General features: G+C 40.8%; 1 protein-coding gene across 2 annotated transcripts; it reads left to right on the top strand.

Annotated features, from left to right (window-relative positions):
* Positions 1-16,550: 16,550 nt before the first annotated feature.
* Positions 16,551-37,847, top strand: Havcr2 (hepatitis A virus cellular receptor 2). 2 transcript variants are annotated; one of them, XM_005376222.2, is made up of 7 exons: positions 16,551-16,791; positions 18,284-18,622; positions 19,459-19,542; positions 23,473-23,513; positions 25,336-25,462; positions 32,586-32,622; positions 32,750-32,950. In XM_005376222.2, exons 1-7 carry the CDS (start codon positions 16,734-16,736, stop codon positions 32,859-32,861), a joined length of 798 nt encoding a protein of 265 aa, XP_005376279.1. In that variant the 5' UTR covers positions 16,551-16,733; the 3' UTR covers positions 32,862-32,950. The 2 variants fall into 2 exon arrangements, with proteins under 2 accessions (XP_005376279.1, XP_005376278.1); XM_005376221.2 differs by lacking the exon at positions 32,750-32,950 and adding an exon at positions 35,611-37,847 and having other exon boundaries at positions 16,562-16,791.
* Positions 37,848-72,089: the final 34,242 nt, after the last annotated feature.

The following is a 72,089-nucleotide window of genomic DNA, read 5'->3' as shown; positions in this document are numbered from 1 at the left end:
TTGTACTCTGAGCAACTATTTTGAAGATAACAATACACAGTATATTAACCATTGTTACTTTCCTATTACCTTGTTTTGAAATTTTTTTCATTTTTATTTTTTCTTTAAAAATATTAGCATCTATTGGTAAAAAACAGTTTTAGAACTTTAGAACTTTTTAAATAAGGTAAATGGAAGTTCCATAAAATCTATAGCATATATAATACCCAAGGTGAAAACCTGAGACCTTTCTTTAGAGAGCAGACAGAAAATAAGTTTGCTTGCCATCAAAGCTGGGTTTGGTGGTGTATGCCTGTAATCCCAGCCTTACGAAAGGCTGAGACAAGAGGATTGCAAGTTCAAGCCCAGTTTGGGGAATTTAGTGAGATTGTGTCTAAAAAATTTTTAAAGGACTGGGGGATGGGTTCAAACCCCGCAGGGGCTTGACCATACTTTCAAATTACTAAGTTACATACGTACATACACACACACGTACATGCAAAACCACAGTAAGCTTGTTATTGAATATGTACTAGATTATCTAGCCACCCAGCATGGTACCGAAAAGAAATGAAACCAAATTTTATTTGCAGAAAATGTTAGCACAGAAAATTTAATACAGTATACTGATAACTTACTAAGTATTTACTAATTGCTAAGAAAAATCAATACTTAAAATAAATTTTATTTCAATATACTATGAACAATCTGAAAATAAAGTTAACTATGATACTGTAATGTCTGGAGGAGGGTGCTCCCACGCCATGCCCCCGCTCTACGGGAACATGCAGCTCCCAGCAGTCCTAACCCCAGTGTCAGCAAAGCACTAAAGAAACAGAGTTGAAGCTGGGCGTGGTGGCGCATGTCTGTAGTCCTAGCCGGGAAGGCTGAGACAGGAGGATTGTTGTGAGTTTGAGGCCAGCCTGGGCTACAAAGTGAACTCAAGGCCAGCCTGAAGTGCATAGTGAAACCCTGTCTCAAAAAAAAAAAAAAAAAAAAGAAAGAAAACAGTTGAATATAAAGAGGACAGCTTATTCAAAGGTGGGAGAAACAGGGAAGAGAGAAGGTTGTTTATTCGAAAGTGGGGAAAAGAGGGAAGAAAGAGACACACAGCTGCTCTGGAATAGTAGGGAGCATCCAAAAATGAAATACTCCTGGATTCTTGTCTGCAGATTCTTGTCCCATCTAAGGTCCCGGAATCTGATTGGCTCTCTGGCTGTTATTGGCCCTTTCCTTCGATTTTTTTCAGCCATGACTGGTTCTTTGGTGGTGGATAGGATTATGGGTGGGGGATTTAGGGATAAATAGTTTAGGTTTAAGGATTAAGTAAAGGGATTTATGTTAATCACCTGCAAACTTGCCGAGTTTAATTTCTTCCTCCTTCTTTGCCCTTGAGGTCAGAAGCTGCCTGAGAAGGATTAATTTTTAAATAAAGCTCAATAGAGCCATCCTATCTTTTCCCTACCTATGGGTCTCCCTGTCTCCATAATGCTATGTAAAATAGCAATGATTATATGCAATACATAGAAATAAATCTAGAAGTAAAATGAAGACTTCTGTGGAGAACATTTTAAAATTTTATTGAGAATTATTAAAGAAAACAAATATAAGGCGAGAGAAACCATATTTATTGATCAGAACATTCAACATTATGTCTGATCTGGTCTGTTGACTGAATTCAAGCCAGTCAAATATTCAACTTTGTTTTTTATTTTTAATTTAATGAGTTGATTATAAATTGATAGGCATTACAAAGGATGTAGATAGCCAGGTTGCCCTTACAAAGGATGAAAGGAAAGATTTCCCTACATGGTGTCAACATCTATCATAATGCTACCATAATTAAACAAAATGTTGTATTGGCAGAAGGATAGACAGATACATTCTGGAACAAAACTGAAAGTCAGGAAATAAATCTATGCCTATATGGTTTTTAAACTAAAACAGAGGTGACTTTGCAATGTGAGAAAATGCTGGAATTTTCAAAGAATGGGACTGGAATAAAACATGGAAAAATCAATTCCAGGAGGATTAAAGTCTTAATTATGAAAGAAAATACTATAGCTTTTCTTTTCTTTTCTTTTTTTTTTTTTTTTTTTTTTAGGCAAGGTCTCCTTATGTACCCAAGCTGGCCTTAAACTCCTCCTGCCTCAGCCTGCTGAGTGCTGGGGTTATAGGCATGCACCATGCCTAGCTTCTAGCAATGCTATAAATTTTTTGAAGCTAATGTTGGCAAATGTTTTAAAAATCTCTAGATAAGTGAAGACTGTCTTAAATAAAATATGAAATATATTACCCATAAAAGAACAGATGAGTTAATTTCATTACATTAAAATTAAAAATTTGCAGTCACACAAACATACCATAAAGTGAAAAGCCATGCTGTGAGGGGACATATTTGCAACACAGTAAACCATTAGAAGATCAGCACCCAAAGTATATAGGTTATTTGTATGTGAAAAATATAGAAACCCAGCTAAAAAATAGGTAAGAGATTTGAACAATCGTTTGTCAAAAAAAAAAAAAAAAGTAATTCATAAGCAAAGAAAAGATTCAGGCTGGGCATGTCCATCAGTGGTAGAGTGCTTGCCTCATATATGTGAGGCTCTGGACTCAATCTCTAACATGGCAAAAAGAAAAACAAAATATGCTTAACTCATTAATAACTAGGACAATTCAAATTAAAGCCATATACCCTTACCAGTTTACAAAAACAACAAAACAGACGACCTTCCCCCACCCCGCCAAATAAACCCAACTCTGGCATACCAGGGGTCCATGAAGATGTGGAATAAAAGAAATTCTTATATGCTACTGGTGAGTCTTAGAAACTAGGCATTATCAAAGGAGGGCCAAAATGTTTATACCTTCTAACCCAGTAATTCTACTCTTGGAAATATACTCCAGAGAATTTCCTGTGCATGTGTACAAGTAGTCTAGGAAAATGTCTAGAATGGCGTTGTTCATGATACCTGAAATTGAAAATGAAATGTTCATCTAAAATAGAATGAATAATTTGAGGTTTTGGGTACATTCTCAGGAAAAAAATTCAGTAACAGACAGATCTGACATACAGAGATGTGCAAACAGCATGGATGAATCTTAGAAACACACTGTCCAATGAAACAAAACACCAATCAATATAATTTTGTTTATATAGCATTCAAAACCAAGAAAAAATTATACATGTAATTTTGAGATGCATACATAGGTAGTAAAGCTATAAAAAAAAGGGCAGGGAGGATTATTACGGAAAGATTAAGGATAATAATTACCTGTAAAGTGCAGGGTGGAGTTGCAATGAAGAAAGGACTGTGGAGTGTGTATGAGGTGTCAAAGGGACTTTAGCAGAGTGACAATGTTTTATATTTTTTATGGGTCTTGGATATTGGAGGGTTAAAGTACCAATAATTTATAAACGTATACATTGTTCTCTGTTATATTTTCCATTAAAGAATAATTTAACCTTAGAGCCATGTCGTGACATCATCACATACTCACTGTACTGGAAACAGTGACAGAGCCTGACAGGACTGACACTGGCAAAGATGTGGGGCATCAGAAGGGTCCTCACTGCCATGGGAGGGAAAGTGGAATAGGCACTTTGGGAAGTGGCTGAGCATTACCTCCTAAAGTGGATGCCTAGGAGCAGAGAAAAATGAGAATATGGGGCAGGAACGAAGGGGAGAATAGTAAAATGGAACGAGAAGACAGACCTCATCAAGACCGATGATAAATACGTCTGCAGTCTGATTACTTGACTCTCTGAATGCGTACAATGAGCAAACAGGAAGGAAGGAGAGGTGCCACCCCGAGAGCATGCTCAGAGTGAGAGGCCGCTCACACTGATCCTCTCAGCAGAGCCCCTGCAGGAGGCGCAGTGGAGGGACCTTCATTTTGAAGGAGAGGCTCTCAGCCCAACAGAACTTTCTCACTGGTTGGCCCCCTTTCATCCTTTCCCATTTCATCACTGGTGCCTACCTCAGCTATTGAAGGAGTATTTTCTCCACCCCCTCCCCACTTCCTCTACCCTGAAGACATTTGGTCACTTGAGCAGGACCAGTGTAAACTTCCCTTAGAAGTTTCTTTCTTTCTTTTTTTTTTTCTTTTTCACTAAAACATAAAGAACCTGTTGTACTTTTTTCAAATACAGATACAGAAGTTTGCATATTTTGCATATATTGCTTCAAAGCAATATTTCTATATACAGATCCTTCCGTTCTAAGAGCGCATAAATGTAGGTATGTATCCACAGTGCAATGTTGGCTCATCAAGGACTCACCTTGCATACTCATTGCTTATTTTAAAGACACAAAATGATTAGTCAGACCAGAACTTTTTGTCAAGGCAGTTTTTTATAAGTGGATAGTTTTCTCAAAAGACAAAAACTTAGGTAGTGCACATATTTCTAAATGGTATCAGCAGTGCTCACAAATAATAATTTCCAGTGCTCCAACTTGGGGTTAATTCACCTTGACCCAGAAATTGGGAAGGGAGCCCCTCCACATGGCTTTAAATTAGGGAAATACACTGAGGTTTTCAGAACTTGGGGAGTCTCCCTGCTTCCTTAAGAACAACAGTCACAGTGAGTCAAACAAGATTATTTCCTTTACAAAACCTAAATGATAAACCCAGTAAGAACCACTTGGCAAAATTAGGGTAATTCAGTTTCTGCATAAGGTACAGGTCATTGTGGTTATAAATTCAGGCATCTGTACTAAGATGCTTCAGGGAATGCTGTCGAGTGATGTCTACCATTTGATATAAATTATAGGACAAGTTTATTAGGTTTGGGCGCTATTGACAGACACTGACAGGGATAAAAAGAAGCCTTTATTGCCAGTGCGGGAGGGTTATAGAAGATTGCAAGGACCCTCAGAGGAGAGCACTGGGGAACGGGTTTTTATTTAGGTTGAACTGGGGGTGGAGTTAATATGGGCAGGCGAAGTGTCATAACCTTCTGCACCTCCAGCCGGGTCCCAACACCTCAACTCCCATCTGCCTGCCCATGGACAATTTTTTGTCTGTGGCCAGGGGGCATTTACCTGTCTTCTGTCCACCTGGCAGAGCTCTTACACTCTGGCCATTGTAGCTCCACATGTTTACCCTGAGCACTGAGGCTCAAATCATAACAGGACTACAAGTCACGCCTCAACACCACAAAAGGTCCTGTCGGGCAATACAGATCGCCCCAGTCCTGGTGGGCATATTCTCTTCTCAGCCACTGGCATGGGAGCTGGAGGCATTGGAACAGCTGCTTACTTATACTGTAAATTATCCACCAACCTCACAGATGCTATTGAGGGATCCCAGGTTTCAACGCCTTCCTCCAAACTCAGATCAGCTCATTAGCAGCCATGGTTCTCCAAAATCATCGAGCTCTTCATGTTTTAACAGCTGACAAAGGTGGCACCTGTGCCATGTTGGGAGTGAAATGTTGCTACTTCATTAATCAGTTGGGTATCGTTACAGATAAGGTACCAAAGCTCCAAGACTTCGTTGGCAAAAAAGAAAAAACCTTGCCAACCCTTCCTGGAGATCCACTTGGGGACACCCATCATCCTTCGAGGTCCTCTCACCATGATCATTGTCTTGCTGCTCATAGCACCCTGTCTTTTTAAACTTTTTTCAAGATTTCTCCAATCCAGGATACGGGCCTTCACCACCAGAGAGCTCCTCGTCCTGCCCAAGGCTCCTGGCACTGGCTCCAGTATGATATGGGCCTGACCCGCTGTCCCAATGACTTCAACAGCCCTGACCATATTGCCCGCTGTCAGCAGGAAGCAGTTTAAGAGAGTCGTCGTTGTCCCTTAGCAACCAAATGATGGGAATGATGGGTTTCCACCTGTATAAAACTCTGCCAGGGTCACCATAGTGGTGCTCCAACATGGTGTTAAGCCTCACAATGACAGTATGTCCCTCTAAGATTAACTTCCATCTTCTTCCTCTTCTAGTACAAAATAAACTTCCTGTTCCCTTTTCACATGTAGCCAACAATCCCTCAATCCTCTGAAGATACGACACACCGCCTGTGCATATTAACTCCACTCCTAGTCCAACCTAATAAAAAGCCATTCTCCAGCTCCCTCCTCTGAGGGTCCTTGCAGTTTGCTACAACCCTCCCACACCAGCAAGTCAGTGTCTCTCATTCGCACCGAAACCTAACATAGTTGACCTGTGCAACTTATCCAGCAGAGGGAATAATGCCTCTGTAACATTTAATAATGAAACTGACCCAATTCCTCCTTAGAAGTTTCTTGCTGAGTATATGTGATGTAGCAAAAGACTGACTTGCATGCCCTGCTCAGCCTCTGTTTTTCTGTCCCTTAGGACTTAGAGCACGGAAGAAAGCTAGCGCTGAGTTGGTTTTTGCACTTGCCTGAGTGTGACCTGAAGCTTAATCTCTCTGCATCCAGTCACAGTTACTAAATACAAAGACTCGCTATAAATTTCAGAGCTCTTTATAGTATCTGAAGTCTTGTAAGGGTTGTGTCCTTGTAAGTTAAAGAAAAAGAACATTGGCTTGGTGAAATGCCTCCCTCCTTTCTTTGTACAGAAGTGAACTACTCTTACTTGGAAGGGCATATTTCTCTCCCCATTTGTCCACCTTACTCCTTTCTGGGTGGGGGCTCTGTAGTTGATATTTGTTTTTTTCTGCCCAATGTATATTTCTCATGGAATGCACTGTGATTTTTAAAATTATTTTTTGGCTTAAATGGATTTTGTAACTGATGTATAGAAGCATAGAAATTGTACATATTTATGGGGTGCCGTGTGATGTTCTGATACATGCATCCATCGTATAATGTTTAAATCAGGTTAAACACATCTGTCTCCTCAAACATTTATCATTTCATTATGGTGGAAACATTCAAAATTATTTTTTCTTTTTTAAACAAACAGCACATTATCATTATCTATTCTCATTCTACTATACTTAGGAACATGCTAGAATTTATTTGTGTCTAACTAGAAATAGTATCCCCTGGTCCCCCTGTCCTTACCCCCTCTTTATCTCCTCTCGGCAGTCTCTGGGAACCACCATTCTACTCTCAGCTGCTACTTTCAACTTTTTTAGATTCTACATATGTTATGGTTTGTGTCTAGATGTCCCTGCAAAGCCTCATGCCGTCATGGGGGTGAGCTTTTTGGAAGTGGCTAAATCTAGACTGTGTGATTGATTTGTGGTGCACTGCTGGGATTAAGGGTGCTGGGATTAAGGGTGGATGACTGCTGGATCAGTCCATTGATTGGACTGGCATCGTCCTAATCTTGGTAAGCTGGGTACAATATAAAGACAGAAAGAAGCTTTTCTCTCTCTCTGTCTCTCTCTCTCTCTCTCTCTCTCTCTCTCTCTCTCTCTCTCTCTCTCTCTCTGTCTTTGCTTTTGCTGCGTTCCGCTGCCATTTGCGGTTGCCCCTCTGCCATGTGCCACCCTGCCTTGGAGCCAACTATGGTCTGGAACCTCTGCAAACTGTAAGCCAAATAAACCTTTCCTCCTTTAACTTTGGGTGTCAGGTACTTTGTTTCAGCAGCAAGGAAAGTAACTAAAATAACATATGAGTGAGATCTTGCAGTAGTTGTTGTTCTCCATCTGGCTTATTTAACATAAAGATCTCTCCAGTTCTTCACATGTGACAGGATCGTATTCATCAATTGGTACACATTTAGGTGACTGCCATTGCTTGGCAACTGTGAATAGTGCTGCAATGAACACAGGAGTGCAGATATCTATGTACGTGCACCTGTATGTGTGACTGTGTGAGTGTGTGTGAACCTAGGGTCTTCACACTGAACTACATCCCCAGCCCTTTTTTATTTTGAGACAGGGTCTCACTAAGTTGCTACATTGCCCAGGCTAGACTTTGACTAGTGATCTTTCTGCCTCAGCCTCCTAAAGTGCTGGCATTACAGGAGTGTGCCACTATGCTTAGCTCAGGTGTCACTTTGACATACTGATTTTATTCCCTTTGGGTCTACATGGTAGTCTTATTTTCAAAGAGTTGAGGAAATTTCACAGTTTTCCATCATGTGTGTAGTAATTTAGACTCTCATGCACATATGCAAGGGTTTTATCCACATTCTCAACAGCACTTATTACATATAATATTTTATTAAATAGCCATTTTAAAATGTACATATATATTTTATTAGTAGATGTTTACAGATATAATGATTGCATTCACTGTGGGAAGTTGGTCCATGTACATAACACATCTTGATTCTTTTTACATCCCCTTCCCCTCTCCTCCCTCCATCTCTTGGTCCCCTTCTTATTTGCAAAAGACCTATCTTCCTGTTTTCTGAAAATATCCATTCTTACTGCAGTGAGGCAATACCTCATTGTGGTTTCGATTTGAATTTTCCTGACTAGGGAGACTGAGAACTTTTAAATTTATCTATTGGTCTAGATGCTCATTTTTAAATTGGGTTATTTGTGTTTTTACTGTTATGTTTTGGAAGTTCTTTATATATTCTGGCTATCAACCCTGTTTCAGACATATAGCTTGAAATTATTTTCTTTCATCTGTAGGTTGTCTCTTCACCCAGTTGTTTCATTTGCTATGCAGATGCTTTTTAATTTGAGGTAATCACATTTGTCTATATTTTGGTTTTGTTTTCCGTGCTTTGGGGGTTCCAAATATCCTTGGCCGTTCCAGCATCCTGCAGAATTTTCCTTATATTGGCAGTATTTTCCTGCAATAATCTCATGCCACTGCCTCCTGGTCTATAAGGTTTCCCCTGAGAGGTCTGATGTCAGGCAAATTAGGGCACTGCTATGTATTGTTTGTTTTTTTCTTACAGGTTTGAGACTATCTTTCACCTTTGAAAGCTTGATTATAAGGTGTGTTGGGGTAGGATTAGTTAAATTTGATTGGTGATCTTTGACCATCTTGCACCTGGATATTTGTGTCCTTTTCTAAGTTTGATAAATTTTCTGTTACTATTTTAAAAAATTGCTCTCTAGTATTGTGGGTTAAAGCCAGGGCCTTCACACTGAGCTTTTTATTTTGAAATACCATCTCTGTAAACCACTAATTTGCTTAAACTGAGCTTGAACTTGAAGTCCTCCTGCCTCAGTCTCCCACATTGCTGGGATTATAAGCATAAGCCAACACACTTGTCATACTATTTCTTTTAATAAGCTTCCTACCCCTTTGACACTCTTAAAGTCCTTCCTGAACCCCAATTGCCTGAATGTTTGTGGTTTTAATACTGCCTAAAATTTTCCATAAGCTTTCTTCAGTCCTTTTTTGGGGGGTGCTAGGGGTCAAACCCAGGGCCTTGTGCATGCTAGGCAAACACTTTACCACTGAACTACATTCCCAGCCCCTCTTCACTCTGTGTGTTCCCAAACAGCCTGGTTTTGATCTCATGAATTCTTTCTTTTGTCTACTATATCCTGATCCGGATGCCTTCAATTATGTTTTAATCTTACTGAGTGTATGAAGAACTTGTGTTTGATTTTCTAAAAGATGCTTCCATCTCTGTTTTTCTGTTACAGTATTGAAATCTTTCTCTATGTGCTCCCCATGTGTTATTATTGATCAAACCCAGGGCCTTAGGCATACTAGCCCCCACTGAGCTAAATCTTTAGCTGTAGTTCTCCATGTTTTTTCCAAGCTCACTGGTTTTCCTTAAGACACCTGTTTGAAATTCTTGGAGAGTACTGCCATACTGATTACTATCTGGTCAGTTTCTGAAACCCATTTTGAGTATTAGGTAAGGTCATGAGCTCCTGAGAGCTCTTAATGCTTGTTGGCATGTGGCATCATCTGGGCCTTTATTCCTCTCTTTCTAATCTGGCTTTGTGCCTTTCCTTCCAAAAATTCTAAGAAGGCTGGTTTTCTTTGAGCCTGTAGTAACTCCCACTGTTATGACACTAGCTAGGACTCAGGTACGGATTTGCCAGGATCCTATTGAAGGTGTGTTGTTGCTGTTTCAGTACTAGGGGAAACCCAAGCCCAGATGTGTCCCAAATACACTGTTGGTGTGTTGTTTAGAAGGAACCAGAAGGCTATTAGACTAATCTGTCCTCAAACTCTCTTCTTGGTTCAGGGTGGGCCTAGATGCCCATCAGTCTGTGACTAGGTGTTGCAAAATTCTGCTTTGGGCAATCACTGTGAGTGGGTCAGCCCTAAGCTCCTGGGTTACATCTGTGGCCACCACCACATTGCAAAGCTGGGTTACATGCTGAGCCTGTATCCTGCTCAGACCAGCACAAACTGGGGCAAGACCAAGGTCCAAACTACTATGGGTTGACTATTACTGAAGTGGACCCATGACCCACAACCACTGTAATCAGTCACAGGTAATACAAGCTGGAATAGGCATTTGATAGATTTGGGCTGTTTGTCTTACTCTGGCACTAGATCTATTCCAGAGGCTACATCTGGAATAGATGTAGTAGGCGGGCTTGGGGATGACGTCTGTTAAGATCTCCCAGCACTAAGTTCCAGCACGAAGTCTTGTGTTTACTATTCTGTCCTACCCCCAGCAAATATACCACACTCTGCTGTCTGAGGTCAGGGTAATGTAAGCAAACGCTTGACCAGCTAGGCTGGTGGATTGAGTCTCACAGCTGCAAGGACCCACACAGTTTTGGGGGTGCACTGAGGCCCATGCCACAGCTGGCAGTGGTGCAGGCTGAAATACAGGTCTCTGCTGGGTGCTGGGCACATCTAGAGCTTCGTAGTCCTGCAAGCCCTGGCCTGGGCATAGCTCTGTTAACCAAGATTTGGAGAGAGTTGGTAGAGACAGCTCTCTTGCTCCCAGGACTGATGCTAAGCCTGGTCTTGCACCTGAGTCTCACAGCAGAAGTCTCATGAGTGGTTCCCCAGGCCCAGCCTAAGGCTGGCGTTGACACAGGCCAAAACTTGAGCCTATCCCACCAGCGTGCAAGTCTCTTCTCTGAGACCGTAGTAGGTCCCGAGGCTCTGTCTGCAAGCTCTGGCATAGCTAACTATGTAAAGGGACTTTTGCTTCTTTTGCCACATGCTGGATCTCGCTGAGGTGGGCCTGGTACTGAGTTCTACGGCAAAGTGCTGTGCAAGCTTTTGTACTCTGCTCTGCAGTGTGTGGAATCTTGATCCCTCACCTTGTGCCTGGTTCCAGTTCACAGGTATAGGTCTGAGCATGGATCTTGGGGCGCTGCTCTGCACCAAGTTTCACTACGGTAGGTCTAGTACTGGGTTCCAGCCTCAAGCGTGGAGTGAATTCCCTCTCTCACCCAGAAGTTGGAGACATCTCTGCACACAGCATATGGGGAGTAGTGACACAGGCAATTCTTTTCTTCTTACCCTTCCCTCTCCTCTCCTCTCCTCTCCTCTCCTCTCCTCTCCTCTCCTCCCTTTCCTTCCCCTCCTTTCCCCTCTCCTGTCCTCTCTTTTCCTCTTGTCTTCTTCATGGTACTGGAGATGGAAGGAATCCAGAGCCTTTATACTGTTCTACAATATTACCCCATGTTTTTCCTTTGGGACAGGGTCTTGCTGTTGCTAAGTTGCCAAGCTGGGTTCAAACTTGTGATCTTCTTGCCTCAGCCTCCCAGAGTGCTGGGACTATAGACCTGTGCTACTAGAAGATGCCCAGCATCCTCCTTTCTCAATGCATACTTCTCTTACTTTGTTTTATTCTCTGTTTTTTCCTTTCTCTCTTTCTTGCCTTTCTTATAGGGATTGAACCTAGGGCTTTCACACTGGGCTTTATCTCCAGCCCTTTAAAAATATATCTTTATCTTTATGTATACGTATGTAAGATCAGGAAGTGTGCTTGTCACCTGACTTCCTCAGTTTAGCTGGCATCTTGTTCCCCTTGAGCTCTGATGCTTTTCACACTGCATTTTTATTTTGGGTACTCATTCTTCTCTCACTTTCAGGACAAGAGGTTTGAGGAAGTGACTCAGGCTTAAGTCAGTGAATGCTTTTTGACCTTTTGGACCCAGTGAGTGTTCATGAATGAGTCTGCAACCTCAGTTGGGCTGTTGAGGGAGTGTGAATACCTGGAGTGGGTATGGGAATGCCAAGAGGTGTCCTTGGTGGGCACATGTATGTTCTGTGTGTGTAGAAGAGGAGCCCCATGTAGCATGTGAGAAAGGATCTAACACTGGATTCAGGTGAGCGTTGACTTTAGCAAGAAACCGAGTTTTTGGTGACCTTCCTAGTGGCCATTATATCAAACCTCAAATAACCCTGACTTTTCACTTTACATTTTTAAGCCAGTTTAGTTGGTTTTCTGTCACTTGCCACATAAATAAAATATTCCGCTCATTTGTGAGGGAAGGCTGTTCTCAAATGAGCACCCCAAAATGAATGTGAGGGTATACTAACATCAAGCTATGAGAGGTGGTCAATGGCAGTGGAGAAATTTGTCTTTGCGAATGTGGTTCTGAAGATCCTGAAATAATTTTCTTCATGTATGTCCACAGCCCTGGTTGTCCCAAATATTCCCCTCAGTGCTGGGACCTGGGGTGGGGTGACAAAAGTATTGAAGTACCTTGGCAAAAATGAGAGGATTGAGACAAAAAATGTACATCCATCTGAGGTCGAGACCATGAAGTGACGGATGACTTAATGGGGAATGCACAGCAATATCCTGTATCTTTGTGAAGTCAATGTTACATAATTATAACCAATGGTTAACAACTGACCCTTAAGAAAATGTGTGGTACAACTTTCTAGACACAATTTACAAACTAATTAATTATAATACAAAAAACTACTTTGTCAGAAAACATTTCCAAAGGCTCATTTAAAAAAAAACCTCATTGCTTAAAATTTTAAAATCATGGTTTTTGGATGGCTCTCTTATGATTACTTTTCCAAGTGAAGAAACTGAGGCTTTCTATTTGAAAAGGAAAGACAAACTTTTGTGTTTTTCATCCAGTATTTTCATTTAATGAATCTATCTAGCTGTAATAAAGAATGAAGGCATGTTATATGAGCTGAATTTGAAAGATTATCAGAATATAATGGCAGCAAAGAAAGTTAGAAGCTGACCAATCTGGTACCTCTCAGTGTGGGACCATCAGAAGATTGTGATGGAGTATGAAGTCCACAGCACTAGCTGTGAAGTATTTCTGCTAAAAATGTCAACCTTGATTCTGAACAAACCTCTAGAGCTAAATTTTATTGGCAGGAAATACAAAGAGAAGGGGAAAAATAGTGACATCCCAGGGAAATAGAGAAACCCTAGAATGTGAGTCATCTCACAGGGAAACTGGTTTGTATAACCAGTCAATGGCAGGGGAGTTGGAAAGAAGACTGACTTAGATCAAACAAACTTTAGAGATCTAACCACCAACTGCAATGCGGGGACTTTTTTGAGAGGGTATTTGGGTCTGGGTTTAAACACGCTGACTGAATAAGAACATATCTGAGGTAATTACGGAAATTTTATTTTGGACCAAAATAAGAGGTACAAAAAGTCATCATTGAGTTGGGTGTGGTGGCACACACCTCTCATCTCAGCATGTGGGAGGCTGAGGCAGGAGGATCACTGCAAATTCAAGGCCAGCATGGGCTACAAAGTGAGTTCAAGGCCAGCCTGAACTGTGTAGCGAAACTCTATCTCAAAAAGACAAAAAAAAGGGTCATCATTATTAATTTTGTTTCTTTTAGGTGATAGTGGTGTAGCAAAATCTCCATTATTTTATTTATTTTTTTGTATTATGGTTAGTGTTATTTACTTTTTTATTTTAAAGAGAAAAAGAACAAAAACAAAAACAAAAATGAAACAACACAAAACTATAAAAACACTACAGAATTTCAAAACAAGATGGTAGGAAATTAACAACTGTTGTTATATTACTTATTGTTATCTTCAAAGCAGTTGCTCAGAGTATCAGATATAGATATGCAAGATCCATTGTTTTAAAAGAAGATGAACAGTAAAGTCTGTACAGGTGGAATAACATGTTTATGATTTATTTCATGTCTATGATTTGTTTTAAAATACTTTAGCAACCAAAATAGCAAAAGGAAAATGCAAGAAGCAAAAAGTGTATGTGATGTACTATTTTGTCTAAGTAAGCAGATCAAGATATATTTTGTTTTCTTGTGTTTCTAGTGGGTAAACACAGAGACTTATGAAAGTAGAAAGTATGAGTAGGAGGAATGGGACAGACATGAAGGGTGGTAACAGGCTCTTTAGTATAAGCTTTTCATGCTGCTTTGTCCTCTCAGCCCTCTGAACATACAACCTGCTATGGCTTGAAAAGGTTCATCCTTCAGTGGTTCATGTAGTAGAAGCTCTTCCCCAGTGTGATAAAGCAGAGACAGCGGACACCTTTAAGAGGTGAGTACTAGAAGAAGTTGAGTAGGTCCTAGGGGACATTACCCTTAAAGGGGATTAAGACAGTTCTCAGGGAGCCCTGAGTTCATGGTTGAGAGTGTAGTCAAAAGAGAACCAACCAGTTTCCTCCTCCAGCTTTGGCTTCCTGTGTCACTGTGTCATCTCTCCCCCTTCACACTCCCACCATGGTGGTGCTGTCCTCTGTGAGATCTTCCCCAGAGCCAAGCCAGTGCCCTTAGACCTCCAACAGTATGAGCTAGACAAACCTCTTTTTACCATAAGTTATCTAGTCTCAGGTGTTTCATTATAATAACAAAGAGAACTAAATATTACTTAGCTGTTAAAAAATAAGCAAGAGACAACTTAGATAAGTGCAGTGCTAGCAGGGCCTCACTGCTACAAAGAAGGTGTATTTTAGACAATACACATGTGTGTGGTTGAAAGGACATACTTATAACTCAAGGACATACTTATGATGAATGTATAATGTTTATTTTTGTTTCCTTTTTTTTTTTTTCTGTTTTTTTTTCTCTGGTACCGGGAACCGAACTCATGACCTTGCGCTTGCCAGGCAGGCGCTTTTTGCCGCTGAGCTAAATCCCCAGCCCCCGTTTATTTTTGTTTCTATTCTATGGAAAGTATAAAGCATTGCAACAATGGGCTTTAATGTCTTTTTTTGGTACCTGTGCTATTGACTGCTAAATGCAATAGTAGGGTCATGATGCTGAATACATGTGCCATAAAAGAAAAACTAGAACTTCAAAAATCTGTGCTCATTGTTACCAAGCTTGCCTCACATGTGCAAGGCTCTGGATTTAATCCCTAATACTGCAAAAATAAGTAAATCTGAAAAGGTAAACATGATTTAAAAATTTCACTAACAGTAAATTAATACACTGTGAATATTTCGTAAAGCTTGTCTCAGCAACAATTCTAGAGTTAGGCAGAAAATAGTAATGAGAAAGAAAACAAAACACAAAAACTGTAGGTTAATGCTTTTAAGAGACTTGCCTAAGGTCATGTGCAGAGTAAATATAACCACTAATCCATCTTTCATCCACTCCACCTTACACTTGAATATGAGCATTTACTAGTTGTTACTAGCTCTATGGCCAGATGTATTGAGGACAAATATTAGATTCATGCAACATAGTTTGCAGTGGGAAAATGTCTGGAGTTTAGTAGACTTGTATTCTTATTCTAAATTACCAATCATATACCTTTGGACAAATCCATCTTCCTGAGTTTCATTTTCCTTGTCTGTAAAATAAGAAAATTAACCATGATCTTTTGAGTAACTGCTGATCTATGATGCTGTGGAAGTACATATGTTGAAGAAACTGGATATTTATTTACCTTAAGCACATTTAATGATATAAAGTTGACAAGGAAACTCAAGAATTCAAGACATAGAGGGAGCCTTTTATTTTTTCTTTCCAAAAACCACTTAGTTGGTCAGCTGAGCTCACTTCCCTTTTGCAAAGAAGCTTTGGTTTTTAAAGTATTTAGATAACAGTTGCTCTCCCAGGACTGAGAGTATTTGCGTCTGACATGTTACCTCCATAATGAATGGTGTGGCTAGAACTCCATACTTCATGGCAATTCTTGCCTAAATCTCCCTCAGGTAAGGAGACAGGAGACATCTTGTATATGAAACAGAATACTGAGTATGGAGTTACAGCCAATATAGGAGAAAAGAGGCCTTTCAGTAAGGGACACACCTTTCCTAAACGGAAGAGTTTGAAAGTGTGAAGGTCAAAGTCAGAATGTTAGAGCATGGAGCTGTGCATATATTAACTAACACAATTTCCCCATTTTGTAGATTCTGCAAATGAGAAAACTCAGATCTGGCAAGATTATAGGACACAGCCCAATGTGGGCTAGAGCAAAGATAAGAACTCGGGTTGTGACTGGAGTGGAAATGGTCCATAAATGTGAGGATAAAGACCATACCATTCACTGTTCTATTCTCCAGTAAGTGGTCTAGTGCCAGCCACAAAGCAGAGACCTCGTGAATATTGGGCAGGACAGACTTGACTAAATGGATGCCTGTATGATGCATTTGAATTTTATATTCTCTTACAAACAGCCAGACATGCATGTGGTCCACTTAAGTCCTGTCTTATCTGCAATTTTAGAGGGGTCTCTCTCTTTGCCATGACTAACACTTTTCTTCCGCAGCAGTTAGTATTGCTTCCTCTTTGTCTGTGTAACAGCGTTAACATCAGAATGGTCACAGGATATGTGTGGTGACAAAGACTGGGGCTTCCTTGTCAGTGTAGACTTAACAGTATTAATAGAGAAATTGCTGGTGGTCAGACAGTGTGCTGCGTGGGCTGGTGCTCAGTGGGAGTGGCTACCACTCATATGATTGTGGTGAAGCGATTAGTTGGAACTCTCCAGCTCAGCTCGAGAGTTACACTGTGCTTGCGCAGTCGTCCTTGGAGTCTTCCTCCGAAGAACCCATGTTTTCACGTCTTTCTTTTGAGTGTGTCCTGCTGCTGTTGCTACTTCTGCTTACAAGTAAGTGTGGGTGGGCATGGACGTTTACAGCTGGAGAATGGTGGGGTACAGAGCACAAGAGAGCAACGCAGAGATGGTCACGTCTGTGCTTGCAGTAGCGCAGGTTGGGAAGCAGCCGAAATGTCCCCCACTAGGAAGTAGGTAAATAAATGTGGCAAATCCAAGATACAAACAGGGAGCTTGGCTGAGCGTGCTGATGCAGAATGCCTGTAAGTTATAAGGCTATGGAAAAGCATCAGGGAACAGAACAATGTGTACATCGGACCTCTCTGTGTGTGTGTGCATTGTAAGGGAGAAGGAATATGCAGACATTTCCTAACATGCAGATTCTAGGAAGGGGAGCTGGGAAATGGGAAGATTTGGAGAGGAAGTCAGACTTTTTATACACCTTCTTTACTGTTTGTTTCACCAGGTAGGTCTGTGTGTATTTGTATGTGCTCTAAAGAAATTAATTTGAGGGGCTGGGGATTTAGCTCAGCCGCACAACGCCTGCCTGGCAAGCGTGAGGTCCTGAGTTTGATTCCTGGTACCGGAAAAAAGCCAAAAAATAGAGAAAGAAAGAAAGAAAGAAATTTGAAACTTCAAAACAACTTGTGAGTGGTTTCAGATACACAAACTTCTTATTTGGCCAAGGATTTTCAGGCTTTTCTTTACTTTTTCCCTCTTATGCATTCTTTTCTTCTCTCTGTCTCTGTCTTTGTCTGTCTCTGTCTGTCTGTCTGTCTCTGTCTCTGTGTGTGTGTCTCTGTCCTTTGTTGAGGTTCTGGGAATTGAACACAGGGCCTTCTCAGTGAGTCTTTATTTTGAAAATGAATCTTCCTAAATCACTAAATTGCTGAGTGTGGTGGCACATGCCTATAATTCCACCACTCAGGAAGGCTGAGGCAAGAGGATACCATGAATTCAAGACCAGCCTGAGCTATATAACAAGATCTTGTCTCAAAACTAACCAACCACCCAACCAACCATACACACATGAAAAAACCCCAAAACACTAAGTTGCTAGTTGCCCAGGCTGGGCTCAAATTTGCAGTTCTTTTATCTCAGGATTCTGGGGTTCTGGGAATACAGGGATGTGCCACCATGCCCAGCTTCCTGGTGCTTCAGAGAGAGGGACATTTACATTAGAATAGCCCTCCTCTGATGATGGATGTAAAATGTTTTTGGTTGACAATCACCTTTTCTTATTGGCAGTTCCTGTCAGCTGTGTCCTCTGATGTTTATAGAACTACTCCACACCTTTCTCCTAGGACAACGGTTTTCAGAGTGAGGGGCCAGGACCTTTAACCCTGGGAACTGTTAGAAATACAAGGTTTATGGCTGCACCCCAGACTGATAGTGCCTATGCCTCTTACATCTGAAAGTCATTGACATGATCACTCATCCTTCAGACAGGACACCAGCAGTGATTTCGTCCTTATTCTGTAAAGCATTCCTTACAGTCGTCCTGATATGTGCTCACTTTGTGGTCTTTCTCTCTTTCCCTCTCCAGGGTCTTCGGAAGAGGCGCACGTAGTGGAGTTGGGCCAGGATGCCCAGCTGCCCTGCACATACCGCCTGCCCACCCCGGGGCATCTTGTGCCTGTGTGCTGGGGCAAGGGAGCCTGTCCTGTGTTAGACTGTTGGAACGTGGTGCTCAGAACTGATGAAAGGGATGTGACATTTAGGATATCCAGTAGATACATGCTGCAGAGAGACTTCTCCAAAGGAGATGTGTCCCTGACTATAGTGAATGTGACTCTTGATGACAGTGGAACCTACTGCTGCCGGGTCCAGTACCCAGGCCCAATGAATGATGGCAAATTCAACAAAGAGTTGGTTATCATACCATGTGGGTAGACCTTCCAGTGCCTTCTTTGTGCATAAGATTCACCTGTTGATTATATGAAACACCCTGATCTTTTTCACCTCTGCCCTCCCTAATTACAGTCCTGGGGTGGGCCCGAAAGCCGTATCCATGATGCCTAGTGAGGTGTAATACCCTCCATACATTTTGAAACTTGACGGGATCAACAGAATAGGAAGAAAGGCCTAGACTGGTGGCTTTTAGGATCACCTGGAGAGGTTTTTTTTTTTTTTTTTTCTTAACGACTACATATGCTTAGTCACCACTCACAAATCAGCATCTCTGGAGATGAAGCTGAGCATTCGCATTTTACAAAATTTAACCCAGGCACAGCCGGGCCTATGACTCACTGGCTGGTGCATGTGTATTGGGAGAGTGCGTGTTCTTGAATATTTTAAAGTTACAGAGCATGTACGTTGTTGCCAGTTGAGGCCAAATTCAAAGCCAACTCTGCCTCTTACCAATTGTGTGATCATGGGCAAGTTATTTAAACTCTGTGACCTCCAGCACCTTAAAATATGATAGTACCAACCACAGGACACTGGAAGGGCTTCATGAGATAATATTTAATGCAAACCTTTTGGTATAGCCACGTGAATGGCTGTCAGTTCTGTTATTAATTAGGTTGTAAAAATGATGACTGCATCTGTAGTGTTTAGTAGATCTTCAGTGAAGGTGCCATGCAGGAAGGTTTAGAAGCTGAGGATGTGTTTCTCTTCATTTATTGTGTTTCATAATTTTCCCACTGCCCCTTTGATTCCCTGAAGCAAACTCCTTGTTCTCAAGGGAGCCTCATCCTTAATGTTGGTTTCTGACATTAGTGAAGGTCACTCCTGCTCCGACTGCACAGAGAGACTGGACTGCTGCCCTTCCGAGGATGCTTACGACTGAAGGAAATGGCTCAGGTAAGTCATAGAGCATAGGAGGAAGCCTTTGGCTGGTGTCTGTATTCAGAGGGTTTAGAAGATGAAAAAAGGTGATAGAATAGTTTAAGAGTAGAGGAATGAACTGCCACTGTGTATCTAAAATGGGCTTCAAGGTGAGGGAGGGTGGAGACGCAGCTGTGCTGAAAGAAAAGGCAACCTGGGTTAGAATTCCAGATTAGCCACAAACTAGCCATGAGACCTGGGTCTTTCTCTTCTCTGGATCTCAGCTCCCTCTACTGTCTAAGGAATAGGGTTAGAGACTTTTGAATTTCATAACCCAGTAACATTTTCCATCTTCCACAGAAAGAATTTTGGTGAGCTATGCATTTTGCCAAAGAAAACATAAAAAATGTTTAATGCTGCCATCATTGTATGTAAAAAGACAGTATATTAGACTTTATTTTACTTAAATTTTGACCTTTAAGTGTTTCATAAGAAATTATTCTTTTATGTTACTAAAATATTAAGTTAATTTGATCTAGTGGGACAGCTCGTCACATTGTTCTCATTATTCTGATGAACTCTTCCACTGGTGATGCTTTTTTAAGAACTTGCCCAAGTCCATGTTCAGGGACTAATGGGTTGGCTTAGGAGGTTATAAGGTTCCTTTTTAGCTGAAATAATGCCCACCAGCTTTCTCAGATTCCAGCCTCTGAAGGAAAGCTAAATTCTTCATGTAATTCATGGAGTACTTTCCCAGTGTGCCCCAGAAGAGAAGATAGGATGCAAAGAGTCATATTAACCCAGGAAGTTAATCTTCCATTATTTCTGGTCAGAATCCTAGTATTTCACTGAAATTCTACAGAGCTCTTCTTTCTCTAAAATGAGATAAAATAGGTAATTCCTGCCACACAAAGTCATCAATCTTGTAAATCAAACCTTATCAGATTCCAATAGGAAAGTATAACTAAAACACGCAGCCCGGTGTCTGATCATAGCATGCACTCACTATAGCTTAGCTGTTGTCATGGATTTTGTAAGTTCAGAAAGCACAATCAGATCATGGTCATGTACTTCAGTGACAGCTACAAAGGTGAGAAAAGTAATTCTCTCTAGCTTTGGGAACTCAGTAAAGTTGCTCCACCTTCCGGGACCTCAGGTCTTTATCTGCACAGTGAGGGCAGTTCCAGTGCCTATTTTATAAAGTTGTGAAAATGAAATATAACCATGTATAGGAAGTGTCAGCATGGCACTTGGTCCATATATGTCACTCAGATATTAGTTGCTAATATTACAGTTGTGAACTTCACTTCTCTAAAGTTTTGATTCTCTAGTGATGGTAGCTACCATTTCTCATGTGATTAGTGAGGAAATGAAGCATGGTGGGAACAGATGATCGCCCACAGGTAGGTTCATCTGGCCATACCGGATGTTATAGTGCACCACTGTTTTATAGTAAAGAACTTAGCAGCATAGACTCGGGTGGGGTCGGGGCACATCTCGTCCCTGTGCTCCAGTGCCCTTCACAGCAGCACCCCTGAGTCAGCATTGACAGTGTGTCACACAGGCAGGCAGACAGCGGGTGGGGAGTTCACTTCCCCACAGGGCAGTGCGTTCCTTTGTTCTTGCCTGAATCATGAACAGAAGTCGCCTTCCCTTTCATTTTTGATTATTAGTTACTTCCTCCTAGAGCAAGAAAATGGGACCATCTCTTACATCAGAGGACACTGGTATATTACCTAGGTAGAATCTCTGAGCCTTTCAAGAGTCTATCTGAGAAAATAGCTCAATAAACAAACAAACAAAAGGTAATGGCTTCAAATAGATATTTATTTCAAACTTGAAAATGAAACATGTTTAATGGATGGCTTATCTGTAACATATAACATTATGTTAACCATCGGTGAGTCAACTCTTATGCAGCTGTGCACACCTTCTGTTTAATGGGAATGCACTTGCATTTAGTATGTTTGATGTAAGATGGAATAGAGCGTTAAAAAGTGATTTCCAAGGACCGTGGATTTCCTTAACCCACACTGAATATAGAACAAATCATTATCTCTTCTTCCTGAAGGAGGTGGGACCTAACTTGAATATAACTTTCTCAATTTTGTGAAAGCTTTGTGATCATGGTTAAAGTACCTCTCTGAGACTTCATTTCTTCATGTAAAAGAATGGGAGAAATAAGGGTATGTACCTATTGTCATGAGCATTAAATGCAGTCATGGATAACAGCACTAAGCATGCTGTCTCCTGCATCATAGTTGCATCTAAGATGCACTTACATACTTTTAAGATGCTCTCATCCACCCCACTGCCACCTCCACCCCACCATGTCAGGTTTTCTGGTGTTTTCTGCAACTTCATCTAGCTGTCCTATTGTCTTGGCGGATGGCAAAATCTGTGTGAAGAAAGCTATGATGATGCAACAGTGCTCTTTTACTGATCATTTTCAAACAGTCAGTTGCACACCTGTACTCCTAGCACTCTGGAAGGCTGAACAGAAGGATCCTAAGTTTGAACCCAGCCTGAGCAATTGAGCAAGACCATGTCGCAAATGAATGAATGAATGAATGGTCTGGGGATATATTCAGGGCAAAAAACCCTGAGTTCAACTCTTAGCACACACATAAACAAAGAAAAAGAAAAAGAAACAAAAGTCAGTCTTACCATTTAGTCCAACAGTAATAATAACTATACGGAAGCAGAGAATGAATTTTCATTTGAAAACCTGTGTGTGGTTAAGATTCATGTTTACTTAGTAGTTCCACCACTGTGGTTTTTATACTCAAATTCCCTTTTATGTACCAAGAGCAAAGCTAAGTGAAACATAATTTCTTTTACTTTTTTCTTAAATAATTTTAGGCTGAGCCTATGATTTTATAATATTTATACCATAGTCTATTAAACTATAATCTGGTAAACTTTTTATACACTTTAAAAGGTTTAGACTTTAAGGCTTTGACAAGGTGACCATGACATTTCATAGTGTGTGACTCAGCCATGAAGATGAGTAGGTCGGCTTGGTCTTCCCAAAGGTAGCAGTCTATGGGAGTGGTTTTCAGAATGCAGTGTATCTCAGAGTCCTGAGATTGGGGCCTGTGGGCATCTTGCTCGCTGTCCGGTACCTGGTGCAGAGCAGTACCTACTCATTCACTAAACAAGCAGGTGAAGCAGTAGACAAATGCACACTGGGAAAGCTGCTGAGTGGCAGCTAAGCACTGTGCCCCTCCTCACAGTGGTGGCAGTGCCAAAGGGAAGAGTGCTCAGGCTGTGTTGGTCAGAATGTGTGTGCAAAGCCATGTGCCTGTTAGTTGGGGGCCATTTCTATCACTCAGTAAACTGTGTGACCTTGGGTAAGTCACACCCTGAATTTTGAGTTTCATCACCTGTCTAGAGGACTACCAGTCCCACTTTAAGACAGCTCTATTGAATGATAAATGAGATATTTCATTCATGAAAAGAACTTGGTAAAGTGCCTGGTGCCTGATAAACTGTAGCTATGATATCATTTTTCTATGAAGGCAATCGAATACCCTGTCTTCCTCCTACTGAGTAAATACTAAACTCTTTCAGGAAAATTAATTGCTGTTGTCTTTCAAAGTCTGATTAGAATATAAGGGCTGAGTTAATCATTTTACTGGATTATAATAGAACTCTTCAGGACCCCAAGGACAATACAAACTTCTCACTGACAAAAGTCTCTGTTTCATAAAATATAGGTAGTATGACTCATTATCTAGGAGAAAAATGTAGTCATCTTGAAGTTGATTGTTAAGCATTCAGTGAATTTTATCGATCTCTCAATTATTGTTAGGAGTATGGAGAATTAGTTTTAAATGGCATTATAGATACCTTTCAGTCTTTACTTGAACTCAGATTTTTAAAATAATTCTTAACCATTTCCTATTTTCCCTTTGTGTGTATATGTGTGTGTTTGTGTGTGTTTGTGTGTTTGTCTTGTGTCAGAGACACAGACCCTGGGGATTCACCACAGGAAAAATCAAACAGTAAGTATTTTTGTGCTTAACATCATGCTCAACTCAAAGCAAAGAAAGCTTGGCATTAAATTTCCTTCATGCCCACCCTTTCCTTGGAGAAAAAACCCTAACCTCCCTTGCCTTCAGATCCATAGCTGTAACATGCTGATGATGGTTCTACCACGTAGACAAGTGGCAGCATGGGATGAAGGTGTGAGCGCAGAGTGCCTGGCACATGCTGGGAAACCAAAAAGAAGCATCAGCCTCTTGTTCCTCGTCTCAAATCTCACAGCTGAATGCAACTGAGCACCAGTCAGGGACTCCTTCTCCTTCTTAGAGTAGGGGTTTCCCCTCTTGCTTCCATTGCATTCCTAATGAGAACAGTTGTTTGTTTGTATAAGTTTACTTACATATGACAAGACATCAAGAGGGATGTTCAAAGCCAAGATGTATACCTTTAACTGTGAAGTAATAGTTCATTTTACCACAAACTTAGTGTCCCACATTTGCTGAGAGCAAAAGAAAACCCACGAAGTTGCAGCAATGACTAAACTTCCTTGAGGTCCTCTGTAGGAGTCTACACACACTCGTCCACGTCTCCTACTTTTGTATTCACAGCGGGTGCTCAGCCTCTTGCTTGTGTGCCGCCCTCGCTGTGACGGAGCACGCCTGTTAAGTTACCTCTGCGTACCACTGTGCCTCATACCCAGTGTCTTGCGTGTGGCTCCTGCTGCTGCAGGAGTGATGTGGACTCAGTGAAAGTGCAATGAGTATGAAATAAATGGAAAATTTAACTTTCTTCTTTGTTTTGAAAGTGTTTACTGTTCTTGTTTTTTAAGGGACTGAAATTCTGAAAAGCTTTGTGATGTAACTCTCAGTTATCAAAAATCATATTAATTAGAGAAATGACAATAATTGGCACCACTGAGTGGGCAGAAAACATGTATCACACTAAGTGCTAAGAATTTTATCTCTTTGTGACATTATTTCCCAATAACTCTACTGCATCCCTGAGCTCAAGCCTTGAAGGGGGATTTGAACTCAGGATTGTCTGGCTGCAGAACTCTGGCTCTTAAATCACTTTTCATAGAAAGGCAGTGATTAAGAGGCAGGGCTTTGCAGCCAAACAGGCCTGCTGCCTATCAACTGATGAATGGGTAAAGAAAATGTGTTTTATATATGAACTACTGCTCAGCCATAAATAAGAATACAGTTGAGTCATTTGTAGGAAAATGGATAGATCATGAGACTGTAATACTAAATAAGTCAAATGGAAGGCTAAATATTGCATGATTGCTCTGAGTCCCAAAGTACAAATAATTTATTTATTTTTTTTTTTTGGTTTTTCTCCTGTACCGGGAACCGAACTCAGGACCTTGCGCTTGCCAGGCAGGCGCTTTTGCCGCTGAGCTAAATCCCCAGCCCCTCAAATAATTTAAAGAGTGAACTTACAGAGAGATGTTAGGAAAGAATAAAACAGGGGTTCATGGCAAGACCTCAAATGTAAACCACTCTGAAATGCCCTGAGGAATAGAGGGATATTAAATGAACAGGACTTCACTCTCCATTCTAAGAAGGGGATATGGGGAGGAGTCCCTTTACAAAGAGCTTTCTCTGTACCCACAGCACAGAAGGAGAGATTCTATGTCTTTGTTAACTCCCAAGGTGGAGCTGACCCATTTCTATGGTGGTTTGAGTTTAGTCTAGAAGGGTACAGATTGAGGGCTTCAGGGCCATGCAGTGCTGTGATACTGTGAAGTGGATGGTCCAGTTTACATGGTATAAGACTGGCTGAGGGCACTACTGGTTTTCCTGGACACTCACAGCTTGAATTCAATTTGTGTTTCCACAGCAAACGTTCATACTGGCTAAGGAATTCCAAGCTTCTGGAGCAACCACCAGAATAGATGTCTACATTGGAGCAGGAGTCTCTGCTGGTGTCACTCTTGTGTTTATTTTTGGTGCTTTAATTCTCATGTGTAAGTCATTGTACATTGCTTCTCTCTCTCTTTCTCTGGAACTGTTACAATAGGAACCAGTGCAATCCTAGATAGAAATTTCACTTTATAATCATACCTTAAGCTAATTAACTGAATACCCATTTGTGCCTCTACACCCTCACACCAATAATACCTAATAATCAGTGATTCCCTCCGTCAGACAGGCGCTGTGCTAAATGTTTTGCATACATTTTATTATCATCACCATGATAAAGGACAGGTACTATTATTATCCCCATATTATGAGAGGAAATTAAAGCTCAGAGAGAGCCAGACACTTTTCTAAGGCTTCAGAATCAACAAATGGCAAAGCTGGCATTGAAATCCCAGCATACAGATTCCAGTAGCGGTTCTCCATATAGTTGGTTAAGAAAACTCATCTTTTAAATTTATGAATATGCCTAGGTTTAATAGGAAACACATTCCACAAAAACTACCCACTTCCGTAATAATGAATTGTGACCAAGGCCACAGAATTTGTTCCCTGTATCAAAACACTTGGTATACACAGTTTTTACTGTTACTTTTAAAATAAAAACATTTAAAGTATAATTAATAATTGATTATTTAAAGTGTAATTGACATACACTGTACAGCATGTTTAAAGTGTATTCACATATAGGGGCTGGGGACTTAGCTCAGCGGCAAAAGCGCTTGCCCAGCAAGCACAAGGTCGTGAGTTCGGTTCCTGGTACCGGAGAAAAACCAAAAAAAAAAAAAAAGTGTATTCACATTTGATGATCATACCAGGAAGCCATAGTGGCACTCAAGACCCAAGCATTCCCATCTCCCTAGACCTCTCACATCCTTTTATAATTGTGATTTATGCTTTCAACTCTCAGAGAAGAGGTCAAGGCTTTATACTTCACAGTTTAATACATTATAACATTTTTTTTTTATACATGGACTTTCTTAAGTCATAGACTCTGTGTAGTATAGCCAGGCATCCCAGCTTTACCAGGACTGAAGGGGATTCCTAAGACGTGGGACTTCCAGTGGCAAAACTGGGACAGTCTGAGAGCACTCGGGGTAGGTGGCTCACCTTTCCTGTTGCCTGAAGTTGCCAAGTACTTTCAGCAGATTAAATCCTCATAGTGAACCTATGTGACACATGGGATATCATTCTAATGGAGAATCAGGATACTGGAAGCTTAACTACCTTGCCCACATTGGCACACTTAATTGATGGATATAGCAGTTGAAAGAAGGGCTACTCTCCTCCTCCTCATTATCTTTTCTGCCGTTATTGGTAAGTGCCTTGTTCAGAGAAATAAACGACCCCATCCATACTTACCTGCGCTTACCCAGAGGTAGAAGTAAAGTTTGGGAACTGATCACATGAAAGTAAGATATATTTTTGAGATTAAAAAGTTAGGGTCTGTTAGAGCTTGTGGAACAGGTAATTGGGAATGGGAAAAAGCTGACGTTTTGCTCATGTACCTGTACATGAACCCTCTGGACCCATGGCTTTCAAGGATTTCCAAGGATTTCCATGGATTTATACAACCTCAGATCAAAAATAGTTGCAGATGAAACTATACTTTTTTCCTTATTACTTCCTAACTACAATATAACAATTATTTATATATAGCATTTACATTGTATTCGGTATTATAAGTAATTTAGAGGTGATTTAAAGTGCCCGGATGCATGCATTTAGGTTATACGCAAATGGCATTTTTTAGAAGGAACTTGGGCACGCTAGGTATCTTGGAGGGGTTCTGGATACAAAGGGTCAACTGTAGTGTGTCATTCCCAATGGCTAATTAGAAGAGCAAATCGGAAAGTCCTGTTTCATTTGTCACTTTTCCCTGGAAGTTACTGGAGAAAACCTCACAAGCAAGGTGGTAGGTTTTTAAGCCATAATCTCACAGCCACAAACTGGCTTAATGATGGCCAACAATTCCTTCTTATAGTCACTCCCCGAGATGACGTTCCATACCTCATTGCTACGCAAAATCTCCTCACCCCTCTTCCAACTGATGACATAGCAAAAACCTTTTGACTTTGGCAAGGGTTCATCCCCCCTTTAATCCTTTTCATCTGAATCATCTATCTCTTCTTTGGTATTTTTGCTATTTTTATTAATCCACAGATTCCTGTCCAGCGGCTCCCATGTCTCACTCTCCTTGCCAGCTGCAGTTCTCAAAGTGAGAACTGCTCATTCTGCTCATTCCCTCTGTACTTTGGCCCTCCAGCCTCTTGCTTCTGTTCTTGAAACACCAGAACCATTTGAATAGTTTTGGTTGAGCTCACCTCTGCCCTGCATTTTGCTAACTCTCTCTGATACTATCTTCAGTGCAGCTGATCTCTCCATTTTGAAGTGTTCTCCCACTTTGAGAGCCCTTACTCCCCGATCCAAGCAAGTCTTCTTTCTTTTGGCTTCTGAAACACTGTTGTCCTACTTGACTGGCAAATCCTTTTCAGCTCCTTAGCTGTTGCCTCCTCTGCCTGAGCTTTAGATGTTGAGATTCCTTAGCACTGGGCCTTTTCCTGTCTTTTAACCCTCTAAATTATGACATACACTTTCATGGACTTCTATGTCATTTCTCTTTCTCCAACATTTTATGTACTGGTGCTGTTTGTCCAACTTCCCAAATGATAGCTGTGCTTTGATGTCTAACACGTTTAACATGCCCAGCCCGAAGCTCCCAGTGCTATATTCCACCTTCCTACAGTCCAACCTCTCCCTCTGCAGTCCTCTCCTTCATAATTTCACCGCTGTCTACCTGATCCCTTAAGCAAGAAATGCAGAAGTCATCCTTGAATTTTCTCTTTCCTTCCTCTTAGTTCACGTTCTGACTTCAATTCCTGTAATCTTTCTCTAAAATATATCTCAAATCTGGCCAGGCATGCTGAGGCATGCCTGTAGCCCCAGCTTTCAGAAGGCTGAGACAGAAGGATCACTGTGAGTTTGAGGCCAGCCTGGGCTACATAGTTAAGTCAAAGCCAACCTGAACTACATAGTGAGACCATGTCTCAAAACAAATAAAATAAAATATATCTGGAATTCCTTCATTATTCTGCATCTTTCTCCAAGGCACTGTCATCTTTATTTACCTCCTTGTTTCTGTGTTTCTGTTTCTAATCTGTTCTCCATTCAGCAGCCAAAGTGAAAGTAAAACTTCAATGCGATCATATTTCTGTCCTTCAATTTCTTTTAGGTTTAGAGTAAAATGCAAACTCTTAATTATGCCTGGGAAGGTCCTATAAGACAGTGATCCTCAATCTTTTGGGCATAAGGGACCACCAGTTTCATGGAGGACAATTTTTCCATGGTCAAGGGACCTCAAGGTTGCTTTGGGGATGATTGAAGAATTTATTGAGTTCTTTTTTTCTATTATCATTATTATCTTATAATACTTAGGAGGTAATTATACAGCACACTCTGATGCACAACCACTGGGAGCCCTAAGCTTGATTTTCTGCACCTAGATAGTCGCAGGAGGAGGAAATGGGAACTGTGACACCTGTGTGTCATTTATGTCCAGTCTGCTCCACAATCTCATTTTGGTTGCTGTCACTACAGAAAACCCTGCTTCACACAGATAGGATGGGGACTGGGGATTTAGCTCAGTGGCACAGCACCTGCCTAGCAAGTGCAAGGTCATGAGTTTGATTCCTGGTACTGAAAAAAAAATGGGAAAAAAATTTCAAGCACACAGATACGACGTTAGAAATGGGAGCAGGCTTTTCAGTGCTTTCATGGCAATCTCAGGAGATTCCAATTTCAATTTAATCTCAAATGTATAGAGATTTGAAGTTGTTTTAAACACAGTTTTTTTTTTTGTTTGTTTGTTTTGTTTTTTTTTTTTGAGACAGAGTTTTTGCTTATGTAGTAGGCCTGCCTTGAACTCAGTTCTGTAGCCCAGGCTGGCCTTGAACTTGTGGTGATTCTCCTGCCTCAACTTCCCCACTGCTGGGATTGTAGATGTGGGCCACCATGCCCAGCTCAGATATGCTCTTAAGGGCACTGTCATTTGCAATTTCAAGGAATTGAACCTCTTCTAGCATAGACAAAATCAACTTACCTAATGGGTCCCAGATACATTATTTCTCAATCTGGGGGTATTTTGTCTTTGGGAAATAATGCAGCACTGGCAGAAAGAAGACTCCAACTCAGTCTTTTTCAAAATACCTGTTCATGTTTGAAAAGTGTCAAAAATTCCAACATTCACACATTGCCCCTAGAGTTCCAGGTTAGCTTTGAATGCATCCACTTTCCCTGCTGACTTTAACACAGTTCTTGTCCTACCCTGAAGTGACAGATTGGGTTTATTGAGCAAGTTGAATATATCTCATAAGTAAGCAATTTTTGTGACCCATTCTGTGTCACTCAAATGTGCTGCCAATGACATTGACTTTTAAAAGACATCCCTGGAGTAACTTTTATAATTCAAAACTCTGGCCAGTGAGCCACATTTAGAAAGCCATCTTAGTCCTGTGTATAACAGGAAGTGTGTGTGCTCTACATCTACGTCCTCACACAGTTGCTCAAGCTGATGAGTTAAGGGCATGTACTTCAGTGTGCTTGATCGTTCTAATTGTATCTTGAGAAATGGTGTTAAGTTTATGTAACATTTCATCACTAGCGGGCATTTCTCTATGGATGATATAGTGCAGACTAACACAGAAGTGCTCTCTTTGACCCAAGTAGTGAAACTAGACATCCGTCAGCTCATGACAGCTGTTTGTACATATGGACACAAAGCGACCAATTAGGTTTTCCTGACATGTAATGATTCAAAGACTTGAGTAGTTCTATAAGCTGTAGGGCTGGCTGGCAACCAAAGTGCATATAACATTGCTTCATGCACTTCTGCCTGAGAAAGAGATCACACAAAAACGAGCATTGCTGCCCTGTTGTCAGCCTCAATAAACTCTTCAATATCAATTCCAGACCACAGTGACTCATTCCTTCTCTTCAGCGGTGCCTCAAATCCTGAGCTATTTCATTAATTCATCTAATTGCGGTGTTGATCAAAACAGGATCATGGGTCACCTTTTGAAGTGAAGCTCCTCCTGAAGTTTCCTGAAAAATGTCCTGAACAGCAGGCAGATCAGCTCTTCTCCAGCAGTAAAAGGCTTAGTCTTAGCGATGTGGTTGTCCGTTAAGAATGATTCTGTCAGTGCAGATTTATTTGGTGAACAGGTGACCTCCAATAATCACTTCTGTTGTTTCTGCTTCTGTTTTTATTTCTTTTGAAAAACTCCAAGGGCATGCCTTCTAAATCAGGGTCCTTGGCATCCATGTGGCACAGCAGTTTTGAAGGTTTCATGGCTTTGTTGGGTACCTGGTCACCATAAATTATACAAAACAGGCTGGGATAATGTGAATTTCATATTGTAATGAACTCATAATTGGAGTAGAATTCTTGGCCTTTTCTTTAAATTCAATTTTATTTTTTAGCAGTTTTAGTGTCTTCTCTTGTTGTATCACTGGGTGTTTTCCTCTTTTCAAAGAACGCCTTTAGTCGTGTTAGTTTTTTAATCTTTTTGACTAGGGTTAGCTTGTGAGCTGACTAAAATGGTGATCCGAGGCAAGTGTGCAGTGTGGAAAAAGGTATCAAAGAAGCAGTGCATAGAATAATGGGTAGGCATGTGCAGACTAAAATAAACGTCTGACTCTGACTTAAAGCCTCCCACCAGACAGTTTGTTACTTGCCATTCACCGATAGAATTTTAATTTAAATCTGTAAGCAACTGATTTACTATGGCCTCTTTGCACTCAAACGTGTCTACTGATATTAATCTGTATTTACAGCTGCTTCCCAATGCTATCGTCACTGCCTCCGCTCCACCTCAGACCATCAGGCATTAGATCTCATAAGGAGCTGCAACCAGATCCCTCACATGTGCAGTTCTCACTAGGGTTTGCGGTATGAGAATCTAATACCATTCCTGATCTGACGAGAGGCAGGGCTCAGTGGTAATTCAGGTGCTGGGAGAGCTGTAGCTATACATGAAGCTTCATTTGCCTGCCTGCCTCTCGGCCCTTGCTGTGTGGCCTCGCTCCTAACAGGCCATGGCTGGTACTTGTCCATGGTCTAGATCTGTGGTGGTGAACCTGTGGCATGCATGCCAAGTGAGCTGTTTGTCATCATTACAAGCTCTATAGGATTTGCTAACCCCACCTAGGGGCTGGGGACTCCTGATATAGGACGTAGCCCCAGCTTATCTCTTAGACTGGAGCCACTCTCTTATTCTAGCTTTTGTTGTTGTTTGTTTAAGGTGATCATCAGGCTCTTTGGTAAGGATTCTCTCTTCTTCGCCTGTTGCCCTGGCTCTTGACACAGCTGACTTATTCTCAGCCCTCAGAACCCAGCTTACAGATCATCTCTGAGTGATGCCCTGACCACCTTCTGTGTTGTCGGCTTCACTGTGATATTGGTTTCTTTCATAACACATCACAACTTGAAATCACTTCTTGTTTACTTACCTATTCTGCTTACCAACTAACTTACTTTTGCTCTCTCTCCCTTTCTTTTTTCTTTTCTTTCTCCTAGCACTGGAGACTTCTTCTATTTTAAGGTAAGTCTTGTTAAACTGCCCATATTGGTCTCAAACTCTCCATCCTCTTAGCCTCTCCAGTGCTTGGATTACAAGGAGGAACCACCTTGCCCAGCACCTTTTTCCTTTCTTTTTTAAAAAAATCTTCCTCACTCAAATGTAAGCTTCATGAAGTTAGGTCTTACAGTTCACCTTTATGTCCCCAGGCAAAACTGTCAGATACAGGGAGTGTGCACCACCATATTTGTTACATTAGAACAATGCGTCTTTATTCCTCTTTAGCACAGTGCATATAATAAACTAAGATGCACAATTAGAAAGTGCCCAAGCCTTGGAAAGTGGGCATTTACTTCCCTGAAAAACAGCATTAATATAGTGATAAAATGTATTTCTCATTAATAGGGATATAAATTCTATAATTTAAAAACTAAGGAAGCAACATGTTGAACTTTCATTTCAGAATTAGCCAGATCACCATATTTTCCTTAAAAAAAGACAAAACCCCCAAACCCTCTTGTTTACAGTGAGCCTGCTTTATCTTTCATTTATTTGTAAAAGGACTTTAATTAACCTCTCTTCTCCTTTTACCTAGGGCACTCTCACAGGAAAAATAACTTACAGAATGCAAGGTGAGAAGGATGGGATCGGGGAGAACGGTATCTCGGAGGCCCCTGTTCTAATCAGGCTTTGATGTTCTCTCTGAGAAGCTCTGACCTGGACTTTGGGACTTAAACTCGTACTTCTTTTGTGCCCTAGGCCAATGAGCAAACCTGCGACATGTGTGCCACATGGGCTGTTTGTATCATTGAGAACTCTGAAAGTTTCGCCATCCCTGCACCTGGGCCTTAGTCACTTGCATCCTTGCTGAGACACAATACCCTGCATCTGGAACTTAAAGGGGGGAGATCTGACTTGTGTTTTCAGTTTTCAAGAGTGGTCTCCTAGCCGGGCGTGGTAGCACATGCCTGTAATTCCAGCACTTGGGAGGCTGAGGCAGGAGGGTCATTTAGAGTTCGAGGCCAGCCTGGGCTACAAAGTGAGCTCAAGGCCGGCCTGAACAGCATAGCGAGACCCTGTCTCAAAAAGACCAAATAAAAAAAATAAGAGTGGTCGCCTGGCTCCAAGGTAGGAAGGGCGTGGTAAAAGGCCCTGGGGTGCGGGGAAGCTGCCCACCTCACACACCAGGAAACAGAGTGAATGGAGGAGCTGGGGAAGGAGATGCACCTGCCCAGGCAACCCTGGGAAGCCCTTTTCTGAGTTCTACAACAAATTCAACCCTGGCTCCCGCATGATCCTTCTAGAAGCCCCACCTCTAACACATGAGCTCTTGGGGAGGGGAATGTTCTATATCTAGACCATAACAGCCTAATTCTGAAATGAAAATTCAACATGTTGCTTCCTTAGTTTTTAAATTATAGAATTTATATCCCTATTAATGAGAAATACATCTTATCATTATATTAATGCTGTTTTTCAGGGAAGTAACTGCCCACTTTCCAGGGTTTGGGCTGGCCACTGAGGTTACCAAAGTGAACAAAAACCCAGAATCTGTTCTCAGAGTTTTAATGGCCAAATTCAATCAATTTCCTCCCTGATTGAATATTAGAATAATCAGAGCACTTATGTGCAGTGTGCAGGATCAATCCCAGAACAACTGAATCAGAATCTCTGGGTTGAGACCAGAGCAAACAGTTTATTAAAAGCTCTCCTGGTGATGTGTGTGTGTGTGTGTGTGTGTGTGTGTGTGTGTGTGTGTGTGCAGCTGGGGATTGAACCTGGGGCTTCACATGTGCTAAGCAAGTGCTTGGCCACTGAGCTACATCTCCAACGTTTTGATTTTGTTTTGAGACAGAGTCTTGTTAAGTTGCCCAGGGAAGCTTTGAACTTGTGATCCTCAGCTTCCTGAGTAGGTAGGCATGTACCACAGAGCCTGACCTTCGAGGTGATTGTAATGTGGAATCAGGGCTGAGAAGTACAGATCTATGATAGGTCCTGGTCCTAATCTCCATGTCTCGCTCTATATGTACATTCATTTGCACCAAGCACAGCTTAGAGAATCACTACATTTTAAATTTTTCTGACTTTTGATATATGAGAATGCAATATACTTTGGAAAAAATACTATTCAATCTTATATGAACCATTTTAGACTAAGTAAAATATGGTATATTAGCTGGGTGTGGTGACACATGCCTGTGGTCCCAGCACTCTGGAGACCGAGGCAGCACCATTGCCAAACATTCGAGGTCAGCTTGGGCTACATAGTAAGTTTTAAGTCTAGCCTGGACTAGTGAGACCCTGTCTCAAAAACAAAACAAAACAAAAAATGGTATGTTACAGACACAAAATAATGTGCAGTAAAAAAGTGAAGCCAAAATGTTGAATTATAGTGTCAATATTCTTCATTAGAGTAAAAACATGGAAGTATGATAATATTGATAGCTAACACTGATGGATATCCATTAATCCATCATTTGTAGAATTATGTAGTTTATAGCTATCTCTACCTCTAAATTGTAAACTCCTATGCAATTAGGATCTTGTTTGCTTGACTGACGACAGTATCCGCAGCCCAGTCCCCATTAATTATATATATATATATATACATTATATATAGATATAGAGAGAGACAGAGACAGAGATAGACAGAGAGACAGAGAGAGAAAGACAAAGAGAGAGATCTGAGTTCCCTGGGCCTTATACCTGTTAGGCAAGCACTCTACCAGAGCTACAACCCCAAGCCTATTCAGTTTTTTTTTTTTTTTTTTTTTTGGTTTTGAGACAGGATCTCATTAAATTGCTTAGGCTGGGCCCCAACTTCTGATCTTACTGACTCAGCCTCCCAAGTAACAGCAATTACCCACATGTGCCGCCTACCTGGGAGAAACCAATATTAGTAAATGAATGAGTATTTCTCACAGTAGCTCTATGAGATAGGGCTTTCATTATTCCCATTTTATAGATGAGGATGCTGAGACACCAAATTTACTAATATGCAGTATTGGTGAGATTTTTGTGTTCCATTTACTGCTGTACCTCTAGGTATATAGAATAGTGTGTAACACATGGAAAATTTCTTAAAGGACAATAAAAAATAACTCAATATACCCAAGCCATAGAATACTGTAAGACAATATTCAAACTCAATTCTGATTAGATCTATAACATTCTTTTCGTTTTTGTTTTTTGTGAAATTGTGTAAGGCCATGGAAGAATTGCAGTAACAGTAACAGAACAATAACAGTGCAAGGACCAATAGACCCTTCACCTAAACTCATGTGGAAGCGGCACATCGGCTTTCTCTGTTTCTCTGTATGGACCGTGATTTTTTCTGAACCACTTGTAAGGAAGTCACAGGCATCTTGACACTTCACCTAGACTCTTCAGCCTGTGATTTCTGAGAAAAAAATGCAGTATTTATACCTAAGAAAATGAAGATAAGTTCCAATTTTCTTAGGGATTATCTTAGGGATTTCCTTCAGTCGGTGTCCCACCAAGGATCGGGCACTGCCTTTGTCTGCTGCCTCTTCAGAAAAAAACCTGCTCACTTAGCCCTGTCCCACAGGTGTGATATTTGAGAATGCTTCAATCAACTGCAGCACTTTTTTTTTTCACAGCCTCATCACTCTGGCCAACCTTCCTCCCTTGGGATTCGCAAATGCAGTAGCAGAAGGGATTCGCTCAGAGAACATCTACACCATCGAGGAGAACGTCTACGTCACCGAGGAGAACGTCTATGTCACTGAGGAGAACGTCTACACCATGGAAGAGAACATCTATGAAGTGGAGGATCCAAATGACCACTACTGCTCTGTCAGCAGGGGGCAGCGAGCCTGATTACCTCTGGCTTCTTACCTTTTCATGCTGTTGATGTCAGCTCCTTCATTCACCTTGGTATTGTCCTTCTCAAAATAGCTAAGTGACTGGTTTTGCAGGTTCTACCCACAGCCTCCTGAAAGAGTTCCAATTTCGGAAGATAATGAGCTCCCATGGGGATTCAACTGTGACCTATCCTGAACATAGGTGCATCATTACCTCCATTTTCTAGCCACCGTGGCTACCCAGCGCAGAGCCTGCTACCTATGGGCTTTAGACCTCAAAAGTAATTTTATACAGATTAAGAAGCTTTTGTTTTGTTAGGGTGTGAACCTAAGGTCCTGCTCTTAAAAACATTTCTAAAAATTTTATTTTGAGACAGATTGTTGATAAATCACCAAATTGCCCAGGCTGGCTCAGTCCTTCTGCCTCAGTCTCCCAGAGTGCTGGTATCAAAGGCATATGCCATGTGCCTGACTAGGAATTCTTGATACGAGGTCTCTGGAGCTCCAGGAAAGTCAGGCATGTGATGTATCTATGCAGCTCCTGAAAATAAGGAAAATTATACGCTGAGATACACGCATGGCTTTCTTTTGGAATAAAATTCCTAAAGGGACCACTGAGTTTCATTAGGTCTGTGATCCTTCAAGGGTTCAGCAGGACTCCATGATCTTAAAACTTCCCTCTGAGTCTCAGAGCTCGTGCTTATTTGAATGCTGGGTCTCGTAGAGTGAGCACCTCTGTGCAGCTCTCCTGCCTCCATGAAGAAGCCACTCAGAAGATGTGTGGACAGAGCTCCATGGACAGAGCTCCTGGGGACATGAATCACCTTTTGTGTTTGTGGCCAAATTGTGCTTGTGTCCTCATGGGGAGCTAGCTCCTCTTCCCTCCCCTCCCACTTCTTCTGTTCTCTACTCTTTTCTTCCTCTTTTTCTTTGTTTTCTTTCCTTTTGTGGCAAAACTGTGTTTTTCACAAAAGAACCTCCAGTGTCTGGGTGCACATTTCTCCTGGTGGGAAGAGGGCAGAGGCGCCCAGGACTCTATACTGTCAGCTTCAGTTCCCTTGGTGGAAGACAGTGGTCCCTCCGTGTAAATCTCAGGATGATGGGTCTGGGTCTGTGTGCTTTTTGCTGACTCTCCAGCACTCGCCTGGTTCTCTTGCATAACAGAGACTGACTGACTGTCTTCAGAATGAAGACTTAAATAAGCAGGTTAGCTTTCCCAAAAGATGTTTCCATTGAAGAGCTCAGAAAGAGCCTGACTCTTCACTAGTGCCCACATCTGCTCGCCTCCCTCTTGAGGTCCCCGGCAGGCTAGCACTCTTTTGCCTGTTTCTTTTCCTCTGGGGAGACCTCCTTAACTCATGAAGAATAATCAACACTGTGGCCCCAGCACTGCCTGAACACTGCACCTCTCCAGCTGATGGCTCCATTGCTCCTGTAGTGCTTGCAGGAGACGCTGGTCCTCTGGGATGAGATGGCCTGTATGTTTCCAGTCTTCCTGGCTGACTAGGTATGAATTTTGCTGTGTGGGCTGCATCTAGGTGTTAGGGGAGGGCACTGGCTTTCTCAAGGAAGACAGTTGACGGAGATCATTTTATAAAGTCTCCTGCAGGCAGTAGTTCTCACCCAGGCTGAAAAATCAGTCACAACCTTTTTAATGTCATCGAATTCTATTGGGAAGGGTCTTCAGAACATGTTTGGGTGAGATCAATGGTTTGCCTCAAAAGTGATCCTAATCTTACAACAGTCTTTAAACGAGGATGTATATGCAAAGATGATCCCTGCAATGGACCTTGTAAGAGACTATTTTACATTAATAGGGGGATACTGGTACGGTTCAAAAAAGCTAGGTGATGCTGGGCATGGTGTCTCGAACCTGTAATCCCAGCACTTGGGAGGCCGAGGCAGGAGGATTGCTACAAGTTTGAGGCTATCCTGCACTACAGAGCTAGCCTGAACGACTGTCCTTGGCAAGACCCTGTCCCAAAAAGTTCAAAAAAAGTTGTTGAATAAAAAGAATGAGGTGGTTTTATTTACTTTGTTTGTTAATTTGCTAATTTGTAAAAAATACTGTTAAGTGGTTCCTACATTCTCAGCACGTGACTTTCCATGCAAAATGTAGTTCATGTCCATTCATCCATTAGTGAAGATTCATTAATCATTTCTTTATGCTGAACACTGGAATCTATCAGTGAATGAAATAATTAAAAATCCCTGCTCTCATGCATTGTATACTACTTGTCAGAGGAAAGTGCTATATTAAATCAAAAGAAAAAAAGTTACAGAATTGTATACATAATCAGAGAAGGATTTCTGTTTTAAAAAATATGGAATGGATGGGCATGGTAATGCATGCCTGTAGTCCCAGGACTCAGGAGGCTAAGGCAAAAGGATCACTACAAGTTTCAAGCTCGCCTGGGCTACAGAGAGAGTTCAGTGCCAGGCTGAACTACACAGCATGACTCTGTTTCAAAAACACAAAGCAGAACCAAACCAAAAAGACTCCAAAATAATACGGCTCCACCATGGGGACAAAAGTTTGAGGCACACCTTCACTTTTGTCCTTTAACATGCTTCTGCTAGAGTTTGAATTATTTTTTCCATTTTACTTTGCAATAAAAATTTTAAATTTAAGCATGATAGCAGTGTTTCCCTATCTCTTCTCCACCCCATAGAGAAAAATGAAGACTTAGATAGGTTATGGTCAAAGCCAAGGTCATTGATAGATTGTAGCATTATGTCAAGACTGGAACCTGGTTTCCATGATAGGATTCACTCTACATTACACGGTTGGAATGGAGAAGGTAGCATAGAATGGGCTACAGGTAGCCTACAAACTTGGAAGTAGTAATTTAAAGAATTAAAAATACTCAGCATGGTGGTGAATACCTGTAATCTTATCACTCAGGAAGCTGAGGCAGGAGGGTTGCTGTGTTTGAGGCCAGCCTGGGGTATGGAGCTGGGAAGGTTTGAATCTGGCGTAAATCCCAATGTAATTTTCTAAAAACATTCACTTTTAACTTTTAAGAACCAAAGCCGGACATGGTGGTACACGCCTCTAATTCCAGCACTTGGGAGACTGTGGCAGGAAGATTGCCATGAGTTCAAGGCCAGCTTGGGCTCAGTCGTGGATTCAATGCCAGCCTGAACTGCATAGTGAGACCTTGACTTAAAATAATAATAATAACAATAATTGTAATCAATTTTAACTGTGTTCAAAACCATGAGCTCAATAACACTATATTCTTTATCAATTAACCAGTCTGCGTGAATATAGAAGTATTAGATAAGCTGGGAATTTTCTATTGTATTATATTAGTTTTTGGATTATGTCTGTAAGAAAAAAATATAACTTTGTTGTTAGTTCTGTTTGTTTTATATAGAATGCTATATTTTGAAGCTTTTTAAAACTTTAAGAAGTTTTAGGTAACTGTCTAGATTTTTTAAAAGAGCATTTATTTTGTAAGGAGCTAAATGTTATTTCTGATTGTATAAACTATGTCACTGACATATTTGTCATTTAAACTGTGCCTGAACATAAATATTGTTTAAGAAAATGTAACAAAATGGCCTCCTAGCCATTATAACTCAGCCTCTTAGTTGCCCAGGTAATAGTTCCTGTTACAGTTCCTGTTACTGCTGTCTTCTAGAAATGATTGGTCACTGTGATGCATAGCTGGTCACTATGAAGAATATTGTAAAAACCAAAGACAGCCAAGGACTCTGCTTCTTGCTTGCAACCCCATAAAAACCATCCTCCCTCAGACTTCAGGGCCTGATATTTTGCGAATGATTCCAATCAGTGCCTCTTGACATGAAATAAATCTGCCTCCAAATCTTGAGTATTGTTACAGTGTTTCTGCTTGCCATTGCTTCTGGTGCATTAGCCAGGAAGACTGATGGTGTTGACCTCTTTGGTCTCTCATCATGGCCCTTGTGCATGGAGCAAGGACCTCTCCAGGTCCCAAGGAAAAGGTACAGCCTTGAGATTTCTTGAGTCTTCTTAGGTTTGGAGGAGGATTCCAGGCTTCCTGCTCATGGGGTTCCCATTCAGACCCCAAAGGGAAAAGGACACATTCTGTCTGTCTGACTGCCTGCTTGATTCTGGTAAGATCTCTGCAGGCACTCCAATTAGTCTGTTAGTCCTGCTCAGCTTGAGCAGAAGGGGAGTCTGATCAACTCTCATTAGCCAGGACCACCCTCGAGGCAAGGAGGTTGGAAAGTTTAACCTCTGAGTGCCTGCTGAATGAATACGTGAGTGAGTACAGCAGACAGTGTAAGCAATAGGCTGTTCTGTCTGTGCACCAAGACTGGGAAGCACTGGTCATGTGGCTGATCGGGCCCTCACCTGCAGTTCCATGGTGATTGACATACGGCATAATGGAGGCCTCGCACCCTTCTTAGTTAAGTTGAGCCTAAGTCTCCACCAGGAGTGTGGCCAGGTGGGCATTTGAATGGTCTCTTTTTGAGGGGTACCCACACTTTGTCTGTTGTGTAATTGTTCTAGGCTACCCAGCATATATGTAGGAAGTCAGAGCTGGGAACTAATTAGCCAAACCCACATTCCCTGCCTACAGAAAAAAGGGCTTTTCTGAGATTATGGAACTAAAAATGAAACCAAACCACTCAAAGACATAAAAGAAAAAAAAGGCCCATTCTTCCTGAGAATTATGCTGTGGCACCTCATCAGCCACCACAGTTGCCACCAAGAGTTTCACCCCCTACTCCCAACTCCTCTACTTCCAGCCAACTGGACCAGTTCCAATTTGATCAGTCACTGCCTGCAGAGGCCTGCCCCAGAGATGCACCTATCCTGGTCAGATGGTGTTGTCCAATGCCCACCTGAGATGATTGTCAACAATTCCTTTTGAGTTCCACATTTTGACTAAGAAAAAATTGGACTCCTGGCCCTGATGAATGAGTTGCCATGGCCCTTCCAATGGTCACCTGCCTAGAAACAACACAGTTGAGTGCTTCTCAAAGACATCCAAAAGGGAGGCAAAAAGCCTATCAACCACTGTTACCCAGAAACCTGATAAAAGAAAAGCACTTGATGTCTATAAGAAAATTCAGTCTGAGAGACGACCATACCTCTGGCTATGAGTTACAAGGGCTGTGGACACAAAAAATAAATGCCCCTTCTATCTGTGAGACACACAAAAACCCTGAATACACAGGCCCACCTCAACCTGAACCTCTCTTTGTGCTCTCAGATCTGGATGGACAGGATAGACCAAGCTCTATCAAATTGGGCCCCTGAGAACCTGTGGTCATTGCAAAAGTCAGGGGCAAATCTGTGACTTTCCTGGTAGACGATGGGACAGAACTCTCTGCCTTCAAAAGTTCCCTCTGTCAAAAAGGGAACTGGGACGCTTGGGGCAACTGGGACGCTTGTCTCTCATCCCTTCTGCCAGGCACAAACTTGCAGCCTGGGAGCACAGCTCAAACATAAATTCCTGTCATCAAGCCAGTCAGCCTCTGTCTTATTTAACCCTGTACTTTCCCCAAGCAGAAAATGATACCTGCATCAGCCTGAGACAGGTAACTGCAATCCAGAAATTCTGAAAATTCTTCTTCCAGGGGTATGAGCCAAGACTCACCTCTAGGCCTGACCACCAAACATACTCCAGCCACACCTCAGCTGCCTAAAGCAGTTTGAGATCCTGATAGACTGTTAATCACTTTACACTCTGTTGTACCCAGCCCATTCACCCTTTTTGGGCTGCTGCATCCAGATGCCACCTAGTTCACTTACCTTGATTTAAAAGGTGCTTTCTTCTGTTTACAAATTGCTCCTGTTAGCCATCCCTTTTTTGCTTTTGCATAAGATCCAGAGAGGATAAAAAGGGCCAAATAACTTGGGCTATTGCCACAAAGGTTTGGGAACTCTCCCACTATTTTTGTGGAGGCACTCACAACAGATTTTTCCAAGTCACCATCATCCTTTCTCTGAGACAGTCTGTTTCTCTGTCTTTTCCAGGTCCATTACAGTCCCCCAAGAAAACAGCACCCCATGCCACAAGAAAACTCAACACACCGTTAAATGCTCAAATATACCTGTTGTGCCTGTAAAGAAACCCAGTGGAAAATAATGTCCAGTTCAAGATCTCCAAGCTATCAATGCTACCTCTGTCTTCTCCACCTACAGCCCACTGGCACCCCTGCCTGGACCTAAAGAATACACCTTTAAATGAAAGACTCCAGTTCTGAACTCAAAGGTTAAGCAACCTGGGTTCAACCTCCCAGAGGCTCAGAGTTCATCTTCTTTAGAGAACTCCTCACAGCTGACCTTGCTACTTTTCCAATGTGGTTGACAGCTGATGGTCAACATGCAACACCCAGCTAAAGTGAATCAGCATGGTGCTGGATATGGAGGGCCCACATGAAGATTGCTACCAACAAAAAAAGGAGAGCTGGAGAGGGAGAAGTGGTGCTGTTGGTTCTCCTGGAGGAGTTTGTCGTGCTGGATTTCCTTATATGAACTCAGCTGTTCTCATTGTCAGAGGAGCTTGGGACTTTATTGTTGCTGAGCATGGTTATGGATTACTTTGGGGGAGCTCTGGCTCTTACTTTGACCATCACTTCCTGGCTCTGAAGGGCAAGATGATACACTGTTCAATGTCCTGGAGGAGCTTGTCATGCTAGCTTTCCTGATTTGAACTTGGCTGTTCTCATCATTAGAGGAGCTCAGGACCTTGCTGTTGCTGAAGATGGCTGTAGTACTTTGGGGGAGTTCTGGTTTTTACTTTGAGTGTTGCTTCCTGGCTCCAGTGCAGATTCCCTCAGTCTGCTGGGACAGATCCTTCATCCAGCTGGCACAGACATTCTAGCTTCCACCACTGACCTTGGGGCTTTCCTAACACAGACCATGAAACAGACTTGCATGAGACGTTATGTATGGGTTCCAGGCCTCCAGTTAGACTTGTGGGGCACATTATCATGGGTTCTAGTTCTTCAGCTGGACCTCATGGAGGATACTGCTGTGTCCAGGTCCTCAGCTGGATTCTTTTGAGTCTTTAGTGTGTGGACAGATTTACTGCACTCTTATGTATTTGACTCTTTGGATGACTATTATAAGATAATCCTATAAATTACGTGTCCTGTATTAAATTGCTTCCCTTGCAAACCCTGAGTACAACACCCAGAACAAATTATCACTGCACTTCTGATTAATGACACCCAAGCTTCCTGCTGAAAAGATAAAAAGGCTCTGCTGCAATATCTGGCAGAAACTGGTTACAGGAAAGAAACTCCACAAATTTTTTAGAGTTGTTGGCTTCTATACAATCTGGATCTTTCAGTTCACAAAAACAATGCCTGTGCAAATACTTGGATCCAGTTACTAAGGGCTGCCTCCCCACTTTGCAATCATGCTGTAATAGTCACTGTCCTTTGATAAAAAAACTGACAACCTCACTGTAGGCCAAGACCTGATTCTACAGTTGCCAAATACTATACTGGACCTCACCCAGTACCAAGGACTCTTATGCAAAAATCCTCACCTGACTCGTGGTGACCATGACCACCTGGCACGGATTAATGAACTGTTTTTGAGCTGATCAGACTTTAAAAAATGAACCTCATGACAGATACTGAGTACACCCTGTTTATGAAGGAAGTAGCTCTGTTACGAATGGATTCTGACAGGCTAGATATGCTGTGGTCACCTTGGACAAAGCTATTTTGAGCACAAACTTGAGCTCAAAACAATATGGTCCAGAGGCCTAAGCCCTCTCTGGGGATCTGACTGACTGAAATATCAAGTCCAGCCAGAAAAATTTTACCTGACTCCTGGAAGATAACCAGATCTGCCCCCACCATTTATCCTGTAAGCTCAAGCCACAGGCTGGCACCTGTATCCCTGCAGCCAGCTCAGGCTTCAGCATCTGTGTTATTGGCCCTGACCTAAAGATATACAGGTAGACTTAGTTATCATTTGCACCTACTCAGGCTGGTCTAAGGCATTCCCTACCTGTGCTTGGAGGGAAACAAAAGTTTGTAGGGTCCTGTTGTGAAAAATCATCCCTAGGTATGGCCTAACCTTGACCATTGGCAGCAACAATGAGCCTGCATTTTTAACAGAGGTAACTCAAAACATACAGGCCAAAAAGCTCTCGAAAAGTTATAAAATGGCTTTTACCACCTCCATAAAAATTTAGCTGAAAGACCAGCTGTACCTATAGACACCTCTGCACACACATATAACCCAGGTGCATATTAGTTTCCTCTACAAGTTTCAGAAATCCAGCCTTAAATCCACCATTCCAAAGTTAGAAAAGTCCACAAATCACTGCTAAAGAATTTACCTGGACCAGACAGCTCCTCTGAAGCTCACTCTGAAGAGATAATGCACTCAAAGCCCTGCTCTGATCACTTCAGATGCTGGCTAGTCCACACACGGCTCAGTGCATTCATAGGATTGCTCTGTAACTCAATGCATTATTCCCCTTGTTTTTTGTGCCTTTTCAGATTATTTATCCAAGTCCTTGCTTTCATTTCAGCTTGTATATATATTTCCTTGCTCCTTGTTCTCTTGCTAGAAAGCTCTTCCCCTTATTCTACAAATGACCAAGATTTGACAAGCATTCAAGGCACGCTGGACATACTCCAGGGTCAAACTGATTCCCTTGCCAGAGTAGTGTTAAAAATGTCTCTTCTTAAGAGCAACTTAGGGAAAGACCCTAAAATAAGGAACAAATTTTCAATCCTAGGGACCTTGGCTAGGGTCCACTCTAGGACCTCTGACAGCCTTAATGTTATTGCTTTTAGTTCGACCATATATAATTAATTGGCTAACCTGGTTCATCTTAGAAGATCACATATAACATGCCCAGCAAAGATTTGCTGGAGACATTAAAAGAGGGGGGAAATGTAACAGAAAATGGCCTCTCAGCCAGTATACTACAGTTTCTCAGTTGCCCAGGTAATAGTTCCTGTTACTATTGTCTCCTAGAAACGGCTGGTTACTGTGAAGCACAGCTGGTCACTATGACCCATATTGTAAGAGCTAATCAAAGACAGCCAAGTACTCGATTCTTACTTGCAACCCCATAAAAACCTCCCTCCCTGAGACTTCAGGGCCGATATTTTGGGAAGGATCCCAATCAGTACCCAACAAGATAAAATAAATCTGCCTCCAAATTCTGGGAATCTTTTCAGTGTTTCTGCCTGTCATTATAAAATCACTCCTCAAATATCTTGCTGTAGACTGCTTAGCTTTCTTCCTTTTGTGGACCCAGCCCTTCCTTGTTCTTTGTGGTTGCACTCTGGCATGTGAGTGGGTGATTAAGTCCCTGGGCTTCATCAGTGACACCAACCAATTGTTCTGCGGAAATTGGTACAAGGCAAGGGAAGTAGGTATGCTTAATGGGAGAAGCTGCTTCAATCAGAGACATGGAGTATTGTAAATACTGGAAAATAAAGGCAACACTAAAGGTCACTAATGTCACCGTCTATCCAGATGTTAACATATATAGCAAACCTCTGCATACTTCCTTTCAAGAAAATCCACTCCATTTCCTCAAAGACCTGGCTGTTAAGGACATGCAAAATTTCCCATATTCACTAAGCTATGGCTATGTGCTAAGTGCTAAGTTGGGTCTCATTCATATGTAATTTCAAGAATGAACTTATGAAGAGTGTAAAATAGTTTACAGTAATACAAGGAAAGAGGGATAAAAAGACATTAAAATATAGTTCAAAATACACTTTTTATTACCCAGTATATTTATTAGAAATTATTGCGGGGTAAGAACAGAGGGTCACTGACATTGCGCCAAGTAGAAGGCGATTCATACAGGTGCACACAGGGTCTGGAACTGGCAGCCTTCAGCATCGTCAAGGCATCAGCTGCTCTGCTTTTCTGTGATGTACCCTGCTTAACTCTGAAACTCTCCCCTGACCAGCTTCCATGATGATTCCGGCTTTCTCACTGTCCACATTGTCGGTGCAGCCCCAAATCCTACTCACAATGCTCAACTAGCTCTCTGAGTTCACTGATTGTTCTTTCAATTCTAAATCTTAGATTCCTGAGAAAGGACCTGTGTCTTTCAGTTCACGTTTTCCATTATGGTTGTATTAGTCACTTTCCCATCACTAGGACAACATACTTGATACCCACAACATAAGGGAGGAGAGGTTTATTTTGACTCATGGATTTCGGAGGGTTCATTCCATGGTTGATTGGTTCCAAGGTAGAACGGCATGGAGGAGGGGCAGAGCAGGAGAACATGGCTCATTTGTGGCAGACAGGAAGCAGAGAAATAAGGGAAGATCTGGGGACAAGAATACACCCCCCCAGGTCATGCTGCTGGTCAGCCACCTCCAGCCAGTCCCTAACTCCTAACAGCACGTTCAGCTGCTCCACTCACCAGTGGATGAGTCCACGCATAGCATCTCGTGATCCAACCTGTTTTGAAATTTGTTTTTTTTTTTGTTATGTTTATCTTTTTTTTTTAAAGGAAAGAACATCTGGGAGGGGGGAAAGGAGAAAAGAAGGAAGGGAAAATATATCTCATAACTTCTTATCACCCACTCTCATCTCATGAGATGGCAATAACTGCTTTAAATCAAACAGGGCCCTTCCCTGAGCCTGTCAGAGAAGTTGAGGGTTTCAAAGATCAAGTGAAGGAACATGCAAGTTACTTAAAATAAAACTGGCATTCTACTAGGAGGGGGAAAGAGTGTTGGCTGAGTAATGCACAGTGTCTTCTTAACCAGAGCACAAGAAACCAGGTGCACATACAGCCTACAGTTGACCTGTGCCAGGATTCTAGTTGATAGTAAGTTCTTGCTGAGTGAATGAATACATATTTTGACTCATTAGGTGGAGGAAATGGTAGAAAGTAGGAAGAAGACAAGGGTGGCTATCAGGAAAGTCAATCTTTCAAAAATCTTGTGCCACCGTATCTCATCACTAAATCTCATTTTCTTCATCTGTAAGATAGGACTGAATAATCTCTTCACTATAGAGCTGATGTGAGAATTAAATGAAACTAATTTTAAATAAGTTCTCCAAAATAATGAAGAATTAAGTAAATATTTTGATTTTTATCTCTGTTTTTTGTTTAGTTTTGTTTTTTGAGACAGTGTCTTGCTGTATAGTCTGGGCTGGCCCTGAACTCACTATGTGGCCCAGGCTGCCCTCAAACTGTCAGTGATCCTCCTGCCACAGACTTGGGAGTGCTGGGATTACCGGTGTGTGCCCCCATGCCTGGCAGAAATGTTTTGATTTATAATGGAAGGAAACCAAGATGGGAGGAAGTGGCTCTGAGTCAACTGGCCTTGGAAATCATCCTCATCAAGGGCAAAGCTGCAGTAGAAAGGGAGAAATGGATCCTGGGTGGGTATACACTGCTTGGTTCAACAAGTCATTGTGATGGTCACTTTGCCCTCTCACTGTGAAAGTTCCCATCTGAAGAAATATGGAAAAGACTGACGTCTTAGACCCCCAACCCTTACTTTCCTGGCAAGGCTAGCCTGGGTTAAGAAACCAAAACTGAGAGAAAAGAGGTAAGAATGAAAGTAACAGAATTCAGTTCCCCTGGGGAGATCTTTGTGGACTCCAACATAGTGAAATCAGTTCTTACAGGTCACGTGATACTGTGAGCCCAGAGATGAACGTATTTGACTACCTTTGGCAATTCAGTTTAATTTGATTTCACATAGTTTGGTGATAGCTGTTTTATAAACATTCCAGTTGTCTTCCAGGTGCCTGATGGAGAAACATGTCCCGTCCATGTGATATTACACGTGACCACTACATGTGGGCAGATGTGTCATGGGTCACTTTCAGGTGGGAGCCTACAAAACTCTTGTGCATTCCTTTTTTTCCTTTCCCTTGGCAGAGCACCTGGCTTTGTATAGTAAAACCCCATAACCTTACATGGAAAGAACAGCAAGAAGAACCCTGTCTCCCACCCCACAACCCTCAACGGAAGCAAACAGACTAAAAACAGAACCTGGTTCTCTTCATCCACTTCATTCTGTGTTGGCTTAACTGCAGTGTAGCTGTGATATCCTCACTAACCCCATCTCAGTTATGTGGAAGGAGTAATAAGAAGTAGTTAAGAACATTCTTTGGAGCGAGACGGTCTGACAGTGGAAGCTGAGGTACCAGTTATCCACCCCACATCCCTGCACCCTTACTCTTAATCCTGGAATTCTAGGGCTCCATGTCTCAGATATGCCTGCTCCTTAAACCACAGCAGAATCTCCAAGTTCCATCTGCAGATGTGCGATTTCAGCAGTCTGCTGTGGGGCTTAGGTATGAGAAAGTTTCAAGCTCAAATGTACAGTGAAGGATTGCACTTAATTTTGTAGAATCTCTGGGTCTTATTTAGTTTGTCTCCCATTCAACACTCACACCGAAGCTTCTCCAAAAATCTCCCTGAACCCCAACTTCCCCTTGAGCTCCAGTAGCAACACAGACTCACCTGATCTCTCTGAGTAAATCATTTTAAGATTTTCTATTTCCAATGATAATGTACAGTACCAATAATTTCAAAAAAGCTAGAAGATAGGATTTTGAATGTTGCACCACAAGGAAATGGGGAGCTAGACATACTTACCCTGCTGTGAATATTATACAATTCATACATAAATGGAAGCCTATGATTATGTAAAATTTTGTGTCCATTAGAAAATCCACAGCATGCAGTAAATGTAGTATTCTGACACTAGTAGGGTAGTTTAAATAAATTAAAAAGCGGTATTTAAACAAAGAGATTCTCCATTTTCATATCTATTTTCTTGCCACAGTGTGGTCTCCTGATCTCAAGGACTGAACTAGAATTATTATCTTGTTGTCCTAGCCCTGAGCGCAGGTTCTGGCATCACACACAGTATACAGTAAATACTGATTGATCTAAACAGAGAGAAGTTACCATTGGATTAGAATTAAGAACCCATTGTTGGCCTTTTAGAAAATGAGTGGAAGAAAAGGGTGAGACACATGGCAGCAGTTCGAGATGGAGAAGTGCGTAAGAAAGTTACTTTGGCCAACAATGTGAGAACGTTGTCTTGAGGTGAGAGGGTGAGAGGCAGATGATGGTGGTGAGGAGAATGTTTGGCGTAATTTTTCAGGTCAGAAAACACTGAGCTTTGTAGCATTAAGAAAGACATTATATTAAAAAGGAAAATATATTTCAGCAGAAATGTAACATTTTCCAGTCAAGATTTCAGAAATAAAAGAAGGCTGAGTAAAGAGCACCAGTGTAAAAAATGTCAAAAGTGATTATTTCTATGCAATTGGACTTGAGTAGTATGTGCTTTACACTTTATTAAGTGTTTGATAAGTATTGGCTGAATGAATAAGTGCTCTTTGTGTGAATGAGTGCATGCATTTTCCCCAGGTTCTGAGTAGAGTTTATCACACATTTTAAGACACAATATCACCATGTTGCTGTTACTACTTCATGTTTTCCATGACATCTCAATTCATACTCCAATTATTCACTAATGTACTAAATATCATTACATATGTAAACACAGTTGAAAGGACAATATTGTTTTGTGTATGTGTTTTCAATTTATAAAATATTTTGCTATAAAGCTCATTCTTTTTCCCTTTTTACTAGTCTAATATTTTTATTTTTGTCTTTTGAGGCAGCGTTTCACTATCCAGTTCAGGTTGCCCTTGAATTCACTCTGGCCCCACCTGGCCTTGAATTCAAAGCAATCCTCCTACCTCAGCCTCCTAAGTGCTGAGATTACAGGCATGCACCACCATGCCTGGCCTAGTTTTATGTTCTTAAAATCTTCCTGGGTTACGATATCTATATTTTGCCTACAGCTTCTAGTTTCTGCCTAGTACACCTCTGAAGACATACTCTGTATTCTACTGACCCATTTTATTAATGATGAGCAGTTAGGTGGCCTCCAGCTCCTCACTAGTACAAAAAAATAAGTAAGAGTAACCCTCTCTTTGATCAGTCTCATGCACATCCCTACACGGACCTGAGAGAGAAGGCTTTAGGGATAGGCATCTAGAATGAGAATTGTTAAAGCATGGCAGATTCCACACTTAACTTCACCAGCCAACTCCAAATCTCTCTTCAGAGCAAACTGACCAATTTTACTCCTCTTACCTGTGCAGGAGAGTTCTGTGTGCCTGCATCCTTGCAAACAACATTATCCCTCTTTATAATTCCTTCCAGCTAATAAGCTACTTTATTGCTGTTTTCTTTAGAGTTGTTTGAGCATTAATAAGATTGATCATCTCCTCACACAACTGTTGATTGTTTTTCTTTCCCTTCAAAGAATTGACTTCTCACACCTTTGCCCATTTTTCTATTGACCCTCTATGTGTGTGTTTGTGTGTGAGCGATATCTTCTCTGAACATAAATACAAATACTGCCTGGGTTCAGTAGCACATATCTGTGATCCCAACGCTTGAGAGGTTGAGGCAAAGGATTGCCAGTTCAAGGCCAGCCTGGACTACATAGTGAGACCACATCTCAAAAAGCAGTAATTTCTTATGTACCATGAACTCTCTTGTCAACTTTGTCCACTGAATGCTTTGTTCAGCTAAAAATTTTAATTCTGATGTTTTTAAATCCACCAAGGCCTGAGGTTATAGTTCAGTGGTAGAACATTTGCCTGGCGTGCATGAAGCCCTCAGTGGAAGCTCCAATGAACACACACACACATACACACACACACACACACACGCACACACAAACACACATCAGAATTTATTCTTGTGAATTGTGCTGTGCGGGTCTCATTTACCAGATTCTTTCCCATTTGTCATAAGATTTGCCCACTTTTCTATAAATATTTTAGTTTTGCTGTTACAACTGGTCTGTGAATTTCATTTCTGTATGTTTTATGAGGGAGGGATCCAACTTGATCTTTTCTGTAAAAGAATTTAGCTTTCCCACTAATTTCTGCCAAAAATCCATGCTTTCCTTTCCTCAGGGACAGATGATTTAATTATAACAATTATTAGCAAAAATTCAAAAATATAATGCCATTAAGGAAATTCTGATAATGAAATTTTGTGACAAGATTAAATTTGATTACTCACTTTAATATATTTATGGAATGTATGTATCTTATCAGCAGATATAATGCAAACTGATAAATGTAGGAATTATAAAAATTAAACATAACCAGGAAAATCATAAAACTTGACATCAGTTTAAGCCTTTCAACACACAATAAAACAAACTTAGACACTATAAATGAATAACTCTCATCAGCTTATTAATAGGGTAGCTACCCTGTTATTATCAGGAGTATCCTAATATTCCTGATATCTAGAACTCTGTGCTTTCTTTTTATCACTGGGTCTCTCAACAGCTGCATACTGTAATATACACTTTGTATTCTGTTGTTCAGCATACATAGGTCTTGTGAGGTTTGAGATCTATGATCATTGCTAAGTATTTTCTCCAATCACTGTCATGACCATACTAGATTTCATTCTCTTCTTTCCAATCATTTTCTGTCCATGGTCACCTGGCTCCAAGTGAAAAACAGCCTCTTGGAAGAGCTTGTCAGATGGAAAGCTGCACGCATCATGGCAGTCAGGAAGCAGAGCCATCCTTTCTTTATTGATATGTGATGCATCTCTGTCATATGTAGGATATTAGACAGATAGACCAATGCATGTGATGTATATCCCATGTTCTATGTTACCCTAGGTTTTATTTCCTGCATGGAGTCTTCTTCGCTCACATTACTTATTATGAGCCTCTGTTACAAGCTTAATATTAATAAGGGGAGGGCAACACCTTTGATTGCCTTGTTCTTTTTTTGTGTGTGTGTACTGGGGATTGAATTCAGGGCCTTGGGTTTGCTAAGCATGCACTCTACCACTGAGCTGCATCCCCAGCCCCTTTGCTATTTTGAAAACAAAATTTTAGCTATTTTATACTTTAGGGTTGTTTGTTTTGTCTTTTGGAAACAGGGTTGTGCTGTGCAGTTCAGGCTGGCCTTGAACTTACATTATATCTCATGCTGGCCTTGAACTCCCAGCAATCCTCCTGCTTCAGCATTCCCATTGCTGAGATTATAGGCATACACCAGTCTGTGTGGCTATACTTCAGTTTTGAAGAAAATTCTAGAGTCAGTTGTTGAGTATCTAGAAAGAACCTATTAGATTATTGCTATTAGAATTTCCTTGAATATCCTGATTAACTTAGTAAGAACTGATATCTTTGCACATGTTAAGGCATTCTACCTATGAACTTGGTACGTTCAAATGTTGGCGTAATCCTTAGTAGAGTTTTAAATTTTCTTCATCCTAAAGGTTTTGTGCATTCTGGATTAGGCTCATTACTATATTCTTTATGCTTCATACTTCCAGTGTGATCATACCTATTACTGCTTAGCCAGAACTGCTATTTACTTCACTATCCTCTACTTTATATTCAATTAGCATGGATTGCTTTTCAAAAAATTATGAAACAAAAATGGGGAAAAGGGCACAGATCAAACGTCTGCCCTTGCAAAGGAACCAGGGTGGTTTTCTTCTCTGAAACAGGAAGAAAAGATACAGAAAAGTATAAGGAAGATTGAAGATACAGAAACCTAGAGGGGATTAAGTGAGGGAATTTGATTCTTCCAGTTGAAATTATACTGAGAAGTTTTATCTTTGAAGTGAGAAGATATTTTTCTCCTAGAAAACCCAGTTCTGCTATTCAGAATCAAGAATTTTCCAAGGGAACAGTCCTTCTGAAAAACACTAATATAAACCAAGAATTGAGGAAATAAACTTTATTGGCAAAAAGGAAATGAAATTTAAAATGAAATGTAAAGCATGTGTTCCCCACCTACTTCCTCATCTATAAAATGTAAAGGCTATACTGCTATCCAAGCTTCCCTTTGCTTCAAGTCTCAGAAAAATATTTTTAGAAAATTAAGACATTGGGTAGAAAACAATATTAAGAGTGAATTAAACTCTACTATTGACTTTCCTTTTCTAGTATTTTCTCTGGCAAAGAAAATTGTGACCGTAGATTGAGACTTCTGAAGCCATCAACCAAAACAAACATTTCTTTCTTTAAATTGATTTCTCCTAGATATTTTGCCTCAGTGGTGGAAGGCTGACTGACAGATTAGTCCATACCAACATGCAAGGACAATTTGGAGTTGAACAGTTTCAAAAAGGAATTATTTTTATCATTGTCGTTTTGGCTGGATATTGAACTACCTCATTCTTTGTGCCTTACTTTAAAATTGAGGCCCTTTCCCAGTAGGACCATATATTTTAAATATTTTCTGCTGGGACAAGAAAAGAAGTGAGAATTGCACTGCTAAGGGAAGCTTGAACTTCCAGACCCTTCTTTGCCAAAACTTTTACCCAAGTTGCTGTTTTACAGGGTAAGAGGAGTTTTCTCCACATTTGAATAAAAATTTAGTAGTCAAAATTCAAAACCATTTATTTGTCTTTCAAAATGCATATATTCCCTCACTTAGAAGAATTTTATCTCTCCATCAATACAGCAAATCCCATATCCTCACTGACATCTCTAAGGTACCTGGGTAAGAAACCAATTTTGTAGCTGGGAATTGTGTAGCAAACCTGTATTCACAAAACTCAGGAGGCTGAGGCAGAAGGATTGCTGCAAATTCAAGGCCAGCCAGTATGACACAGTGAGTTCACACTCAGCCTGAACTATAGAAGGAGGCTCTGTCTCAAAAAAGCCAAAAACAAAAAAGAAACCAATGTTCTGCTTTTATAAAGTGGAAAACCTTAAGAAGAAACGATTGCCTCAATATGCATACTATCATTTAAAAATGGGTGACAAGGGCTGGGGATACAGTTTAGTGGTACAAATGCCTGCCTGGCAAGTGCAAGGTCATGAATTTTATTCCTGGAACCAAAATGAAAAATAAAAATGGGTGACAATACAAATAAATTCTTAAAAATAAATAGAGGACTAGCACATGGGAGACTAAAGCAAGAGTATTAAAAGTTGAGGCCAGAGTGGGCTATGCAGTGAGACCTTCTTGCAAAAAAACAAGCAAACATTAAAAAAAAAAAAAAACAAAACCAAATACAAGTCTAGTGGTTATAACATTATAGTATAAAAACAAAAATAACCTGTCATGTGCACCAACAAAAAGACTCATACTGAAACATCAAAAAATGATGCAAGTAACAAATTACCAGTATCTGATAGGGCAGTGTATATAGTTCAGTAGTAGAGCAATTCCCTAGCATGAGGCCCTGGGTTTTATCCTTAGCATAAATAAATAAGTAAATGAATAAATAAACAAAGTAGATGCACATTTACTGATGTTTAAAGAGCAACTTGAGCAGAGCCCCAGACAACTTCTCGGGCCTCAGTGGCCACTCACTGCACCCCTGAGGGAACTGGGCTAAACCTGGACATCTTCAGGAACACCAGTGAGCCTCTCCCACACCACCCCACCAGTGTGTGAGGCAGGTGGAGCCCTCCTCACCTTCTGGGACTTCGGTGGCCACTCCCAGCACCCTCGCAGGAGCCGAGATGACCCCTGAACATCTTTGGGAACCCCAGTGAACCACCCCTGTGCCTCCCCAACCAGCATATGAGGCAGACAGAGCCCCAGACACATTCCAAGGCCTAGGCGGCCACTCCCATCACCACCAACACCCCTATGGGAGCTGAACTGAATCCTGGACAGAGTCAGTGACCTTGGTGACTCTGCCATCATCCCTCCCCTGCCAGTGTGAGAACCAGGCTTGGTTCTGGGAAACATCTGAAGCCTCAGTTACCACAACCTGTGCACCTCCACCCTTGTGGAAGCCAGGCTGAACCCCAGACAGCTTCAGGAATGCCAGTGAGCCACCCCTGCCCCTCTCCCACAGGCCTGGGAGCCAAATGAATGCAAGAAAGCTTTGGGAACATGTGCAATTTCACCCTGCCACCACAAACCAGTGCAGGAGCCACACTGAGCACTGGAGACCTTCAGATCTTCACCCCACCACTCCCACATTATTGTGGCAGTAAGGTTGAGCTCCAGGGAACCTCTGGATCTTCAAAAATGACAAAATGAAGGAGCAAAATGCAAGCTTAGACCTCTACCTCACCCAGAACAAGGCCAGGAGACATCAACACAGAAGAGCCTGGAAGTAATAATCCTGAAATTTCTGAAATGATAGCAACTGAAGTAAAGAAACAACTCCATCAGGCCATAGAAGACATCAGGTCAAAAATAATCTCTCAGGTCAGAAAAATGACAATAATAATGAAAGGATTGCTCATCACATCCAAAGAAGACATCAATAAGAAAATAGAGGAGCATAGAAAACTCATGAAAACCTTGAGTGAACAATATAGAAAAGAACTAGTATGTATGAAACAGATTCAAACAGACATCCAGGAAGATAAAAATTCCATCAAAAGCTGGCAAAACAGCTTGAATGAAGCTGAACATAGACTTTCAGACTTTGAAGACAGCATTGCCAATAACGAACATGAAAGGAAGGATATCTTAAAAATAAAAAGGAAGTAGGAAATAACAATACAACAACTGCAAGATGAAGCAAAGAAAAACAATGTAAGATTAATAGCTGTCAATGAAAGAGCAAGTGTCAATACAAATGACATAAAGAGCCTATTTGCAGAAATAATAGCAGAAAATTTCCCAAGCATGGAAAAAGAATTGGACATACAGTAAGTGAAGTATATAGAACTCCAATTAGCGATAACCAAAATAAATCTACACACAGGCATATAGTGAGCAAGATCCCAGATATTCAACAAAAGATTAGAATATTAAAATCAGTTAGAACCTATATAAGAAAGCCCATCAGGATCACAACAGATTTCTCAACACAAACTATCAAGTCAAGAAGATGTTGAAGTGAAGTATTTTCAGGTATTGAAAGAAAATGACTTCCAACCCAGACTGATGTACTCTGCAAAACTATCTTTCAAAATGGAGAAATAAAATATTTCCACAATAAGGAACTGAAGAAATTCATGAGCACCAAACCAATCTTTTTATTTATTTATTTATTTTTTATTTTAAAGAATAAAAGAAGGATAACATAATAATGGGGGGACTTAGCAAATTACAGACAAAATGGTAGGAAATTATCAATGGTTATCATTTTACATATTATTGTCTACAAAATAGTTTCTCAGGAAAACCAAACCAATCTTACAAAGATTTCTAGAAGATATTCTAGAAAGTGATAAAAAAAAGACAACAACTTCAAGAATAACAACAGAACAGAATCACCAAACATAGCAAGCAATTAAACAGAAGGAAAAAGGTGGAAATAGCAGCAGGAAAGTAACATGATAAAGATAAGCCAATACATATCAGTTGTAACCATCAATGTAAATGGCCTCAATTCACCAATCAAAACAAGCAGACTCATAGAGTGGATCAACAAACAAAATGCAACAATATGCTATATATAAGAAACAAATTTAACTCAAAAGGAAATTCATAGACTGAAAATTAAAGGATGGAAAAAAATATTCCATGCAACAGAAACCCAGAAGAAAGCTCTGTTTGCAGACAATGGGAACTTCAAACCAAGAACAATTAAAAGAGATGATGAAGATCACTACATACTTGTGAGGGGAAAACTTCAAACAAGAAAAAGAACTACAGTCCAATCTCCCTAATCAACATAGATGTAAAGATACTTAATAAAATACTAGCAAACAGAATGCAGCAAATCAAGAAGATTATACACCATGGCCAAGTGGAATTAACTTCAGGGATGCACAGATGGTTGAATATACACAAATTAATAAATGTAATGCACTGTATCAGCAGAGCAAAAGACAAAAATCACATGATCATCTCAAAAGATGCAGAAAAAACTTTTGACAAAGTCCAACACTCATTCATGATAAAAACCCTACAGAGTAGATAGTCTTTATCTCATTCTGATCAAAGCCATCTATGACAAACCAACAGCCAACATCATACTAAATGGATGAAAACTGAAAGTTGTCACTCTAAAACCAGGAACAAGACAGGGATGTCCACTGTCACCACTCCTATTCAACACAGATCTGGAAGCATTAACCAGAGCAATTAGACAGAGAGAAATAAAAGGAATAAGGATAGGAAAGGAAGAAGTGAAATTATCACTATTCACAGATGAAACAATAGGCTACACAGAAGAGAGCAAAAACTCCACCAAAAAATTCCTGGAATTAATAATCAAATTCAGTAGTACAACAGGAATAGTCAGCACTCAAAAATCAATAGCATTTCTGTACACAAACAACAAACATACTGAGACAGAAATGAAGGAAACTATATTTTTTACATTAGCATACAAAAAATTGAAATACTTAGGAATCAATCCAATAAAAGAAGTGATAGATCTATACAGTGAAAACTATAGTACTCTGAAAAAAGAGATCAAAGAGGATTTCAGAAAATGGAAGGATATTCCTTGCTCATGGATAGAAAGAACCAACATTGTGAAAATGGCCATAGTCCCAAAATTGTTGTACAGATTAAAAGTGTTCCCAATTAAAATAAGATTATTTTACCTCAAAGATCTAGACAAACTATTCCTAAAATTCATCTGGAACCAAAAGAGGCCTAGAGTAGCAAAAGCAATCCTGGGCAACAAAGACAAGTCAGGTGACATCACAATCCCTACGTGAAATTATACTACAAAGCTACTGTGACAAAATCAACATGGTATTGGCAAAAAAAGAGACCTGAGGATCAATGAAATAGACTGGAAGATGCAGCCACAACCACAAACACACTCAGCCACCTTAGTTTTGCCAAACAGGCCAAACAAATTCACTGAAAAAGAGATAGCCTCTTTAATAAATAGTGCTGGCAAAACTGGCTTGCCACATGTTGAAGACTGAAACTAGACCCATGTCTATCACCATGCACCAAACTAAAGTCAAAATGGATCACAGATCTAATTATTAAAACAGAGACACTAAATGTACTGGAAGAGAAAGTAGGTAAAAATCTTGAAGACAAGGGGATCTCATTTTATTGAAAAGTTTTTGTTCATCTAAAGGAATCACCAACAGAGTAAAAAGAAAACCCGTGAACTGGGAAAAAATTTAAACCAACTGTCCCTTTGACAAAGGACTTCTATCTAGAATATATATAAAGAATTAAAAAAATCAGGACCCCCATATTTAAAGATCCAATCCAAAAATGGACATCTGAGATGAATACACACTCCTCAGATAAAGAAATACAAATGCCAAATAAATACATGAAGAGCCAGGCATGATGGCAAATGCCTGTAATCTCAGCACATGAGAGGCTGAGGCAGGGGGATTGTTGCAAGTTTGAGACCTCCCTTGGCTACAAAGTGGGTTCAAGACCAGCCTGAACAACATAGTGTGACCCTGTCTCAAAAAGACAAAAAAAAAAAATGAAGAAATATTCAACATCATTAATCCTTTGAGAAATGCAAATTAAAACAACACTGAGATTATATCTCACCCCAGAAAGAATGGCTATCATTAAGAAATCAACCAACAACAAGTACTGGAGGGCCTGTGGGGAAAAAGGACCATTTCTCCACTGTTGGTGAGAGTGTAGACTGGTGCAACTACTGTGAAGATTGGTCTGGAGATTCCTCAGTAAATTAGGATTAAAGATCCCATTCAACTCAGCTATTTCCCTTTTGGGTATTTTTCCAGAAGAACTAAAAATATACCATAGCAACGTATGTCCACCCACATTTATAGCAGTGCAATTTGTAATAGCTAAATCATGGAAACAACCCAAATGCCCATCAATTGAGGAATGGATAAAAAAGATATGGTATTTTTATATAATGGAATATTACTCAGCTATAAAGAAAGATAAATTCAAAGCTTTTGTGGGTAAATGGATGCAACTAGAGACCATATCCCTAAGTGAAATAAATCAGACTCACATGTGTGAACATTGTTTTGTCTCTCTAGGGTAAATAAAATCTAAAATGTACAATAGATATTGTCAAAGGGAGAGAAACTGCTCAAAAGGATAGAAAAACTGAAAGAGAAAAGAAAGAGAGAAGGGAAAAATATGTATATCTGTATACAAAAGATAACAAAGATAATTGTACTACTAATTTCTATTGCTTTGTTGAGAGGAACAGTTAATGTTTAATTGTTTGATCAATCTTACATGCCTATATTTGTTTATCTGAGTAACCAATTTGAAGATACCAATATGTAACACAACAATTGTTCATTTCCTATCACCTTGTCTGAAATTCTGTATTGTTTTTATTGTTTTTATGTTGTTTTGCTTATGTCTGTGTGTTTGTATGTTTTCATTATTTTATCTTTAAAATAAAAAGAAGTAAGATTAAGATGAAGATGATGAGGAGAATAGAAATGTTAGCAAAAAGATATGTTCAACCTCTGAAACCACAGGGCAAATGCAAATCAAAACCACAGTGAGTATTACCTCAACCCCCTTGAAATTATTTTAAACAACAAAAAAAAGCTGTGGTTTTACTTATGGTGCATATTCACTAACTTGAAGATGTAGTTGTAAGGTAGTTGGCTTTTTGTACATGGCTTTCAACTAAAATCATGTTTGTGAAAGGTCACATTTTAACTGTGGAAAATATTTTTAATAAAAATTACTTAGAAGTTTAAGATAGTTTGAAGTAAAACTCAGGAGAAAAGATTATTGTCAGCAATTGCTGTATAACGGTAACATTATGAGAAAAGAGGAATGCAAAAGAATTTGGATAAGAATTAAAAAATTATACAAAATCATGAGAGGGTTCAGAGAAGCATAAAAATAAAGAAAAAACTCATTGATTCAATATTTGGTAACAATCCGTCCACAACTTTTTTGTAGTTTTATTTTAAACAATGTATCCCATTGAATCAATTTTAATAAGAAATTCCTTTAAAACTAAAAAAAATTCCAAAAAATCATATAAAACACAATGAGATAATGGTTGGTTTAAAAATGGCTAAAATGTCTGATAAAACATCTTCCCAGAAGATGTACAAGTGTAAAATAAGCACATGATAACATTTTCATATGAGGGACTTTTAGGGCAGTGAAACCATTCTATATGTAACTTAGGTGTGAATACTTGTCATTATACATTTGTCAGTGTATCAAGAATACATTTGTCAAAACATCAAGAATGAGTTCTAATAAAATCTGTGAACTTCAGCTTATAATGACATATCAATGTTGGTTCATCAATTGGAAGAAATGTGTTCATTCTGATGGGGGATACTGATGATGGGGAGTGTGTGTGTGTGTGTGTGTGCACATATGTATATGTGTGTGTATGTTGAATGGGGTGGGTGGACATATGGAAACTCTCCTGAATAGTCATAGTAACTCAGGACCTGGGTATGTACAGTTTCCTCACTCACAAGATGGACAAAAATTACCCTGATTTAATTGGCTTTGAACAATATAAGTAAAAATTACAATTAGAACCTTGGAATGATTGCTGGGGTGGTACATTTGCAGAGAGCCAGGGTCCAACCCCAGTATGAGTCAAAACAAAGACACCACTGGACTGTCAGAGCTAGAAAAGTCTTAAACATCCTTTGAGAATTTGTCAAGGTATAAAAATCAAATCCTATAAAAATTCAATTTTAGCACATACTACACAAAAAAATCAATCAGATTTAAATCTTGGTCCAGGATATAGCTTAGTGGCACAGTGACTGCCTAGCAAGAGCAAGGTTCTGAGTTAGATTCCCATTACCAAAAAAAAAAAAAAAAAAAAAGGGTCACATATTTAAATCTTGTAGAATTCCTTATTTTAGTGACCAAGACAATGTAGCCATTGAGATCTAGAGTGATTAAAATCAGGTATATACCTCTGCCTGAAATTTCTGTAAGTTTCTGACTGGCCTAAGTCTTCATAATTTTTTCAGACACAGTCTTGTTTTGTTAAACCTTACAAAAAGATTCAACAAACACTTTTAGAAGAAAGAAAATGTCCATATAAGTGGTAATATTAACCCAAATTGTATTAGGACTTATAGTGAGAGATCCCAGGAACACTGTTAGAAGGAAGGTCTGAGTAGGTGACAGAACATATACAGATGACAGAACTGGTGTCTGTATATGATGGAAAGAGACAGGAAATTGCTAGTATATTTAAGACAAAACAAAATTCTATATCAGAAAGTGCTTTATACCTTCCAAATTCTTATTATATGAGAGCTCTGTTAATTGACCTGCAAAAGGGTTCTGACTAGTTTACTTATAATTTCAAACAAAAAATTATAAAAAAGGTTATTATACTTCAATTTAGCCAAAATATATCTCAGTGAACTCTGATTTTATAAACAAATTTTCTTATGGGTAGCTGTTATTTATCTGTCTGTCCAGTCTGTAACCAACTGTTATACTTGAGCTCAATAAATGTTTCTTTCTTTTTGCATCTTGGGATTTTTGAAACATTTGTCTGTAATTTAAGTTGGCTTATAGGTAAATGTCATCAAAATTAAGGACATGCTTCCACCCAGGCTGCCAATGGATCAAAATGATATCAAGATTAGTTTAATAAGTGTAATGCATATAGTTTTCTGTGTATAATAAATTGGGAATTTTTCATTTATCAAAAAATAATGTGTTAAGTGTTATAATCAATTTCTCATAGATCATCAAAACTTTGTTAAGCTAATCAAAGAAAAATTCCTTAGCCTGGAGACTACTGGACAGGACTCCCTTTGGTGAACAAGGAAGCAGATGCCTGGAAATAATTCTCCAATCCTTGTTCATTCATGGGGTCCCAGTAGTCTCCATAGCCATGTTGGTGACACCCCAGTAAATGTTAAATATATTGCTGTGATATGTTTACAGTGGTCACTGATGAAAGGTTAAGTCTTCAATGGGTAATACAATAAAGTTTTCTCATTAAAAGATACACTTAGTAAAAAACTAAATTAAAAAACCTGTTTTCATATGGCTATAATAATTCCTGTTGCTAATCTCGTGGTGTAATAAATAAATATATTCATCACTTCCAGAAGTACAGGTTTTCAAAAATTTAAAACCAGGATTGTTTATGGTGATAAAGATTTTCTTTCAGATTCAGAGTTGGTCTTTCTCTCTCTCTCTCTCTCTTTTTTTTTTTTTGGTACTGGGAATAAAACTCACGACCTCACGCTTGCCAGGCAGGTGCTGTTCCACAGAGCTTTATCCCTGGCCCCCCAAATTGTCTTTTTTCTTTTCCTTTTTTTTGTGCCTGGGAATCAAACCCAGGACCTTAAGTTTGCCAGGCAGGAGCTTATGCCACTGACTTATATCCCCAGCCCCAGAGTTGGTCTTTCTCTTGTGCTCCTGCTATTTATGGTAGGAGGTTCATGCCAAACCAGCATGAGGTCACCAAAAGAAAATTCTTTTTTTTAGCAAAAACATATGTGATGTGTATGTTATATACAAGAGTCACTATACATAGAGATGCTGAGCTATTAAATAGTCCAAACCCTGTCACAAACTTATTTAATGACATCCCATTAAAGGACAACAAATTAGATAATAGTTTCTTTATGTGTTAGATAGAGGCCTCTGTAGCCACCAGCACTCACCATACCTCTGGAAGTTTGAGCAGCCCCTCCCACACAGTGAGTCTGGACTCAAGCAGAAGACATGGACTGCCACCTCCTCCTTCATTTTTGAAGTTTCTCTCTTTACTCTTCCCATGGGCTTCAATTCTTTCTTCAGGTCTTTTCCAGTTACAGGAGTCCAAGGCAGTTCCCTCCTTATTCTTTTCCTCCCATTGCTATTTTTCAGTGTATGGACATCAAATCTTAGAGCATCTCTTTTTTTGCTACCCCTCTCCACCATCTCCCAGAAATCACTATCTTCTGTGTGAAACAAACACAAAGGAATGGCCCCATCTACCGCACTAACTGAGAGTCTGTATTTTAACAAGCACCTGACTGTTCTAATCTATGAATTCTATGGTTTTAGTCATCTCCATAACCTTTAGCATACTCACTTTACTCTTTGCTATTACTCAAATAGATTTAGATGAATTAAATTTATAACTTTTAGTTATTTTAAACAGTAAACATCAAGTCATGCATTTCATGCATCTTAAAAATACACAACAAGACCCATAACTATTTTGAAAATTTAATACATTTCTCCACAACCCACCCACTACTGCCTCTCATAGCTGCTGGTCTGGAGTCAGTGGTCCCAGCTGATGCTTGGCCCAGTGCAAGAATGGTCAAAATTTGCTAGCCTAACCCTCCTTTCTAGGAATCTACTTAATTATTTAGAGATAAGGGCTTGCTTTGTACCCAGGCTGACCTCAAACTCAGGGTGATCCTCCAAACTTAGCCTTCCAAGTGCTGGGATTACAACCATGTGGCTTTTCCTCTGGGTGCCATGATACACAGCTCTGTGCCTGTCAGGATATGTCCTTCTTCTGCTCTCCTCACCTATCTGCTCTCTGCCAAGCCAGCAGGCTCTTTCTCAGCTATAACAGAACTTAACAGTGTCACTGAAGCACATGAAGATGCAGAGACATAATGCGTGGATATGGGACCTGTTTAGCCTCTAATATGCTAATGGGCTTCGCTTCCTAAAAGTAGGGTTCTTTCCTCAAGCAGATGTGTTCATAGAGCCTTTTTCAGCTCTTGGGCCCCCGTTCCCATCTGTCCAGCCTCATTTCCCTGCTCCTCCTGTCTCACTCTGTTGCAGCCAAGGCCCTGGAACACAGATTTTGCTCTCAATACTGAAGTTGCTTCCTGCCCCAGGCTTTCCAGCAGGTGTTCATATGGCTGCCACTTACACATTCTTTTGCTTTCATCTCAAATGTCACCTCTTCTCCAGAGACACCCTTAAAGCCATGCTGAAGTCACAAGATGTCCTGTGTCACAGCGGTTCCCACCTAGCCCTGGTTTTGCCCCTCAGCAGACATTTCCAGTTGTCACACCAGGAGGCCCTTACCGGCATCCCAGTGGGTAGAGCCTGGAGATGACACCAACATCTCACAATGAATGGGATGTCCCATAAGCGATTTTCAGCCTCAGATACCAAGGTGAGAAACCAGGCTCTTTCACAATATTCTCTCTTTTTTCATCAGTCTTAATCAGTGCCAGAATAATGGGAGTTTTGTTCTTTTGCTTGTTTTGCTTGGTTATTTCAGTACTGAAAATTGAACTCAGGGCCTTCACATACAATAGGCTATATCCTCAGCTTCTTTTATATTTTACTTTTGAGTCAAATTCTCCCAAAGACACTCAAGCTTGAAATCTTCCTAGGTCTTCCTCCTAGACCTAGGTTTTGAGATGACAGATATGAACCAGACATCTATCTGATAGATGTCTGATAGAAGATATCTACCTTCAGCACCAAGAGACCTGGAAGCTACTGGACAATCAATAAATTCTGACATACTTTGACCAAGTCCAAGGAGTCCTCTGCAAAATGAGGATGCAGGGTCCAAGCTAAATGATGAACCCCAAAAAGTTACAGTTCAGTGTTTGAAATAAACAAACAACTTTTCATTATAAAACCAGTAATAGCCCCTCACTCTAATGTGCTCACAAAATTATTTCATATTTATAGCTATTAGTAATGATTGATTTTCCCACTTGCAGACATGTACAATTTCATAAATTAAAATAATCAATCTTAAATGTAGCAGTGTTCTAATATTCCAGGACAGATTTTATGTAATGGACTCTACCATGTCTCAAAAGATCAAAAGTCAGTATGACCTATAAAATTCATTTAGTTTATAGAAAAATTCATGGCAACTAAATTTCTCCCTTTTTGTTGCCCATTCTTCCTGTGTTATTACAAACTTTCTTCTGTACTATAGTAATGAAGCCATCAACATCAACTCTCTCAAAGAGGGTATATATGTATAGTAAAGAGAGTTATGAATTGACTCCAATGCAATTAAGTACTGACAATTGATGCTAGATCTGCTGTTACTATGATTGCACTGTGGAAAAAATTGCATTTTGCAGTGTTTTTTAATTTTTAAAAGTCTTTTAACAAGTAATATTTTGCTGTTATTACCTCTGTGTAACAACGTAGACATGAAATGATTATGCCTAACAGGAAGAAAGAGCAAGTTACCTTAAGATCATGTAGTGCTACTGCTAAGAGTTAAGATCAGAAATCAGGTCTAATTCTTTATCCTGTAGAGCATGTTTTCTCCCAGGCCCCCATGTACTTTGTTTCACGGGATGCCACTAGTTACTGATACTCCTGTGTTCAAACAAATTTTGGAAACGTTAAACAGTTGACCAGATTCCCAGACCCTTAAAGGTGCATTATTAACCTCCAGAAGGAATGGAGAATTGGAGCAGATTTTGTTCTTATTATAAATAAAAGCCCTGCAAGCATCAGACAAGAAAAAATAAAGTGGGCAGGAAGGCAAGGGGTGCAGTGCTAGAATGTGCTTCTGTCTACTAGGGCCCTGGCCACTTCAGAGTACAACCTAATCTTGACAAAACTTTCCACAAATGAAGTTTCAAATCTAGGCTTTAATTTTAAAGCTTCACATTTAGGCATGTTGCTTCAAATTTCAGAAGAAGAAAACACTGCTGTTTGAATACAATATAATTTTAGACCAATCATGCTAAGGTCACTTGGCAAACCCAGAATAAAGCTTACAGTTGTCTTATTTGCCCACAGACCCTCCTTCTTTACTCATTTCTAGAACTCTGAAGGGCAGTGGCAAAGTGGGACCTTAGAAAGCAAGCACCCTGCTCTCTTAGAACACTATGGTGACAGCAGCTGTGAAACCCAAGCATGAATTACATCAGGGTTTGCTCAGACTGAAACTGCAGTGCATACCCAGCCCTGTTAACTGTGCATGTAGAAATACTTCTCTTCTGACAGTGCCAGTTCCTTACAAACTAACACTTTAAAAAGTCATATCTGTGACTGAAGCAACCTCTCCAATTGCCTCTATTTAACTCCTATGGAAAAACCAATCATTTAATTACATAGCAAAAATTAGGATTCTTATTGATTAGATTTTAAAAGACCTTTTAGAAATAATTTTAAATCTAAAAGTGTTAGGGGACAATTTAGAAATTCACAATTTTTGTTGAAACTAACGACAATTTTAAATACTATTATACATGCAGAGATTTGTAAGATAGAAAACATTTGTCCTCACTCCATCCTGCTTTTCCTCCTTCATTTCCTCCTTCATTTCAGCCCTCCTTCATCCTAAAAGTTACTTCAGAGGGCCTGGCAGTTGTGCACAAATATACATTGTGGCACAGGGATAGTGAGACATGCAGCATAAATGTGATTGCTATGGCAAAAATTCTGGCTGTGTTCCTCAAGAAACCAAAGAGAACTGGCAAAGTTTTAATTTAGACCAGTCACTTCTCATCCTGACTTGCAAGTCAGGGAAGTGGGCGTGGACCTGCCTTTGTTCCTACCTTATATACACTTTTGGTTTCCATAGTAACAGATTGGAATGTTGTAGCCCTGGCCACATGTTGTTTTCCTTGTGCCACCTAACCCGGTCAGGCTCCGGTCATGAGCCCAACCACAATGATATATACTTTCTGTACTCTCTTCTGTATGTCCCCTTTGATAACCATACATTTCCTTTATGGTTACAATGTTTATCTAAGGCCAGGGAAGGGATGAAACAACCCAGGCAGGGTCATAGGTGGTTATCTGGGCCCTGGTGTTTTTTGTCTTTGGAGAAGCATTCCAGGGCTAAGTCAGGACTGCAAAGTTAACTCTTTACAACCCTCTGGGATGTTTCTCAAGACATATTTTGAGGCTTGCATTAAGATTAGAATTATTCTATCTTAAAATGATATGTTAAGAGTCATTGCCTCCTACATGATGAGCCACATGGTAAGTGACTGTTTTCCCCAGGTGCCTGATTGTCTCTTACTCAGCACTATAACTTCATCTGGCAGCTAAAGTAGCCATCTGGATCCTGGGATCACACAGAGCCGTGAGAAAACATACATGCCTACCACAACCAAAGTGGACTTACTTCCTCCTCATAAGGAAATAAAAACCTGCATACTCTCAAAATTTATACATAGGGAACATACGAAATGTCCCATTTAGAGTTACAGTAGAAAAGCAAGTGGTAATCATGAAACACTCCCAAGTGGTCTCAAGTTGGATATTTTGATTTTTAAATCCTATTGCTCTTGATAGTTGTGCTGGGTTCATTTGCTGTGTAACCCTGAATGACTTCCTTTGATGGACAGAAGGATTATGGAAATCAGAGAAATGACAAAACTCTGAGGTGTGCATGTTTGACAGAGAGCTCTGCAGTGCCTGGAAAGACTGGACCAGTCTCATCATAAAAAATCAGGACAATACTAACAGTGAATTTAACAACATACAGTTTTGACCCTGAGAGTCCTCTATCTACTAGCACTGCTCTGTTGAAACCACAGATAAAACTGATGCAGAAAAGGGTCCTAGGATACAAAGATAATGAACATGGTGATTCCTGGTCAATGTCTTCTGCAGTCATGGACAGAGAGTACTGTGGGATGGGGCCTTAATCTGTGACTCAAGGTTTATCCTCCAGGACTTGGGCTTTCCTTCCTGTAGGGTCTCGCAGTTACAAAGCTGGTATTTGAGGATGAGTCTCCAAAACCTTGCTGCAGAAAGAGTTGTAGAAGAATAGCATGAAAAAGAGAAAAGCAGATGACTTCCAAAGTATGAGCAGGGCTTATGTCATAATTGAGCAAGAGTGGCTGTTTGTGACCTCTAGGAGCCCTGTACATACAGAGAAAAAACACCTCTTATTGGTGTGAAAAGGATGGTCCTTGGCATCGTACTGCTGCAGGGTCTGATTTAATAAGCACATAGACTAGTGTGGTGGCAAACCCCTGTAATCCCACCTACTGTGAGGCTGAGGCAGGAGTATCACAAATTCAAGCCTAGTGTGGGTAACTTGGTGACTTTGGAGCAACATCAGCAACCTTTCTTCTATGTTTCATTTTTGAAAAAGTATGTCACAAAGTTGCCTGGACTAGGATGGTCCTGCAGTCCTCCTGCATCAGCCTACAAGGGTACTATGATTACAGGCATGTACCGCCACACCCAGTTACAGCTCTTGTCATTAGGTGAAAGGAAGCATGAGGAGGAGGAAGGAATTCTTTCCAAGTCCATGGTTAGCTAGTGAGGAAAGTTTAGCAACTGAACCACAGGCCTGCAGCTAGTGTGGTGGCTGAAGCAGGAACTAAGCTTCAAAGTGGGTCTCCTGGTCTGGAGATCATAAACTCGTGGCCTGCCTTGAGAGAATTCCATGAGACAATGCCAGTCTCTGCACACATGTCTGCCAGTACAGCTTTCACCCACCCTGGGATGACATGGGCAGTATGAAGACATGGCCCAGGGGCCTCAGATACTTGGCCAAAATGTCAGCAGTCACAAAACTCCTGGGAGCACAGCAGCTGTGAGGTCTATTCCACTCTGGAAAGCTCTACCTGGACCAGGCTTGAGTGACATGATATTGTAGGGAGTAATTGCCCAGCCTACTTTCTTCCTCCCCAAGCCTTATGAGAGTGGGGTGCAGCTGCTCCTGCTGATGTTACCTTGTATTTCTTTCAAATTCTGTTTTGTTTCTGTACCCAGAAGCAGTTACAGGAAGGGTCCCACTGTCAAAACCAAATGTCGCCATTTTCTAATCCCTACTGACTGCGTCCCACTGAGACTCTCACTGCAGCTCCACTGTAAATTCACCAGTTTCCAGGAAGCTGTAGCAACGGGAAGGCCCAGGGGGAAGGGAATCTACAGGCATGCAACTTCTCAGAACAATGAGTCAACATGCACACAGCCCTCTCCTTCAGGACAGAATCCTGTCTGGATGTGGCACAGGCTCAAGGACACCTAAGCCAGCTCTGAGTCACAAAGAAGTTCAGCACACAGTGCTCTCAAAACTTAACACTAATGGTAGCAAAGGGAGTTAGCTGGGAAAGATGACAGGCTTCAGGGAAAGATGACCATTTTCCAGCTAGGAAAGGCAGGTCCGTTCTACAGCTCCAAATGGTGGGACCTGCCCAGAGTTGGGGCAGAGGGGCATTGTGTGTACAGAAGCTGTGTCTTATTGCAGCCTCCCTGGTGTGGTGCTGTCTGTTTTAGTCTGCTCAGGCTGCTGTAACAAGATGCCTTGGCTGGGGTCACCAATAAACAAAAGAAATGCATTGGTCTCCGTTCTAAAGGCTGGGGAGGCCAAGGTCCAGACACAGCCTGAGTGGGTGCCTTGGGAGGGTTTCCTTCATCATAGATGACACCTTCATGGACCTCCACAGGGAGGAAAGGGTGAACAAATCACCCCAGATGTCCAACCTCTCAATACACTTGCACTGGGTATTAAGTACCAACATTTGAAATTTATGGGTTGCAAAGCCTGTAATCCCAGCACTCCAGAGGCTGAAGCAGGAGGATTGCTGTGAGTCTGAGCTACAAAGCAAGTTTGACACCATCCTGAACTGCATAGTGGAACCCTGTCTTAAAAAAGAAAAAAAAAAGCAAGAAATTTGGTGTGACATTAATACTCAGTCCACAGCACCACCTCAGAGTGTCCAGGTAAATAAAATCTTGAGAGTGGAGCAACCACCAGGACATAATTGGGGTCTGGGACTTGGAGATATGCGTGCCCCAAGGGATCAAGCTCAAGAATCAGCCTGAAGCCAGGCCTGGCTGAGTTGATTTACAAAAATAGAGGAATATGCATGTGGATGTTCCCAAGTTATACAGACTCCCGGTACTACTCTTATGGATCCTGGATGTTCTGCCTGATGAAGTAGCTTGTAAATGTTTTATCTCATGGAAACTTCATAATCAGTCTATAGGATCATTGTATTACATTTATTTTACAATTTATGAGACAGATTCAGAGAGAATAGACATTAGTATAAGTTGCACTGTTGACTTGAGTGGCCAGAACCAGAACTCAAACCAGATTGATTTTATTCCAGAATGTACATTCTCAGTTAAATCAATGATTACCAAGATCTACAGACATACTCCCTGGGTTCAGGAGAGTGAACGCAGTGCCGCTGGGCAACAGTCTTGGAAGCAGGGGATGGGCTCAGTCTTTGTTTTCTGCAGTGCTGTGGGCGAGGACTGCACTGCTTGTGTTGGAAAAGGTGTAGTAGCTTCTGGAGGGAAAACAATGGAAGAACGATGTTCCATTTATATAAGGAAATGCTCAACCCCAACAAAAATAAAACACAAGGCAGGCATGGAACACGCTCTTGAAATCCCAGCGCTTCGGAGGCTGAAGGAAGATCACATTGAGTTTGAGGCTAGCCTGGACTACATAGCAAATTGAAGACTGGTGTCCAAGACTAGCCTGAGCTACACAGTGAGACCCTGTCTCAAAAAAACCCCAAATAAACAAATAAATAAACAAATAAGTACTAAATTGTACATCACCATCAATTTCCCACAGAGCCTTCACCCCAGCCATCTCACGATATATGGTTATCTATCTGATCATATCTGGCCCTTACAATTCTTTTAGAAATGTATTTTTAAAATGGCCTGAGAAAGCTTCTCCTAACTAACTGGGAAGTCCAGTCCTCCACAGACTTCCACCAGGGAGGGAACCAAAACAGTGCTGTCTGCCACATTCTCAGTGTTAGCTGGGAGTCAATGAGCACAATGATGATTGACCAGTAGAAATGAGGGGAAGTGAATGTAAATGGCTCCTTGAGTCTGTTGTGAGACAGATTCTCATTTAAACGGAAGGATAGACTCACATAGCTGAATTATTTAAGCTTTTTCTTAAGCAAGTGTAGCATGACAAATAGGAAGACAAAAACCCAAAGAAAATGGAGTGGGCCATTTTGATGACACCACATCTCTTTAGACCAGTATCTGCGGGTATTATGTAACAGTGGGGGAACACGTGAGTCAAGGTCACAATTATCTTCACAGTTGCATTCATTGACTTTTATGACATGTAAACAAATTTGTAGAAATGCAACTCATTGAATGGAGGGTCATGGTTTCTGAAAGAGGAGCCTCACACTGGTGCTGACTTTGGAAGACCTATGTTAGAAACTGCAGAGCCTGCGAAGGTGTGTGAGTGCCGGGCTATGGTTTGGGTGGGAGTGGAAGGCTGTGTCCAGCCTGGAAGGCAGTCAGGGGGCCTTTGGAGTCTGGAGAGACTAGGAAGTCACTGAACACCATTAGGATGTGTGGGAGATTTAGAGAAACCCTGAATTTAAAACACTGTTATCTCCCTAGAAGATTCTCTTGCTCCTCCCTAGTGACCAGTAGCACTTGGGGGCAGGGGACATTGTCCTGCATTCCTGTCCCTTTTGCAGGGAGGGGTGGCTATAGGAAATTACACTGAATTAACTCATGTTTGGGTAGCTCCCAGTCACCCCTGCTGTACAGAAACACAGCTGTCCAGTCAGCACTGGAAATGCAGGGCTGGTGGCTGAGCACTGTCACCCTGTTGAGCTGTATCTCTCTCTGTGCTGTCCCCTTGGAGGGTCACAGAGTTGTTCCCAGAGAGGAGAGATTTGTGACCCTTGTACAATTCAAATGGAAATAAAGAGGAAGTCCACTGTGCCACCTTGCTCGGGAGTCTGTGAGACAGCGTGGAGGCTGAGGGGGAGGGGCTGGACTCAGAAAATGAAATTCTGTAGGGCTGGACAGTTGTTTAACACCGCAGGGCTTGGTTCCTCATCCTCGTCTTGCCCACTGGTCACCATTCCCTCTGCTTCAGACCACTTTCACCCTTCTACCCGAATTTCTTAATTATTAACCACATGTGTCACTTTTAAGGGACTTCCTTCCCCCCTCTGTTTTTTTCCACCTCAGTAAAAATGAATCATCTCTTCCAAAACCAGGGTGGTTCCACATGTTTATCTGTAAATTCAATACTTAAACAGGCTTAAGAGAGTCTGTGGTCTAAAATATTTTTCCTTTTTTTTTCTTTTTTTGAGACGGGGTCTTGCTATGTAGTTCAAGCTGGCCTTGAACTCACTAAGTAGCACAGGATGGCCTTGAACTTGTGACCATTCCCCTGCCTCTGCCTCCTGAGTGCTGGGATTACAGGCACATGCTAGCACTTGGGCAAGCTCATGGTCTAAAGTTGGGTTCTGTCTAAGGTGGAAGTCATTTGTAGCAACACATCTTTCACCTAAAATCCAATTAAATGCAAAACATGAAGGTCTCCTGAGCTGGGTGTAGTGGCGCACACTTGTAGTCCCAGCACTTGGGAAGCTGAGGCAGAAGGATCACTGAGAGTTCAAGGCCACCTTGAACTGCATAGTGAGACCCAGCCTCAAAAAAGACAGCAAAATAAAATAAAAGAAGAATAAAATCTCCCCTGCTGTGCTAGCCACACTTCAAGCTCCACGTAGTCCCTGTGGCTAGTGGCTGCTGTATTGCACAGCGTTCCCGTACAATGACTCCA

Source organism: Chinchilla lanigera, unplaced genomic scaffold (assembly GCF_000276665.1).
Source record: "Chinchilla lanigera isolate Chin_1 unplaced genomic scaffold, ChiLan1.0 scaffold00007, whole genome shotgun sequence".
Lineage (NCBI taxonomy): Eukaryota > Metazoa > Chordata > Mammalia > Rodentia > Chinchillidae > Chinchilla > Chinchilla lanigera.
Note: the sequence above shows the minus strand (reverse complement) of the source record. Positions and strands in the feature narration are given on the sequence as shown.

Coding starts and splice junctions, on each gene's coding strand:
- Havcr2 (XM_005376221.2), top strand. CDS start 16,734: ATGTTTTCACGTCTTTCTTTTGAGTGTGTCCTGCTGCTGTTGCTACTT. Junction 18,623..19,458: donor AGAGTTGGTTATCATACCAT/GTGGGTAGACCT, acceptor TTCTGACATTAG/TGAAGGTCACTCCTGCTCCG. Junction 19,543..23,472: donor GACTGAAGGAAATGGCTCAG/GTAAGTCATAGA, acceptor GTCTTGTGTCAG/AGACACAGACCCTGGGGATT.